General features: G+C 50.8%; 2 protein-coding genes across 2 annotated transcripts; both read left to right on the forward strand.

The window, feature by feature from the left end:
• Window positions 1-6,261: 6,261 nt before the first annotated feature.
• On the forward strand, window positions 6,262-10,577 carry CPLANE2 (ciliogenesis and planar polarity effector complex subunit 2; the record flags this gene model as incomplete). The annotated part of the gene is made up of 5 exons (XM_080921705.1): window positions 6,262-6,378; window positions 8,964-9,116; window positions 9,615-9,739; window positions 10,011-10,147; window positions 10,328-10,577. The coding sequence occupies exons 1-5, from the start codon at window positions 6,267-6,269 to the stop codon at window positions 10,575-10,577; spliced, it is 777 nt and encodes a 258-aa protein (XP_080777831.1). The 5' UTR covers window positions 6,262-6,266.
• Window positions 10,578-29,429: 18,852 nt separating this feature from the next.
• On the forward strand, window positions 29,430-39,793 carry ARHGEF19 (Rho guanine nucleotide exchange factor 19; the record flags this gene model as incomplete). Its single annotated transcript, XM_080920867.1, has 15 exons — window positions 29,430-29,859; window positions 30,192-30,476; window positions 30,613-30,721; window positions 30,787-30,863; window positions 31,066-31,328; window positions 31,911-32,071; window positions 32,153-32,305; window positions 32,472-32,601; window positions 33,062-33,136; window positions 33,224-33,313; window positions 33,442-33,602; window positions 37,292-37,450; window positions 37,692-37,771; window positions 39,217-39,321; window positions 39,636-39,793. Exons 1-15 carry the CDS (start codon window positions 29,445-29,447, stop codon window positions 39,791-39,793), a joined length of 2,421 nt encoding a protein of 806 aa, XP_080776993.1. The 5' UTR covers window positions 29,430-29,444.
• Between the last annotated feature and the right edge of the window lie 15,156 nt (window positions 39,794-54,949).

Genomic DNA, 54,949 nt, shown 5'->3' on the forward strand with positions numbered 1-54,949 from the left:
TTAGATACCATTTCCTTTCTCGTTTGCTCCTTTACTCTGGGTGTGGGTCTTGGCAGCTGTGGTGTAGTTGTTTCTGCCCCGTAGGATCAGGAAGATGCACTGGATGGAGCACTAGAGAAAATGTCCTAGTGTGGTGCAAGGCACGGCCATGTACTCCCCAGCCAGGGTGGCTTCCTTCATTTCAGTGTAAGTTACCAGAGAGAGAGAGAGAGAAAAGAGAGACAGAGACCATGCAAACTTACCAGCCCAGTCACCATCCTGAACCTAAGCCTTGATCTTCTAGGAAACTGAAAAAGGTTCCTAAAGGCTGGAGTACCCTTGGGTCTGGACAAGATAAGAGGCACCACTTCCAAACCCTGGCCTGGCCTTGGTGTAGGGCTGCCACACATGCTGGGGGCTGCCCCTCGAATCCACCTCTTCCCTCTATAGGGGAGCTCCCCTTTGCTCTTACTAGCTCATCTTCAGTATGGCCAGTTGATATTTGTGTATTTGGTGGGGAGAGTGATTGCTCCATTTTGCTGGGAGTGTTTGAGTGGGGACTGATGGGGTGCAGGGGGGTGACAGCTGGTTCCCCTTTCAACGTCTGAATAGATGTGATTACCCCCAACGGCCACCTGGGGGAACCCTGTGAAAGGCTTTGAGTGCACCTGCATGCTCTGTCCAAAACAGTAGGGAAAGAAAGAGGATAGCTTACCCACTGTTTCCCTTTTGAAACCCTGATCAGTTTCCTCCTTCTTCAGCCTGTCTCAACCTGTACCAGCTGCACCACCCCAGGCCAACCCTTACAAGACCAACACAGCAAACCCTAGTGTTTTCTGCCCCAGTCCCTGAAGCTGAGCTGTGGGCCGCAGACGCTGTCAGTACACACAGAGCCAAAGCTGGGGTCTTTAATAGACAACAAGTCCTGGCATCATACTCTCCCTCACCAGGAACCCTGCCTGCCTATCTGCTGCAGGAGAGAGAGTGGGGGCTGCTGAGAACAGGAAAACATGCCCTGTTGCCTGTGAAAAGGGTAGAACTAACCTGGGGATCCTTGAGTGTTTTCTGACCTTCACCCCAAGGCAACAGGACACACTAGTAACCCAAAGAAACTCACCCCTGTGGAGCTTACAGCTTCCTCAAAGGTGTCTCTTCACTCCAGTAGCAACAGCACAGAGGTACCACTCCATTCAAGCCCAGCTAGTGAGCAGCGAGTTCACCCGACTTACATGTAAAAGTGAGTGACCCCCTAGACAGCGGAAACACTGACAAGTCTCACCCCAGCATAAATGACGGCAGAGATGACGTCCACTCTTCAGTTAATTTTCCTCCAATATGTTCTACTTGCCGAGATCACATACACTGGGGCACAGTCAGTACAGTTGGGTGGGAGTGGGCGGTCCGGACCTCAGCTGAAGGTCTGTCGTCCATCATTCCTGTGGGGGACTGTCGGCAGGCCTGGTCTTGACGGGTCTCCTCTGTGGTCTCAGGTTCTCCCATTAGGCTAGTGATGGCTGTCATACTCGGCAGTGTTCTACAACAATACAACAATCACGGTTCATCCTCATATGGCGGGGAAAGATTACAAGCAGAATCCCAGCAGGAGGAGAAAATCTGGTCTCAAGACGAGACCAACATTGAAGGGCTCAGTACAGAATTCTCCCTGGAGTAGAACTTTGTGAGGGATGACCTGTGAGCAGGTGACCCTCCTACTGTGGGTGCCTCTCATGACACTGAGCATATTAGCCCCAAGGCTGGGGGAGCAGGAGATTTAAAAAAAAAAAAAAAAAAAAAGAGTCTGGGCACTTGAGAGGCAGAGGTAGGTGGGTCACTGAGTTCAAGGACACCCTGGTTTACAGAGTGACTTCTAGGACACATGGCTACATAGGGAGACCCTGTTTCAAAAATAAAAAACAAGCAAGAGGAAACTTGGGAAGTTAGTAACATAGAAATTAAGTAACTGAATTTGGGCTGGAGAGGTGACTCAGTGGTTGGGAGCACTGACTGCTCTTCCAGAGGTCCGGAGTTCAATTCCCAGCACCTATATGGTGGCTCACAAACATCTGTAATGGGATCTGATGCCCTCTTCTGGTGTGTCTGAAGACAGCGACAGTGTGCTCAATAAACTTTAAAAAGTAGCTGAATCAGAGTTTACCTCGAAATTGCGGAGCTGAAGTGACTGACTCAGAGGCCGACTGAATGAGGCAGGAGATGGGGTTGGTGCTGTTTTCTTTCTTTTTTCTGGGCCTTCAGTTACATCCAAGATCCTGTGCACACAGAAGCACACACTACCACTGAATAACTCCTGAAGGTCATGAAAATGCGTTTAATCCCAACACTCAGAAGGCAGAAGTAGGCAGGTCTCTGAGTTCAAGGCCAGTCTGGTCTTCAGAGTGAGTTCTAGGACAGCCAGGGCTGCACAGAGAAACCCTGTCTCAAAAAAAGGAAAGGTAGGCTTGTTCCAATTAGTTCCCACCCTCTGCCAGAGGTGTTCTCACCCAGCCCTACTCCCAGCCCTTACCTGCTTCGGAAGGAGACATCAGGGCCTCTGCTGCGTTGGTAGCAAGTGCCAGTAGAACCAGGACAGGTGCTCTAGTACATTGAGCAGCCCTTGCCAACGCCCATCAGCATGAGAGCCAGTGATGGGTCCTCCTAGAGCCTTGAGAAATACAGGCTGGATCTGTATAATGAGATGAGATGTTGAGCCCAGAAAAATGTGCCTGAACCAGGGGGTGCTACTGGGGAGAAGGCATCAAGGAATGTGGAGGAGTGTGGAGTGGCTGCGGCATGGAGCACTGCCTAGTATAGCGTGTGCAAGACTCTGGTCTGAATGTGTAGCACAGAGGACAGGTGTGTAGGAGCAAAGCCCTCAGCCTCATGGCCGAGTGGATCTGCTGGTAGAGGAGGTTCCTGAGCTTCAGTACCCACCACTTCGACCAACACGTGCATTGTGTCTGCTGTGTGGCAGGTGGCGCCCCGCCCTGTGGACTTTACACGTGAGCCTGCAGGTCCGGAACAAGGGCCATGGGAATGTAAACAGCAGAGCAGAGTCCTAGGGATGAGGGGTGTGTGCCTGTGGGGTGGTTGGGCTCTTCCAGAAGGATTTTCTTTAATTTTTAGTATGTGTGTGCGTGTGTGTGTGTGTGTGTGTGTGTGTGTAATATTTTTGGAGGCTAAAAGGGGGTAATGGGAGCTGGAGAGATGGCTCAGCAGTTAAGAGCACTGACTGCTCTTCCAGAGGTCCTGGGTTCAAATCCCAGCAACCACATGGTGGCTCACAACCATCTGTAATGAGATCTGGTGCCCTCTTCTGGGGTTTCTGAAGACAGCTACAGTGTACTCATATACATAAAATTTTTTTAATGTTTAATAAAGGGGGTGATGGATCCGCTGGAGCAGGAATTACACACATTTGTAAGCCACTAGATGTGGGTGCTTGGATCCGGTCCTCTGACAGACTGACAAAGCAGTTAACACTTTTCACTGCTAAGCCATCTCTTTAGCCTCTCTTATTTCGTGTGTGTGTGTGTGTGTGTGTGTGTATGTTTCTGTGTATCTGTGTGTGTCCGTGTGTGTATGCCTTTTTTGTATATGTGTCTCTGTGATGTGTATGTGTGTATGTCTCTGTGTGGGCCTCTTCGTATCTGAGTATGTGTGTTTCATAGATTCGCATATGCCACAGCCAAGAAATAACACGTGCGTTGGTTCTCTCCATCTATCATGTGGGTCTCAGGAATTGTTGTTCCCCACTATGTGGGCCCCAGGGATCAAACTCAGGTCATCATCAGGTTTGGCAGGAAGTGTGCCCTTACCTGTGGAGACTAACGACTACCCCTTAGCCTGACGAATCCCAGAAGGCCTTAGGAGAGGCACGTCTCAGCTGGGAGCTGACTGTGGAGAAGCTGCTCAGAAAAGAGCAGGTGGAAGGAGCATCGGGAACAAAGGCCTTGCTTGCTCTGTAACCAGGGAGACTCCACCCATCCATGACTGACAGTGCCCACCTCTGGCCAGACCACTCACATGCTGCACCCACTGGCTGTGATGTCACCTCACCGGCCTCTTTCTCTGGTCCGCACCTCCTTTTCCCCACAGTCAGGGGAACTATCCGTCCAGTTGCCGGAGGGTTGTCATGATATCAGGTCGGTACATTTGACCGAAACAAGAAAGAGGGTGGGTGAGCAGCGGAAGCTGTTGCGGTGGAACACACTTGTAATTCCAGCGTCCAAGAGGCTGAGGCAGGAGGATCAGGAGTTCACCAGGCCAATCTGGAGTACAAAGTCAGAACTTGTCTCCGAAAAAGGAAATAAACAGCAGGGGACTGAGCAGAGGCCATGTCACTCACTACACAAGGAAGTCAGTGGCCAAAAGCCACCCCACAGTGGGGTTGGTTATTCAGCCTCCAGCTGCACGGGAATACTTCCCGGTTGTCTGAGCCCCCCAGTCTATGGTGCTATCAGAATTGTAACATGTATCACATTACAGTACATGTGTTCAATGTGCAGATTCATGTCTCCCACAAGCCAGACCTGGGCAAAGGCTGGCTTTTAGAAGCCCAAAGACAATTCGGATCTAAGTGTTCCTGGTCTGTGGAGGGAGCTGTCCGTGGACAATCCTGATTGGGCAGGTAGATTCCTGGCACTACGGAAGGGAGCTCATCCCAGGAGCGTGCACAATGGGTTCCAGCCACAGGGTCCAGTAGGAAGGATTTCCCCTTGTTCTTCTGTAAGGCAGCGAGTGGTGCATCCCTCTCTTGCACCCCTCCTCCCTTCCCCACCTCTGCCTCCTGTGGGTCTGTGGCCCCCTTGCTGCTATTGCCTTCCCTAGTACCTCCTAGGTGAGAGGGTGAAGTCTTGAAAACCCAGAACCCAATCTGACTGGATAAATAGCGTGTCAGGTAACCCAGGCTTCTGAGTCTATTTTTCCACCAACTACCTGGGCTCCAGCTACTTCGTCTGTAAGTAGCAAAGACATAAAACTGTTTAGAGATGAATGTCCACAGATTCCAGGGCAAGCAGCCCTCACAGAGCCTTCTTAACTCATTCCTTGCAAAGCAGGTGGCTGTCCCTCCTTGAAGGCACCGTCCAAGATGCTGGTGAAGGTAACAGACACCTCTCAGAGTGTCTCAGACACCCCCTCATGTTGTCCAGCTCACAGACATTTACTGAGCTGCCATCTTTGGGGTTGCTCACAGGTCCAGGCTGGAGCATCCTGTCCCAGGGCAGGACATCTGGCTCACCCTGGCTTCCCCAAAACCAGCCAGACGCTGGGCACACCGTTAGGGTTTGGTCATTGTTGAATGACGGGAATGAACAGATCAATTAGTAAACAAACGGCTCTTTATTCAGACCTCATACGAAGTCCCTTGACGTCTCAATCCAGAGGTCTCTGACTCTGGACCTGCTGAGCTGGACTGATGAGGCCGTGGTGTTAATAAAAACCTGCTGAGCTGTGCTACCCAGCACTGTTGTAAAGAACCCTGTGAGGGCGAATGCCCAGACACGGTAGCACATGCCTGAGGCTGGGGAATCTTTATGAATTCAAAGACAGCCTGATCTACAGAACGAGTTTCAGGAAGTAAAGGCTACTGCACAGAGAAACCCTGTCTCAGAAGAGAGGGGGTTGGGGGGAAGAGAGGGAGGAGGAGGACAGAAAGGGAAAGGAAAAAAAGAAATAATGTCCACTTTGTAGCAAAGGAAACTGAGAGGCGGGCCTCCTTCCTGGGGGAGATGATCATGTCTGATGGGAAAATATGAGCTCACACTCTGTAAAGCCCAGTAAGGTCCTGGTTGGGGAAGGAGCGGCAGACCTTGCAAAACCCACAAAGACCGGCCTGAATTCAGGAGCCCCTCCTCCGCCTGCGTCGCCAGGGCAACATTTCTGCACATGCGCTTGGCGGACGGCGCCTAGGCCTGGCGGGAGCAGGCTCTGCTAGCAGGACGGAAACGAAGGGCGGGCTTTTAAAAGGATCCGTCACCCTGCTGGAGGGGACTGAGAAGGTTGGTGGTCCCGGGAGTCGGAATTGAGGGAGTAGAGGCGAAGCGGGGCCCGGAAGGAGATAAAGCAGAGGGGGCTTGTGGAAATACCTTTCCCAGGATGAGGATGGGCTAGTACCCCAGAGAGCAATGGGGAAGAATGAGATTATGGAAATGCACCTTTGGATCCAGGATCCAAAGGAGACCCAGAGAGAGATTAAGGACCACGGGGTCTCCTTGGGATAACGGTTACCCCTCTCTCCACTCCTACTCCCAGTATTCGGACACATCCTTACCTCACTAACGTGCTCAACCATGGCCAGACCTCCCATGTACGGTTCGGTGATTGTCCCAGACTGGCATGAGACGGTCGAGGGCAAGGAGTACTTAGCCTGCATCCTGCGCAAGAATCGCCGGCGAGAGTTTGGTAAGCACCACCCCGCCCCACGTGCCACCGGTGTACTCTTGACACTCCCTGGGGCGGCAGAAACAGGTCCGTGGAACCTGCCCCACAACACTCCTCCTGGGTGCCGTGTCTCTAGCCTCCCTCTAGTCTCAGGCCCCCTTCCCCAAATCTCCTTAAAGCTAATTCCACCAACAGAGCCAGGAACATGGAAACAGGCCATCCCTGCCAACAGCAATGGTCACCAGAGATGCTGTTGACTGAGCCCTCACTTGAGGTCAGGCCCTCTGCTGGGCACTTTGCACAGCAACCTTGCAACCTTGTTTTAGACAGGGTTTCACTGTGTGTCCAGTACTGGCTATTGCGTGTGCAGTACTTGTGTAGACCAGGCTAGCCTCAAACCCAGAGGTCCACCTGGCCTTTATCTTCTAAGTGCTGGGATTAAAAGCGTGCTCAATCATTCAACTTTTTCCTCTTTTCTTTCTCTTTTTAGTTTTGGTTTTTCTTTTTTTTTCTTTTTCTCTTTTTTTAAACTTTATTTTAAAACAACAGAGATTTGTACAGATTTTTAAAAGCATTTTTGCATAAAACTATATGAATATATTTTTGTCAGTACTTGATTTTTTAAAGATTTGATAGTATGCATTGAAATCTTACTACTTACAATAAGCATAAAGTACAAGTAAAACACAACGTAACATGGAAATAGTCAAAGTTTTCTTGGTGTGTAAAGATTAGACATAATGATTTTTAAATGCTATGGCTTTGGTTTTTCGAGATAGGGTTTCCCTGTTTCTCTTCACAGACGTGGAACTCACTCAGTAGACCAGGCTGGCCTTGAACTCAGGTCCACCTGGCTCTGCCTCTGGAGTGCTGGGACTAAAGGCGTGCATCCCCATGCCCTGCCTATTCAACTTTCTATTTATTTATTTTATGTATGTGAGGGCTCTGTCTACATGAAAACCTGCAGGCCAGAAGAGGGAATGGTTGTGAGACAACATACAGGTGCTGGGAATTGAACTCAGGACCTCTGGAAAAGCAGCCAGTGCTCTTCTTAACCGCTGAGCCATCTCTCCAGCCCCTATGTGCAAGTTGGTTTAGGGGATTTATTTGTAGTAGCAGAAAATAATTTTGCTCCTCTTTCCCTATGAAAGAAGAGATTGTCAGATACCATATTTTTATGTATAAGAAATCCAGATTGAATAGTAACATTATCAATAAAAAAAAAAAATTCAAGCCAGAAGGTGGTGACAGATGCCTTTAATCCCAACACTTGGGAGGCAGAGGCAGTCAAATCCACGAGTTCTGAATTCAAGGTTCGAGGCCAGTCTGGTCTACAGAGTGGGCTCTAGGACAGCTAAGGCTACAGAGAGAAACCCTGTCTTTAAAAAAAATAATAATCATAATCAAACTTAAAACTGGGATCCTGGAAGAGCTGGAGAGAGAACTCAGCAGTTAAGAGGACCCAGGTTGAATTCCCAGCATCCACATGGCAGACCACAACCGCCCATCTCTCCAGACCCAGGGAATCAACCCCTTTGTCTGGCTTTTGCAGACACCAGGCGTGCATTATGCATTCACCAACTGAGACACTCGTCAAAACAAATGCATAAATCTTTAAACAAAATCAACAACAACAAAGACCTTCGTGCTTGGGGACCAGTGAGATGGCTCAGTCAGTGAAGTCCTTGCTGCTTAAGGTTGGCAGCCTGGGGTCCCCGGAAGCCATAAGGTGGAAAGGAAAAAACAAATTTTACAACTTCACATGTGTAATGTGACATGCACACCCCCACGCACATCATAAGAAACATAATAATAAATAAATGCTTAATATGAACTTCCCATGGGTTATCTTTTACACATGTGAAGTTTTGGACTAATGATGGCAGGTGACCATGATTTGTAAATAATTCACTTTAAGAAGAAAAAGGATGAGGGGCTGGAGTGTGGCCTGGAATTAAAGAACACTGGCTCCTCTTCCAAAGGACCCAGGCTTGATTCCCAACACGTACATGGTAGTTTACAACAGTCTGTAACTCCAGTGCTATGGAATACAGCACATTCATCTGGCGTGTAGGCACCATACACACACATGATACACAGACAGACATACAAGCAAAACACCCAGTGTTGTTTTTTTTTTTTAAACGATTACTTTTTAAAGATTTAGTTATTTATTTCATGTATGCTGGTACACTGTCGCTGTCTTCAGACACCAGAAGAGGGGATTGAATCTCCATTACAGATGGTTGTGGGCCACCATGTAGTTTCTGGGAATTGAACTCAGGACCTCCAGAAGAGAGTCAGTACTCTTAACCTCTCAGCCATCTCTCCAGCTCCAACACCCAGAGTTTTATGTGTTAACAGCAAGGCGTGACCAGAGGAGTATGTCATTCTCGCTCCCAGCAAAGCTCTAGAGCAGCTGACAATGGTGAGCAGGTCAGCTATGAGATCCTAGAACATCTCTGTGCATCCTAGGCCTCTGTGGGGCCATCGCTGAATGCTGAGAAGCAAGCTGTCTCGTTAGCTTTTGTGATAGGGTGTCTCTCCCAGGGTCTGAGCAAGTACAGAAGTGACTTCCCAGCTCCCTGGCTCCCTCCTTGCCACAGGGTTGCTTGAACGCCCAGTGCTGCCCCCTTCTGTGGTCATCAGTACGGCCAGCTACAAGATCTTTGTGTCCGGGAAGAGTGGTGTGGGCAAGACAGCACTGGTGGCGAAGCTGGCGGGACTGGAGGTGCCTATAGTACATCATGAGACCACTGGTGAGTGAGTTTAACCCTCAGCCCGTCCTTGGTGGCCTTCCCCGGGATGGGGACAAGAACCTGGCCCTGACTATATTCTTGGGGGGTTTAGATGATCATGCCATTTCCTCCTTGGGAAGTCGTGTTGTTTGGATTGGTACTAGAGACGGTGGTGACCACATGCCTCGCGTCTAGTTGGTATAAAGGTAGATGTTCAAGACTTGCCCATGACATGACACAGTTATGTTTATGATCCATCATATGTCCCAGGACCTTTGAGGTCTCCCTATATAAGCAGTGAAACTGTTTCCTCCTGGCGAGGGTCAACTCTGCCTGCTCTAAGGACTTCTGCAGAGCAAGACTGTCACTTCCTGAGTCTGATGATTCTCCCAGGTCAGGGACTATGCCTTTGATGTCAGAGAGATGACCCACAGGGTAGAGATGTATCTCTTCTTCTTACCCCTTCTCAGCCCCCCTCCCCCATCTCACTTCCAAATGGTGGATCCCAATTCTCCTCAGGTATTCAGACCACTGTGGTGTTTTGGCCAGCCAAGCTGAAGGCCAGCGACCGCGTTGTCATGTTCCGTTTTGAATTCTGGGACTGTGGGGAGTCCGCCCTCAAGAAGTTTGATCACATGCTGCCGGTGAGCTGGGCAGGTGGGCTCTGGGTGGAGATCGTTGGTAGAGACCCATCCTGTCTACAGGAGCCTGACTTGAACATTAGTTACGGGAGAACTGGGCTGGGCTGCAGGGCTCCGACTGGCACCAGGCATTGCGTCCCAGCCACTCTGTGGTCTGGGTCTGGGGTTTGCTACTGATTCCTCTTGGGGCCCTGAAGCTAGTCAGAGGGTTCTAGTCCTATATGATTACGTGGCCCTGTGGCAGTGTTCCACCAGGCAGCCTCTCTGTCCCTAGGCTTGTAAAGAGAATGCGGATGCCTTCCTGTTCCTCTTTTCTTTCACTGATCGCTCCTCCTTCGAAGACCTTCCTGGACAGTTGACACGTATAGCCGGCGAAGCTCCCAGGGTCGTCAAGGTCATTATCGGCTCCAAATATCCTTTGAGTGGCCCCTAGGATGCTCTGCTGGTCAAGAACCTACCCCGCTGTGAGACCCAACCCATAGATTTCCATTTAAGGGAGTCTAGGATCTACCTAGACCCTGGGTACGGTCTCCCGAGAGGCGGCCAAGGCTGGGTCTGATGGAGTGGCTAGGCACCTTAACCCACCTGCAGGTTTGACCAGTACATGCACACAGATGTGCCAGAGCGAGACCTCACAGTCTTCCGGCAGACCTGGGAACTGCCCTTGTTTCGGGTGAAGAGTGTGCCAGGGCGGCGGCTGGCAGACGGACGGACACTAGATGGGCGGGCTGGGCTGGCTGACACAGCCCATGTGCTCAACGGCCTTGCAGAACAGTTGTGGTATCAGGACCAGGTGGCAGCCGGCCTGCTCCCCAGCTCCCCAGAGAATGGTCCTGGCTGAAGGGTGACGGCATCTCGGGTAGAGACTGGTACTGGTACCCACTTCTATCCTGAGGACTGGCCAGGGAGGCCTCTCATATGGCGGTAAGATGGGACACCAGGCTCCGGACTTAAAAGGTCTCCAAGCCCTCCACTGCCCTTACCCTTCTGCAGTACCCACAGTATGGTGGAAGGGGTGGGTCTCAGATGGACCCTGTTGTGACTCTATTTTTAATGATGGTTCTTAAATCCTTTAACCTCCCTTGAAGCCCACCACCCACCAGAGGTAGTGGGAAGGAAAGGATGGGGACAGGGACCTGTTTAGAAATGGTTCTTTGGAACAACTCTCATCCGTGTTGTCTGGAAATCGGCAGTTCAGCTCACAGGTAAGCAGCAGCACCTTGGTCCACTCACAAATATCTCACGGATGCACCAGCAGGTCAGATCGGTAGCGTCAGGATAGCAAATGGGAATCAGCAGCAGTGGCACGCCCTAACAGAGACAGCCAGGCCTCAGCCTTGGCTAGAGTCAGCAGGAGGGATTAGGAGGGGACACCCGGAGTTCTCAGCTGTGCCTCTCTCAGGGAAGCGAAGATCGGCGAAGACTGCACAGCCCGCTGTACCAGCGAGCCACACTCTGTCTCCGTCACTCTGTCGAGCCCTATTTATAGCCTTCAGACATCACGTGCCCTCCACGTGCCTTGCCTCAGCAATGGGCATCCAATCAGCCCCAGTGGAGGAATCAGCAAGAAGCTTCAGCACACCATCAGAAGTTTTTTGGTGCGTTTCTATGGAGTCCCGACAAATGCAGCTACGCAATGTAAGGCGGACCAATACATGCGTGTCGTTAGCAAAGGACCCTTCATCACGTGTCCTTCCACATGCTTACTTTAGCAGAGCATCCTCTGTCCTGTGTCTGCTTCAGCTAAATGTTCCTTCATGAGTCGGTCTTAGCCTTTCACCCGTGTCCACTTCAGGAAAACACTCCTTCACGTGTTTGCCCCAGCAAAACACCTTCCAACACAACTGACTCTCCAAAGAACCCCTAACTTTCCACTTCATACCCCCATTTCTGTTTAAGAATCGTCCTTTTCTGTGACATTAACAATCTATACACAATAGAAATAATTAGAAGAACCGTCACATTTTCAATAAATGGCTTATATTCAGTATAGTCATTTAATACTCTAACCAAACAACCTTAAATTTCTATCAATATATAATAAATAATATATGTCAATATAGAATATAGAAAAAATAGATTCCTATCAATATACAATAATCAAAGAAAAACTTATATGTCCATTAATATACAATAATTGAACAAAAACCTTATATGTCTATAAATATAGAATAATTAAACAAAAATCTTATATCAATAGAGAATACAATAATCAAAGAAAAACCTTAATTTGAAACAAAAAAATCTTAAATTTATATCAAGAAACATAATTAAGCAAAATGGGCTGGAGAGATGGCTCAGTGGTTAAGAGCACTGACTGCTCTTCCAGAGGTCCTGAGTTCAATTCCCAGCAACTACATGGTGACTCACAACCATCTGTGATGGAATCTGATGCCCTCTTCTGGTGTGTCTGAATACCATGTACTTATATATAATAAATAAATAATTTTTTTAATTTAGCTAAAAAAACCTACAGCCCTAGATGATAACAACCTTAACACATCAAGCAACCAAAACTACCCCAATTTAAGGGACTGGGGTGATGGCTTCCTCTTATAGTTATTTCCTGATGAATTGGGGTTAATGGTTAGCCTAAAAAAAGCTAGCTGCAGCATTTATTTATTTATTCATTTATTCATTTATTTATTTATTATTAGAGCAGCTAGCAGCCTCTGGGTCTATCCAGTCTCTGCCTTGTCTGCCCAGTCTATGTATTGTCCGTCTGTTTGTGATCGATCCCTTGGGCCAGCCCTTTTGAAGTTAATTTGCATGTTTTTTTAAGATTTATTTTTATTTATATGAATACGTTGCAGCTGTCTTCAGACACACCAGAAGAAGGCATCAGATCCCATGATAGATGACTGTGAACCAGCGTGTGGTTGCTGAAAATTGAACTCAGGACCTCTGGAAGAGCAGTGCTCTTAGCCGCTGAGCCATCTCTCCAAGGCCCCTCCCCTTTTTTAAAGAAATCAGTAATTGAGGTCGTCTGTGAATTAGTTGGGCTATTTGTTTTGTGAAAACATTCATGTCTCAGGTGATAAGAGGTCTTCCCTGACCAGATCTAATCTTTATAAGTTTTGTTGGTATCCGTATCTTTTCATTCCCTGTAGATACATGAGCAAAGCCGCATCCCCGTCTTAAAACTATGGCAGGTTTCCATTCTGATGCCAGCACAGCCATACAGTATATTGGTTGGCCCAGTTCTTCAGGTTTTTTTCAATAACCCAGTGTCTCTCAGCTGCTGTTGCTCCTTTTTCACCAACATTAACAAAGCTGAGAGTCAGCAACGCATTATTTAGTCTGTCTCTGGGGGTTTTACCCTCCATTTCTGCTCCAATAAGCATCTCTTTAAGGTCCAATTAGCTTTTATATATATAATTGCTTGTCCTGTGGGATTGTGTGGTATGCCATTAACATGTTTTCTAATGTGCAAAGAACTGCTTCATCTTTTTGGAAACATATGCAGGAGCATTGTCAGTCTTAATTTTTGCAGGCATCCCCACAACTGCCATTATTTCCAATAAATGTGTAACTACACATTCGGCCTGTTCCCATTGAAACCCTGAGAATGTGTCAATGGTGTGGTGCATATACCTTTGCTTGCCAAATTCTACAAAGTGGAAACCACCCATCTGCCAGATGTCATTTCTTTTGTACCCCTAAGGTTACTACCAGCAGGTAACAAGGTTTGGAAAAAAAACAGTTTGGTTGTACAGAGAACACTTAGGAACATTTTATTATTAGTTCTTTGGCTTGTTGCCAAGTGATGGGAATTTTTTTCTTCTTTAAACCTTTCCCATCAATATGTTTCTCATTAAATCATGAGGCTTCTAACACATTTCCTATTAGTAACTGGCCAATTTCATCATTTCCTTGGACTAATGGACCAGGCAAACCTCTATGAGACCAAATGTGAGTAACACATAATGAATGGTTTCTACCTCTGATGGCCTGTTAGCATCATATAAATAGCAGGGTTAATTCTGAGTTATCAGGTACAAATTCAGCAGTCGCTATATGGAAAACAACTCTTTCTGCATATAAAGAATCAGTCATTATGTTGAGAGGTTCAGGGTAATCTAATAATACCATAAGGATAGCACACAATTCTGATTTCTGAACCTATGTATATAGACTTTTGGCCACTTCTTTATTTTATCTGACTTACAACCTGCCAGGTCTTGTCGGGAACTGATGCTCTCTTTATGATATGTGGAAAGATCTAATTCTTTTTATAAACTGTATCCATTTGTTATTAATGTCTCTCAATAAGTTACTACAAGCCTTTCTCCAATCCTCACTGGTCAATCACCCATAATGACATCATCTCAGCCTTTGTAAGAGGTACAGCAGTTTCAGCCGGACCTGTTTCTGCAGCTGACGTAGTCTCATTCTACCTTTTATAATTAATTCAGAAATCTTTTCTGTATATCTGTAGGTTGTCTTTATGCAAGGAGGGCTGGCACAAGGCCTATGGTAGGACAGTTTTTCTTATCTAGGCAGGGACAGAGTTTTGGGAAGGAGGGCAGGAGAAGCCAGAGAGAAACAGGGAGGCAAGATGGAGGAAGACGAGGATGAAAGTCTCTGTGTGGCTCTGTGTAGATACAGGTTGTTGTGAATATTTTATAACAGATGGATTTGTATAGGGTGATTTATCTTGTCTAGGTGGGAAAATAATATCATTTGGCTCTGAGTTGATGGTGTGGATGTTTTGTGGAGTGTAAAATTTACTGAGAAAATCAGAGATCAAGCCATTGTTAATTACAAGTTTCTAGAGTTTTGAATTTGACGGGCTGGTTGGAATGTGGGTAGAGTTCGCGGCTGGCCCTCTGCCAGGAGAGAGACACCAGAGAGGAGAGATCGCCAATGAGATGAATATAATGTTAGTTCTGGATGGCCCGCTGGTGCCGGAACTAATGTGGGAGAGATTTCTGGGGCCAGGGAGTACCGGGGGCAGCATGGTGTGGAGCCATGTGGAACTGGTCGCTGCCTTTTAAATATTAAACACAATGTATGTCTTCAATGTTTTACTATCTTCCCTTTGCACAATGAGCCCAGCGGGAGAGTGAGTCCAGGGTAAAATGACCAGAATACAATCAAGTTTCAGATGAATTCTCTCCACATATGCCTCCGGCAGTCTCTGTTCTACAAGAGCTAACTCTTTTTCTGCTTCAACTGTTAGACATCTTGGAATCTCCTTGTAATGTTTGAAAGAAACTACTTAACTCACGTGTACTTAGTCCAGTTGTAGGCCTCAGCCAGTTAATATCTCCCAGTGATTTTTGAAAATCGTTAAGAGGTTGCAATTGGTCCTTACGGACCTGTACCTTGGTTGAATTTTGTTGTTGTTGTTGACTGCTCTTATAACCCAAGTAACTAAGTGAATCTCCTCTTTGTTTTTTTTTGTTTTTTTTTTTTTTTTTTTTTTTCTGGAGCAATCTGTAATCCCCATCATGGCAGAATTCTTTGTGTTACCTTAAACATATTCTCTAACATCTTTGTCAGAATCAGCCAACAGAATGTCATCCATATAATGATAAATGACGGCCCGAGGGAATCGTTTAGGAATAAATTTCTAATGGTTGTTGCACAAAACACGGACATGGCGTTGGACTATTTAACATTACATATTTATATAGATATAAATATCTATATTTATCTCTTCCAGGGGTATCTCTTTAGTGAATGACTATCATCCAGAGTAGGTCCTGAGAAAGCAAACCTTTCCTTATCTTTCTCATGTAAGGGTACTGAGAAAAAACAATCTTTCAAATTATTTATTATAAGCCGTGATTTTGGTAGCAGAGATGGTAAGGGAGTCCAGGCTGGAAAGGACCTGTTGGTTAAATTACTTTGTTAACTGCTCTTAAATCCCTTACTATCCTCCATTTTCTTGATTTCTTTTTCTTACAACAAACACAGGAGAATTCCATGGCTGGTAGACTTTTCTCTGTGTTGAGCCTCCAGCTGCTCTTGTACCAGTTGTTCAAGTGCCTGCAGTTTTTCTTTTGCTATGGGCCATTGCTCTTGCCAGAGAGACGGGTCTGATAACCTTTTGGGGGTGAGGCTGTTGCCATGTCAGCAGTGGCCGCTTTTATGTGCCTGCCTTACCAAAACACCATCCAACACAACTGACTCTCCAAAGGCATTCAAGGTTTCAGAGATGCAAACAGCCCTTATGCTAGTGGGCCAAGCCTATCTTCTACCCGGCAGGAGGGGAGACACCTCCCCTTTCTCTCCTTCCCTGCTATGCCCCCTCCTTCCTTCCCCTTCCCTCATTCTTTTCTCCTTGCCCCTCCCCCATCCCCACTCCCTCATTGGCCATAAGAGTCAAGTTTCTTCCAGCAGCCTGACCTTAGCAGAGGACCCCACAGCAGGACACTGGGATACAGGTCTAGAATATGTAGAGGCTACCGGGCAGGCCACCAGGAGGCCATGGCTGAGTCCTGGGTGGGGCCTGCGTAGATCTTAACCTGGCCAGCCTGGCCAGTCCTAATGTGTTAGCATGCCAGGTCTAGACTAGTGTGGGACGGTGGACCATGCCAGGAAACTTCCTAAGGTATAGCGAGTCTGAGTCTTGGCCTAGAACACTTGCCACACTTCCCACATAAGGAAACATGACTTGTGGTCATGTAAGCCCAGAACAGAGCTCTCCACACTAATGAGGTACCTAGAGGCCCTGAGGGTTTAGCCAATAAGCTCTCCTTAGACATTCCTCCCTGGAAAAGGTATTTAATCTCCGGCCCACCCTGAGAAGTGGGTGGGCAACCATTTTCCACAATGAACAGCCAAAAAACAGTTTGGAAGCAAGGACTGTCTCTTTCCTCAAGAAACACCGGGAGCACGCAGAAGAGCTTTACCTGCAGAGCTGCTGCCTAAGTCTCCTGCAGAAGGCCCATCTGCAGCCCCAGATAAGTTCTGCTACCCTTGCCAGTGGACTAAGCTGGAGCTTCCAACCCCAGGCTAGACACTGTCCTCAGCCCAAGGGCCCCCAATGGTCCTGGCCCCTACTTAGTTCCCGAGTTCTCTGTGCAGGTTTTCTAGCAGCTACTAAATTCCCAGGATTCAAAATACCAGCTTCACCTTTCCCACATCTCAGACTGTTTCCCCACCCCGAGAGTGGTGTCTCTGTGCTTCCCTAAAGCCTAGCACCTGTCCGGCAGTGGGCTAAGCTCCGTCAAGCCCCCCAGAAACCCTGCGCAACAACTATGAAACATGGACCCACAGACTAAGGGAGGGAGGAGCTTGCAGAGTTGGGGGCGGGGGCTTAGAGTCAGGGCAAATCAGCAAAGGGATAAACTGGGTGCGGGGCGGGGAGAATAAAGGATGGGAGCTAGAACATTGTCAAGGGAGCACTCAGGAAGACTGAGGGATGCTTAAGGCGTGGTCATCATCAGGAAGATGAAGAAGAACTGGTGGTCCGCATGCGCTCAGCTGACACCCTGTCCGGGGGAGATGAAAGCAGCATGCCCTCTACCCAGGTAAAGCTCAGGTTGCTCAGCACCAAGATTAGGTGCAGTAGTGTTGGCCCTCGCTGTGGTCTTGCTACTGTTTCGTTTCAGAATAGCTTCTATCCGTTGAGCGCTTCAGGCACGAATGCAGCGTATCTTGATCTTGCCTGTCCCTAACTCGCCCCACCCGCCTACCAGGACATCCCTGTCCTATCTTCATACCCCTTTTTTGTAACCCACTGAGTCCAGTGGTCTTACAGGCTTGGCTTAGTGCCGGTAACCATAGTTACAGTGGGCTCTTGAGTGCAACAGCCAGGTCATGCACAGAACAGCTTTTCACAGCGTGCCTTCCCCTCCTTGGGTCCTTACATTCTTCCTGCCCCTCTTCTCTGTGTGCTCGTATGGGACACACTTGACGATCCATTTAGACCCTCACACAGCAGCCTGCCAGACCCCATTTCCTGGCCTCTGACTGTTCTGGCGTTGACCGGCCCCTCGACTAGAACACGTTCACTCACACCCAGAGCCTTCGTACTGTTTTCTGCTGGAATTCTCTTTCCTCAGATGTTAATGTAGATTTCAACATCACCACCACCTTCATAAGGTTTCTCTTTCTTTGTTTCATTCAAGATTTTTATTTTGTTTTATTTACATGAATACACTGTCGCTGTCTTCAGAGACACCAGAAGAGGGCATTGGATCCCATTACAGATGGTTGTGAGCCATCATGCGGGTGCTGGGAATTGAACTCAGGAAGAATTGAACTTTGGAAGAGCATTCAGTGCCCTTAAACACTGAGCCATCTCTCCAGCCCCGATAAGGGCTTTTAAAAAAGAAGATTTATTTATTTCATGTATGTGAGTACACTGTTTCAGACACACCAGAAGAGGGCATCAGATCCCATTACAGATGGTTGTGAGCCACCATGTGGTTGCTGGGAACTGAACTCAGGACCTCTGGAAGGGCAGTCAGTGCTCTTAACCGCTGAGCCATCTCTCCAGCCAGCTGTAAGGAGGGACCAGGAGGAACACCAGGAGTTCTCACCTGTGCTCTCTCCAGGAAGCAAATATCAATGAAGACCCACAGCTGACTGGTCCAGCAAGCCGAGCTCTGTCTGTCGCTCCATGGAGTCCCATTTATACTTTCCAAGCATCACACGTCCCTCACGTGCTTTGCCTCAGCATGAGCCCAAACCCTTGGAAGTGACAACTAACTACCGCACACCACCAGAAGTGTTGTTGGTGTGTTCTATGGAATCCCAACATATGATGCTCAACTACGCAATGTAAGGCAGACCAGTACATGCGTGTTGTTAGCCGAAAAATCCTTTATGTGTCCTTCCACGTGCCTGCTTTATCAGAACATCCTCTCTCCTGTGTCTGTTTTGACTTAATGTTCCTTCACCTGTCGGCCTTAGCCTTTCGCCCGTGTCCCCTCTAACGAAGCGTTCCTTCACGTGTTTGCCCCAGCAAAACACCATCCAACCAACTTTCCAAAGAACCCTTAAGTTTCCACTCCAGGTAACAGTCATTTCCTCATAGAGCCTGTCCCTCAGTAGGAACGACATCTGGGGCTCTCAGCTCCATCAGTACGCAGAGCTCGTCTGGTGTGCTCACTCCGGAACAGCCGGTGTCTACTGCAGACTTGTGCACAGTCAGCCAACAACACTCGCTAGTGAACCTTTCTGCTCATCCTTCCAACCTTGTATCCACCAACCATCCAACCGGATTTCTATCTGCTCAGCCGCTCACCCACTCCTCCATCCAACCACCCACTATCCTCCCTTAGAGAGAATTAGTGTTTTGCCTGCCTGGTTCCGCAGCCTCCTGCCCAGCCACGTGCCTTTTCTCGAGCCCTTTGCTACCCACGTAGTCATCCATCCACCTACCATCCATTCACCCATCCAGTCCCTCCACCGATCTACCTAACTGCCCACCATCTTCATAAACATACTCACTCACCATCATTCATCCATCCGTAGACTCATAAGTAACCCTCAGGAGACGAGCCGTACCAGACCAAAGACGAGGCCGGGTGTAGGGACATAGGTCATTAGCATGAGATCTGTGGGAAACTGAGGCAGATCTGTGGGAAACTGAGGCCAGCTCAGTGTATGTAGCCAGCGTCAGGCTAGCCAGGGCTTCATAGTGAGACCCTCTGAAAATGACACCAAAACCAAAAAGAGATGGCTCCGGTCTTCCTCACACTTCCAGGAACCCTCATCTAAAGACTGAGGCATCCGTCTCTCTGCTGCTCTCCCTGCAGGCGTGCCTATGGCTCTGACCACACTGCTGGCCTAGGACTTTGAACAGGTCTGAAGGAAAGAACCCTATTACCCACAATGCAGTTGCCCCGCCCCCATACACACCTGCTTTGCTGCACAATTCTTCATGGGCAGAAGGCGTTGGTTCCTTTGTTCTAGGAGGACTGAGTCCTCTGAGTGTCCAGGACCCTAGTGGCCCACCCTCCTCTACAAAAGCCCCTCCCACCCCGTTGCTCCAAATCTTCCCACAAACATGACTTTCCTGGTGTGTGTCATGTTTACTATGGTCTCGGCATTGTTGAGTCCTGCGCTGGCAACTCCTTGGGGTAATGGGAGGCAGGAGTACTCATCCAGGCTCTAGGTGGGCATCCTCTAGCTGCTCCCAGTCTGCCAATGGATAGGTCCAGGTAACAGCCCAGCCCTACACCTAGGCTGGCAGTGTCGCCACCTGCTGTACCACACTCAAGCCTGAAACAGCCAGGTCCACACCACTGTGACTGTGTGCAGATCACCAGATAAGAGCTTATGTATGAGGTGACTACTGTGGTGGTACATGCCTTTAATCCCAACACTCGGGAGGAAGAGACAGGTGGATCCCCGAGTTCAAAGCCATCCTGGTCTACAGAGTGAGTTCTGGGACAGTCAGGGCTACAGAGAAATCCTCTTTCAAAAAAAAAATATATATATATCAAAATGGAGTTTGTGAAGCTATGAGTACGTGCCCAATAGGAACTGGGAGCTCCGAGGCAGGGCTACCTATAGCTCCAGTTTTGGATCACGTGCACTTGGCCAACATTAGGGGATGGTGTTTTTCCTGCATGTATGTCTGTGTGAGGGTGTCGGATCCCCTGGAACTTACAGGCCGTTATGAGCTGCCATGTGGGTGCTGGGAATTGAAATCAAGTCCTCTGGACAAATGCACAGTGCTCTTAACCACCAAGACATCTCAGCAACCCCAATGTAATGAGGAGGGGACTAATTATGGCGCCGACCTTGAAGGGACTTAGGGGAATCACAGTGGCAATTCCTGGCACAGGCTACGGTGGCACCGTTATCTGACTTCTCTACTCTGGAAGCAGAAGCAGTAGCTGGCACAGCTCTGGGACCTCAGGTAGCCCACAAACAGCAACTTTGGGGACAACTATGAAGTCACTGAGTGTGAAGGCTTTTTGATGAAAGGCTAGAGATGGATGAACAGTGGCCCGGTCATGTGACATGTGGGCATACCTCTGTGTGTGTTCCTGTGTGTGTATGAACGTGCCTCTGTGTGCATGCTCCTCTGTGTGCATACCTCTATGTCTATATAAGTGCACATGTGCCTCTGTGCGTGTGTTCATGTGTGTGTGTGTGTGTGTGTGTGTGTGTTCATGTGTGTGTGTGCTTGTGTGCCTCTGTGTGTTTGTGTGCCTGTGTGTGTTCATGTATGTGTGTGCTTGTGTGCCTGTGTGTGTTCATGTGTGTGTGTGTGCTTGTGTGCCTGTGTGTGTTCATGTGTGTGTGTGTGCTTGTGTGCCTGTGTGTGTTCATGTGTGTGTGTGCTTGTGTGCCTGTGTGTGTTCATGTGTGTGTGTGTGTGTGTGCTTGTGTGCTTCTGTGTGTGTTCATGTGTATGTGTGTGTGTGCTTGTGTGCCTGTGTGTGCTCATGTGTGTGTATGCTTGTGTGCATCTGAGTGTGTGTGCAGAGTGCACGTGTGAGGAAACCAGACACTTTCCTCCTCTCACACCGGAGTCTGTGCTCAGGGCCATCTCTATCACAGTCTTCCCTGTGTTCAGCAGCTGGGTGGAAATTTAACTGGAGGCTAAGGGCCTGGAGGACACAGGACATCCAGCTTAGACTGATCCAAATGTAGGCCATGATCTACCCTTTGGTCTTGGTGAATTCTTGATAGAGGAAGGGAAACAGTCAGTGGAGGAGGCAGAGGCCAAGTTTGAAGGAGGGGCAATAGACCAGGGAAACAGCTTTTATCCCAGCACTCAGGTGGCAGAGGGAGGTGGATCTGTCAGTTAGAGGCCAACCTGGGCATTGCAGGCCAGCTAGTGCATAGTGAGATCCTGAGAGAGAGAGAGAGAGAGAGAGAGAGAGAGAGGATGGGGAATTGGGGACTCAGAGATTAAGAGCACTGGCTGCTGTTCCAGAACACTCAGGTTGGATTCCCAACATCCACATGGCTGTCAAACACCCACTGCAAGCCCAGCTTTTCTGTTTTTTCTTTAAAATATAGTTAATGTATTTAAGTGTTTTCTTTATTTAAAGAATTATTTATTTATTCCATGAATAGAGTACACTGTAGCTGTCTTCAGACACACCAGCAGAGGGCATCAGATCTCATCCCAGATGTCTGTGAGCCACCATGTGGCTGTTGGGAATTGAACTCAGAACCTCTGGAAGAGCAGTCGGTGCTCTAACCACTGAGCCACCTCTCCAGCCGCCTATTTAAGTATTTTCGATTCTGTCTGTGAGCTTCTCACTAAATCAGACATCCCACATGATGGATGATCACATTTATACCGCAACCCGGGCTAATTTTTTATTTATTCTTTGAGAACTTTACACATTATATTTTGATCATATTCTTTCCCTTCCCTCATCCCTCCCAGAACCCCTCCTCCTCTCTTCCTCCCTACCCACCAAACGTCACGCTCTTTCTCTTAGAAACAGAACAAGCTGAGGTAGTGGAGGCAGCGCACGATTTTAATCCCAGCACTTGGGAGGCAGAGGCAGGCAGCTCTTGAGTTCCAGGCCAGCCTGCTCTACAAAGCTGGTCTTGCAAGCCAGCGCTACACAGAGTTATCCTTGAACAAGACCTTGAAGTCAGGTTTGTGTTGGCCAACTGTTTCTGAGCATGAGGCTCTTTAGTGTGGTTGGTGCATGTCACTCCGTTGAAGGAAACCGATTTCCCCTTTCCCACCAGCATCAGTTGCGAATAGCCTCTTGGTGAGGGGCAGGAATTTGTACCCACTTTACTTTCTGCACGATGGGGTTTTTATCTGGCTTGAGTTTGTGCAGGTCTTATGTTGCCAGTCTCTGGGAGTTCATAAGTGCCTCTATCTGTCCTGTCGAGACAGGAAAATTCATCTACCACCTCTGGCTCTTACAGCCTCTCTACCCACTCTCTGGAATAAATCCCTGAACCTTGAGGGCATGAGAAACATCTTCCGTTTAGGGCTGAGTCCCCCTAAGTCTCTGAGAGAGCTGTGGTTGGGTCTCTGTTAATTCCCCATTTAATGCTAGAAGCTTTTCTGATGAGAGTTGATCCACAGGACAGCAGTGTTTATCGCTATGTTGATTAAGCAGAATCATAGGAGGTTTTCCCCTGGGGCCAAGTCAGAATCTCTGGAGCAAATCTCAGGTCAAAATTCATCTTAGTGTGAGCTTAAATCTGTACCTAAATAGGGCATATCCGAGATCCGTAGGATTGGTCCCTGAAGGCCTTCCCTCTGTTGGCCACGCCCCTGGTACCAGTAAGACTATCACAGCCCGCTGAGTGGATCTGCCAACCTCCCGCTGGTGCCTGTGCCTTTCACCTGGCTCTCATCCAGAGCAACTACACACACACACACACACACACACACACACCCTGCAGGTGGCACGGAGGAAGGTGGGCAGCGACTGTAGGTCCCACTGGGCTAAGTTTGGGTGGGACCCGACCTGCCGGGAGAGAGCGGTGTACTAAGTCCCGGATGGGTGAAGCATTCCAGGGAGGTCCTGGGAGGGCCGAGTGCTAATGTCTAGGTAGGGCGGGGCCTGCCTTGGAGGGGTGCTGAGCCTAGAGGGCCGGCTCTGAAGGGGGCGGGGGTGCTGAGCCTGGAAGGCGGGGGCAGGGGTGGGGGAGTTGGCTCGGGGCGGGGTGAGCCTAAGAGGGGAGGAGGTGCTGATCATGGGAGAGGAGGAGCTTTGAACCTAGATGCGGTGAGACTCTGACTACAGTGGAGGGACCTAGCTGGAACCGCAGGAAGCTGAGTCGGTCTAGTTACTGAGCAGTTCAGAGTCGGCCGGGTTGAAACCGCAGGATCAACTTCTAAGGGAGGGAAGGGGCAGGAGTGCAGAACTCGGAGTCCACATCTGAGAAGTTCTTAAGACCCCTAAGTCCAAGATATTTCACTACCGGCGAAGGAACTCGCCCTCAACTACTGGAAAAAATGCTGGCCGCGCATCTGGCTTCGTCATCCCCTTGGAGGTAGGCTGAGCGTCTGTCTGGGATTTGCAAACATCGTTCAGTTCAGGCTCTGACACTGGCCGACCAGCTGTAGGAGATTTAGGACAAGGTCAATGTGAACATTCATTGTCAAGGATCCAGAGAGACGGCTCAGCAATTAAGAAAGCTGGCTGCTCTTGTGAGGATCTGGGTTAGGTTCCCAACATGGTGATTCACAACTCTGTGTCACCAGTTTTCCACGGGCTCCCCTCATCTGACTTCTGTAGGTACCAAGTATGCACATGGTGCACAGTCAATGCATCCGAACAAACATTCGTACAGTGTAAAATAAACCGTCTTTAAATTTCGTATTTTATTTTTATGTGTATGAGTGTTTTGCCCGTGTATTCAACCACATGTGTGCCTAGTGCCCACGGGGACCCAAAAAGGGCGTCAGATCCCCTAGAACTGGAATTATAGACACCAAATGGGTGCTAGGAACCTAACCCGGGTCCTCTGCACAAGCAGTTCTCTTAACCACCTCAGAAGGTAGAAACATGGGTTCACGGGTTCAAAGTCATCCTTGGCTATAAATCGAGCTCAAGGTCAGCCCCGACTGCACAGCAAGTTTGAGGCCAGTCTAAGCTACATAAGAGACTCTGTCTGGACAAAACTAAACAGAAAGGTTAGTTGTCCTCTGGTTCCTTTCCCCAGTTCCTGCCTTTGGTAGCCTGGCGCCAGTGGAATGTGCCCGCTGTGGTACCCACCAAGTTCAAGGAGAGGTCCTGGCGATCCACCAAGAGGCGCTGCTTTAGGTCAGTAAGACTTCGGACTCTGGCCCCACTCACATCTGGCTGACCACGCCTCCTAACCTGCCCCCACGCCCTGGCTCCTCCCTTTCAAGCCTCTGGAGTAGAGCGGGGATTGGTCAGGTTCCCTACAATAGTCCAGCCCTCGACTTTCCCCGTTTTACCTTGAACTTTCTAGGGAAGCTTCTCAGCTCTGGAGAGCCTGCTCCACCCGGTGTGACAGAGGCACAATCTCCTAAGCTTTTTTCTAGGGCTTCCGGCCTTGCTCCCGACCCAAGGTCCAAGCCCTCTGGTTTCCAGCGAGGGGTCAGGGCAGTGCCTCTTGGGAGGAATAAACGGTTGGCGTGTTTTTCTCCACATCGCCTTCTTCCTGCTCTTTATGTAATGTTGACACAGTTCGATCTCTCTCACTCCCTCTGGACAGTGTCGTCCCGAGATCGTCCTCACATACCAAATCTGGGGGTTGGGGGAAAGGATGTGGATGGTACTTAGGTCAGCTGGGCATCTCCCCAGCTCACCAGTCAGTGATTAGGGATGTAAACAAGCCTTCCTTTTTTTCTTTTTCTTTTTTCTTGACTTATTCATTTTTTATTTTTTTATGTGTATGAGTATTTTGCCTGCATGTCTATAAAAATCCGTACCACATACATGCCCAGTGTCCGTGAAAGCCAGGAGAAGGTGTCAGAGCCCCCTGAAACTGGACTTGCACATGGTTGTGAGCTACCGTGTGGGTACCAGGCACTGAGTCTGGCTCCTCTGCAAAAGCAGCAAGTATTCCTAACCACTGAGCCATCTCTTCGCACCCCCCCACCCCCACCCCCATCGATGCCCCTAGAGCCTCGGTTTCACCGTCTGGAGGAGGTGAAGGACCTCACAGATGGGAGGGTGCTCGTGTTTAGGGGCACAAGCCTCATGTACTCACCTGCTAAGTGACAGCCCGCACAGTGTGGGCTTCAGAGGGTCATGGATACACAGTAGGTGGACACATGCAGGTGAAATGCTTTGCACACAAAAAGAAACGTGCAGACTTTTAACACCGTAGGTATCATCCCCACACCTACCGTCCATCCTCCTGGGATCGCACCCACTTGCCAATCACAAGATGCTCAGACACATGGCAGGTCCCACTGGGAGAAAGCAGCTTTGCCTTTTCCACAGGCTCTGCGAAGTCATGTGCCTGGCACAGATCATGGACCACCCTGTCATCCCGATAGAGGCTTCCTTGACCTCAGCTGGGCTGTCAACCTTACTAAAACTCCCTGTGGGCTGTCCTCTATGTGAAGGTTTCACTGGGGACCCAGATGCTTGAAACCTAGAGGCTGGTCGTTCCAGCAGGAAGGGGCCATTGGTGGAGAGTGGCCACAGTGAAGGTGGCTAACTTTCAGGACTGACTTCTGTCCCCTAGCCATGCAGCTGAGTGTTCCTAATTTACAGATGTGGTTCACGGGGGGGGGGGGGGGTGGGGTGAGGGAGGGGCCCACAGGGGAGATCTCAGGACCCCTGAGAAGGGATTCCAGATTTGGAGGTTCCTCTGTAAAACTTCCAGGATGTCCTCTACTGCCACAAAGTCCCCACCCATACCTAGGATTTGGGAGGATCCAGAGAAGAGGTGGCCCACCTCCTAGGAGCAGAACCCAGCTAACCCCATCTTTAGGCAGCTGTCTGGGGTCCCTCTGAGCCTCTGGGAGGCATAGGACTCCCATTGTTCCAGCCCCCTCTTGTACCTGACTGGCCAAACCGGTTCTAGGGAAGGGGGGGCGGGGAGTAGACACGTTGAGACAGCCGCCTGCCTCTGCAAGGCTCCCTCCCCTTCGCCTCCCCCCTCCCTGCCACACACAATACCCAGAAGCTTACATTGCCTAGCATTGGAGCCATGCTGACATGGTCCTCTGAGGACTTGGCCACAACCCCATTGCCCCCAGGGTGGCCCGGAGCCCTGGACTGTACCAACAACCTGACGGAGGAGCTCCCCGGCTGAGGTAGGGCCCTCGGTCAGCAACCGTCCTCCCCTTCCTGTGTCCCGAGGGAGTCCTTTGTGCTGCCTGCCTGCTGCTTCTGGCTTCGATCCATTCTTGCCTTCCTGGAGCTTTGCTTGGCTTGGAACCCCCTTTCTGGCCATGACCTCCAACTAGGTTTTGTCCCTTTAAGAAGGAAGGGATCCTGGCAAGGTCCCTGTCCCTCTGAGCAGGCAGCCAAAGGGCACTGAACAGGGAGGGAGGTCTGGATACCAGGGCTGAGGGTACTGTCCCAGAAAACAGCTGTACCTAGGGATGCTTTGCCAGCTCGCTAAGCAGGCTGCTTGCCCTCTCTAACGAGTAGAGACCATTCTTTGGCCTTTGCCAATTCTTCTCAGCCTGCAGAGACACCTGTGGCACAGGTTTCTCAGAGGAGGCTTCTGGGGGACCTCGGGGTCGTCTGACCCAGAAGAATGCCAAGGCCACAGGATGGGCTTATAATTTGCTGAAAGCCACAGGGGTGCTCAGTGTCAACACAGGACCTCAGACCTGGTTTCAAAGGGACCCATGACTCAAGAGCCCTAGTCTGTCCTGGGATCATATCTTAGGTACCCAGCTACCTGAAGTCAGTAGTCCCTGAGACATTTAGTTTTTCTATTATCAGAGAAGTGCTACAGAGTATTAAACCCAGCTCTGAACCCAAATCACCAATGTTGGGTGCTCCGCATCCTGAAAAGCTACTGGGCTAACATCCCAGCTTGACAGGTCACTCCCATGTCCCCTTCCTGGGGCTCTGCTTGGCTTGGAACCCCCTTCCAGCCATAACTTTACCCCCACTTGAGCAGAGTGGAGGCAGAGCCCCTTGATTTCCTCCCCCCGCCCACCCCCTGCCCAATTTCTTTATCCTGTATTCCAGAAGACCCTTAGCTTCATCCTTCTCTGAGGTCTTAATTAAGATGCTTCTGCCTCAGGTTCTGATGTTCTGTTTATTTGGCCTTATAAATCATGGCGGGTGTGTCCCCAAGGGCATCTAGAGTGTGTACTTATACCTAAAGGAGCCCCGTGTGACGGACAAGAAGCTAACTATGTCCCCTTCTACTTGCTCCTCCTGCTGGCTGCTGGCCCAAGCCATCCTCCACCAAAGACTGAGGAGATAACACTCAGGGGCCGCCTACCAATGACAAGGCTCACCATGTCCTGCATCTGAGGCATCTCCTGTGCACTGCTGCAAATTCTTGTATTGGCCTTAGAAAGTGGGTACCAGCTCTCCTACTTTAGATTGAGTGATTTACCCAGATGAGCACGTATAGACTTGAGGGACAAAGGCTAAATAAAAGAGTGAGGTACACTTGTTGTTTTGGGGGAGAGACCCTGAGGAACACCCAGCCTTTCCCTCAACGCCCCCAAGCTGGGAGAAGAAGCTGGGGTGCAGTGAGGAGTCCCATCTATCCTCTACCTGATGCGCCCTGATGCTGTCTCTGGTTCTGGCCTGGGGTTAGTGCTCCATCTTTTCTGTACTGGGTCCTTGAGGGTTCGAGTCTTGCAACAGTGCACTGGGGCCTCCTCCAGGAAGTCTTCCTGGCATACTGAGATTGGGCTGGGCCCAGCCCCCTTCTATGTTAGTGCCTGTGGTTTGCTTCATGCCAACTCAGATTCTAACAGCTTTTGTTTTTCTGCTCTCCCACCAGACTGGCAACCCACTGAGCTATTATTTCTTCACTTACCCCCACCCCCATCCCCGCCACACACACCCCATTGGTCTCCCTGTTTTTGTGTGTTTGCTTGTTTGTTTTCTGGACTTCCCATCTGTCTGAGATCCGAGGTGTCTCAGCCTCAGCCTGTTCCCCTGGCTTCAGTGTCTCACCCTCTGTGGTTTCTCTTCTTCAGTCTCCAGAGTCCGGTTCCTGAGCTGCTGTCTCTCAGGCCGCCATTTCTCTGGGTCTCCCTCTTCTTTTGGCCAGACTGGGCACTGCCCCTTTGGCTTGAGAGGCCTCTGCAGGGGTCCTCGCTGCCCAGACTGCCCACAGCACAGCCAGGCAAGTGTAGGCCCCCGCCCAGGCTCAGCCCGCTGCCTGTTCCCTCCCCTCTCCTCGCCTCACCACAGGGTTTGATGAATCAAACTCTTTGTCTGGGTGGGATCTCCCCCAGCCAGCTGGGCAGAGACAGGGCTTCCCCTGCCGGAGCGGGCAGGCAGCAGCAGCAGCAGCTGAAGAGGTGAGGGGTAAGAGAGAGGCCACAGAGGACCCAGGGCAGAAGCTTGAGGGTCTTGGACCTCTGGGCCCATCATCCTGCCCTGGGGTGCTGGCAAACTGCCCGGGGATGGCGTCCTGCCCGGAAACGGCCCATTCTGCCTGGCTTGATCTAGTGTCTGGGAGCTGGGAAAGGGATAAACCCCTCAGTCATCCCAAACTGGGGATTGGGCATCTCTCTGCTCTTTCCTGGGAGGGACTAATCTGGGTGGTGGCCTGCCTGCCAGTCTGTGACCTCCCAGCCAGCTTGGCAAGGCTGAAGGAATCACTCAGCATGAAGGCCTCAAGTCTGGGTGCGGAAGGGGGCGGATAACCTCAGAACAAGACACTGGGGCCGTGTGTATCCGCATCCTGGTATGTGCATACATGCCTGGAACTTGCGTGCTTGTGTGTGCGTGTATGTGTGTGTGTATCCCGGAGAAAACATCTAAGCCTGTGTAACAAAACAAAACCAAACGAAAGGATGCGACTGTGTATCGGAGTCTGACATGTTTCAAGTTATCTATGAAACTAGTTAAGCCAGAAGAAAAGTGTGTGGAACATGAATTTGTGTGACAGTGTATGTTAGCTGTATGTCTGGTCACGTGTCAATGTGTTCAAGAATGCACGGGAGGGCTAAACACGCAGGTTTGGAAGAGGAGATACCTCTACAAGAATCCCGGCCGGCTCTGCTGTTTGGCCGACTCACCTCATTTACTTATTGAGATGCTATGTGGTGCTTCCTCATTTAATAAGCGCCGGTGAATATTGGTGTTTCCTAAAGAGACATGTGAGTGTGTCTGTGTATTGCAGAGGGTCTGCTGTCTCCTCTGCAGGCCCAGAAAGGTGGCAGAGTAAAGGAGGAATGGACTGCGGGCCACCTGCGAGCCTTCAGCCTCACCTGGCCGGACCGCCTGGCACTACCCGACGCCCGGTAGCTGTGTGCCAGCAGGAAAGTCTGTCCTTTGTGGAGCTGCCCAGCCTGCAGCCTCCAAGCGCAGTGTGCCTGGACCTTTTCCCCATTGCTCCAGAGGAGCTCCAAGCTCCTGGTAGCCGCTGGTCCCTGGCGACCCCTGCCCCTCTCCAAGGACTGTCATGGCCAACATCCCCAGGAGGCCCAGATACCCATATCTCCAGCAGTGGCGGAATGAGGCCCAGCAGGGCTGGCAGCTGGCCTCACTGTCCTGGGGCCCAGCCCCCAACTCTGGTGGGACCCTGGAGTTCTCAGCAGATGCAGCTCCAACGAAGGGCCAGCCATGGCGGCTCAGAGAAGTCGACCTGTGAGTGGGGGTAGGCCCTTTGGGGGCAGCTAGGGGAGGGACTGGGTAGCTCTTTTTGAACCCTTTAAACTCCAGAGTGCCTCCAAAAGACAGGACAACTTTTGAGGACAAAGGAGAGATGGAGCCCGAGTGACTTGCCAATATCACATCATTAGTCTGGCAGCCCCGATTTATTTCCCTGTCCCCTTGCCCTCTATAGTCGGGTCCTCTACTATCTCATTGCGCTGGGGACCTCATTTTGACGCTCAGGGTCATGCTGCCACAACAAGGAGGAAGATGGGACAGACTACAGTGGGTGACAGGTGTTATTTTATCCCCCACCCCACCCCCAGGGCGCAAGATGCAGGTGTATCATAATGAAGAGGCCACAGGCAGTACCGAGACCCCCACGGGCCTTCTGGAGGCTGGCCAGACTGAGCAAGAGCAGGCTCTGAGTGCGCAAGAGCCCCGACCACAGGAGCTTTCTGGAAACACCAGAGGGGGCCTTGAGGCACAGGAGCGAAGGCGGTTCTCAGCTTCAGAGCTGATGACTAGGCTGCATTCTTCTTTGCGCTTGGGGCGCAGCACAGCCACCAGGGCTCTGACCTCCGGCTCGGGTGCTGGAGTCATCCGGGAAGGTACCAGCTATCTATCCTCCGGGCGCTGAGGGCAACCTGAACTAAGTGGGCAGAGCATACATAGCCTACCCACCCGTGTTAACGTCTTCAGGTTAACGTCTCTGGATTGCCCAACCCCAGCTCTTGCTTTCTGTAGGGAAACTGCCCGTGAGGGAATCCCGAAGAGCCGAGATGAGGATGGACAGTATGTCGCTGCCAGCACCCGTCGATCTAAATGAGGTCCACGGTGGTCTGGTGGAGCCCAGGTACCCATCTCTTTCATAGGGCTCAGGGTGGGGAGAGACGCAGAGATCCTGACGCTCTTTCCTAGGCTGGACACGCTCGACAAGACGACTCAGGATCCCAGCGGCGCCACTGAGCGGCGCCAGTCCCGCTTCCTCCTTAATTGTAAGTGCAGAGATGCTCTGGGGAGACGGGGCCGGGGACGTTGTAAACTGGGGATCTCGCTTTGGCGGAGTTGGGAGGTAGAGACAGTGTGCGAGGGAGAGAACTGCACTACCAGGGACTAGCAGGTGGGCTGGCGTGCACTTGGTGCCCAATTAGTGTTTCGGGCAATGGTAAATGAGCTCCCGCTCCCCGCCCCGCCCAGCTGTCCTCTACCAGGAGTACAGCGACGTGGCCAGCGCGCGCGAGTTGAGGCGGCAGCAGCGCGAGGAGGAGGGCCCCGGGGACGGGGCGGAGGGCGCGGAGGAGGGGCCCGGGCCACCGCGCGCCAACCTCTCCCCGAGCAGCTCTTTCCGCGCGCAGCGCTCGACGCGTGGCTCCACCTTCTCGCTGTGGCAGGACATCCCCGACGTGCGCGGCAGCGGCGTCCTGGCCACGCTGAGCCTGCGCGACTGCAAACTGCAAGAGGTGAGGGGCGGGGCTAGAGGAGGGAGATTGAGGGGTGCGTAAGATGCCCAGGGAAAGTGAGACTTCCCCAGGCTAGTTTTGAAGCCAGGAGGGCTCGAAGGGCGGAGCCTAGGACAGGGCGGGGCCAAACGCAGGTGATTAGGGAAGATTAGGAGAGAGGCACTGTCAGCGCGGAGAATGGGTGGGAAACCTGGGAAAGTAAGGGTCCCGTAAGCCTTAGGGGGAAGCCAAGGGAGAGGGCGGGCTCCAGGATGAGGCGGGCAACTCAGGGGCAGGGCTACAGGCTACACCCTCGCTGGTTGGGGGCGGGGCTATGGGCTACACCCTCGCTGGTTGGGGGCGGGGCTAAAGGCAAGTACTGGGTGTAGTGTGTGTAGTGCCACAATCGAAGCAGGCCCTTAGGGAAAGACCTGTCAACTGGCAGCTTAGGGTGTGCCTAAGCCCCACCTGGCGCCAGATTATCCAAAGGGCTGAGAAGGGCAAGGAAGTGGTGTCTACAGAGGCGGCCTCTTCGTGGGAGACCCTGGTCCTGGGCGACCTGACTCTGCTCTGATCGCCTGGCCTCCACCCTCCCTCCATCAGGCCAAATTTGAGCTGATTACCTCGGAGGCCTCCTACATCCACAGCCTGTCGGTGGCTGTGGGTCACTTCTTAGGTTCCGTGGAGCTGAGCGAGTGTCTGGGGACTCAGGACAAGCAGTGGCTATTTTCCAAGCTGCCCGAGGTCAAGAGCACCAGTGAGAGGTGAGGGAGGTGACTATGGCCTGCCTGAGTGGGGACAGAGGTCTGAAGTGGTTCTGTCCTTGACCTCGGCTCTCCTGGCAGGTTTCTTCACGACCTGGAGCAGCGTCTAGAGGCCGATGTGCTGCGCTTTAGCGTGTGCGATGTGGTTCTGCGCCATTGCCCCGCATTCCGCCGGGTCTACCTGCCCTATGTCACCAACCAGGCCTATCAGGAGCGCACCTACCAGCGCCTGCTGTAGGAGGGGCTCTGCGGTGGTGGTGGGGGGTTGGGAAGGCGTAGGAGCAGAGGACTGGGTGAGGAAAGATCAGCCTGTGAGGGGAGAGCTTCTGGGAAGAAGTTCTACGTCTGGGATAAGAGAGACAGACCCACCAGTGACAGTGCACCCTGCCCCACTGTCCAGCCTAGAGAACCCCAAGTTCCCCGGCATCCTGGCTCGCCTAGAGGAGTCTCCTGTGTGCCAGCGGCTGCCTCTCACCTCCTTCCTCATCCTACCGTTCCAGAGGGTCACCCGCCTCAAGATGCTGGTGGAGGTAGCTCACTTCAGAAAGGGCAGGGAGGGAGAGGCTGGTGTGCAACCTATGGTCTGTCACCTTTTGAGCATGTGCTTTCGTTGTTATATCGGTTTTTTTCTTCCTTTTTATTAACATATATATTTTTAAAGATTTATTTATTTATTATATATAAGTACACTGTCACTGTCTTAGACACACCAGAAGAGGGCGTCAGATCCCATTACAGATGGTTGTGAGCCACCATGTGGTTGCTGGGAATTGAACTCAGGACCTCTGGAAGAGCAGCCAGTGCTCTTAACCGCTGAGCCATCTCCAGTCCCTCATTAGCATATATTAATTATGCATAATAGGTCTCATTGTAACATTTTCATAGTACACAGATCATGCTCAAACCTTCCTCATGTCCTTTCCCACTAGTCCTCTTCCCAGGCAACCCTCCTACTCCCTCTCAAGAAAACGTCTCTTTCTCTCCCACCAGAACATTTTGAAGCGGACGGCACCGGGCTCCCAAGACGAGGACATGGCCACCAAGGCCTTCAGCGCACTAAAGGAGGTGAGCTCAGTGGTTAGCGCTGTGGGCTTCCAGGGCCTCCGTTTCCCCTGGCGGGGGACTCAGGTAATGCCCCCATCCCCCTCCCAGCTGGTGCAGGAATGTAACGCCAGCGTGCAGTCCATGAAGCGGACGGAAGAACTCATTCACTTGAACAAGAAGATCCACTTTGAGGGCAAGGTAAGAGAAGGCAACCTCCTGCCCCTGCAGGTGGGGGGTAGGTAGTCACTGCTCCTGGTCTCTCTGCTCTGGACTCACCCAGCGCCCCTGCTTCATCTGCCCTCCCTGCTGTCCACCCCTTTCTCCAGATCTTCCCGCTGATCTCACAGGCCCGCTGGCTAGTGCGGCACGGGGAGCTCGTAGAACTGGCCCCGCTGCCCGCCGCACCGCCAGCCAAACTGAAGCTGTCCAGCAAGGCCGTGTACCTTCACCTGTTCAACGACTGCCTGCTACTGTCCCGGAGGAAGGAGTGAGTCGGGGCTGGGGGAGAGGACAGGGAGATAGGGGACTCCATCTTTTGCCTCCAAGTACCTCAGAGCCTCAGCTGGGCTGTGGCATGGGCCTTTCTGTTCAGAAGATGCCCCCCCCCCCACGGCAAGCAGGTTTCCTTGCCAGTCTCAAAGTCAGGGTGAGTAAAGGGGTCAGGAGATGGACAGACCCCAGACCAATACCCACTGTCCTGTCACACTCTGGCTCCCCACAACTGTGAGTTTACTGGTAACCTCGATGCAGGGGAAGAGTTTGGGAGACCGTAAGACTGGAGAGGGGAGTGAAAGGGAAGATACTCTTGGAAATTTAAGGTTTTCTTTTTGTTGTTTTTGGTTTTGTTTTTGTGGGGCAGATATTTCGAAACAGGGCTTTTCTATATAGTCCCGGCTGTCCTGAAACTTACTCTGTGGACCAGACTGGCTTTAGACTCAGAGACCTGCCTGCCTCTGTCTCTGGAGTGCCGGGATTAAAGGCGGGCACCACCACTGCTCAGCTCTGGTGTGGTTTGTTTGTTTGTTTTATTGGGGGTTTTTTCCCTCAAAGACTTATTTATATGTAGCTCTCTTCAGACACACCAGAAGAGGGCATCAGATCCCATTACAGATGGTTGTGAGCCACCATGTGGTTGCTGGGATTTGAACTCAGGACCTCTGGAAGAGCAGCCAGTGCTCTTAACCGCTGAGCCATCTCTCCAACTCTTCTGGAGGTTTTATTTTGTGTGTGTATGTGTGACATCATGATGCACATGTGGAGGTCAAAGGGCAACCAGTAGGAGTCGTTTCTCTTTTCCCATGAGGAATCGAACCCAGGTCACCAAAGTCAGTAGCACGTGCCTTTACCCACTGAGCCACCTTGCCAGCCAAGGAATCTTAAGCTAAAAGAGAAGTTCCGTCCTGATGGTTCAGGCAGTGACATGTCCTTACATTGCCGGGCCGCGCCAGGCTGTGCTGGGTGCTGAAGATGTGAAGATGGATGAGAACCCTAGGCCCGCGGGCATGCATCTTGATAACCGCATCAACGGTCGCAGGCTTTTTGTTCTTCTTTGTTGTGGGACATTTAGTTTTGACACAGGGTCTCATTACGTAAGTCTTGCCTAGCCTGCAGCTCACTGTGTGGAGCAGGTTAACCTAAGACTCGCAGAGATCGGCCTGTCTCTGCCTCCCAAGCACTAAGATGAAAGGTGCCTGTCATCAAGCCCCGCCTGGGTCATTAGTTTTGTTTGTTGTTTATAAGGCAGGGTCTCAGTCTGGAGTCCACACTGACCTGAAAGTCCCTGCGTAGTCTAGGTTTGTCTCAGACTTAACCACTCTGCCTCCTGAGAGTCTGGATTGCAAGCGTGAGCCACCGTTTGGTTGGTTTCGGTTGTTTTAATTACACGTCTGCGCGTGGATGCGTGTGTGCAGGGGTTCTCAGAGGCTAGCGGTGGACGGCTGCCATGGAGCTGAAATTATAGGTGGTGGGGTTTTTTTTTTTTTGTTTTGTTTTCTGTTTTTTGTTTTTTATGAAAATGGCATGGCACTTTTTATATTCAGAAAAATAAGTCCCAAAATCTCAGTTCAGAGGCTGTAGTTGAACAACAGGAAGGGGCCGTCAGGGTAAGGCTGGGACCCTGACCCAAAGAACCCCAGGTAGGCAGCACAGAAATTTCATGTCTAGTAGTGTCCTCTGCTCTGGTCACTTCCCCTTCAGGGGCTCAGTTTGGCCACTTGGACACCAGTGTGGGTTGTCCTGAGATGGGACTGGGGAGGGGAGTAAACAATCCCTGACCATAGGTAGTGTGGGCTGTGGGACAGGTGTGGGCCCAAAGACGTCTCTGTGGTAACGGGTGTCAAAACCAGCGCTGAACACTGTTAGAACGGCAGCAAAGAGCTCAGACGGGGGCTTCCAGTTGCCCTACTGTGCCTCTGGGGTGGAGGAAGAGCCCCAAGAGGTGTAGAAGCAGCCACCGAGTCATGGGCGGTGGTTTTAATGGGAAGCCAGGCTAAGGTAACCCATAGCATGGGCTGAAAATGAATCAAGTTGCCAGAGGAAGAGACAGGAGCTGCTGTTTGTTTATTTTGTTTATTGTTTTATTTTCAAGACAGGCTTTTTCCGTGTAGCCCTGGCTGTCCTGGAACTCAACTTTTTAGACCAGGTTGACCTTGAACTCAGAGATCCACCTACCTCTGCCCTTCGAGTGCTGGGCTTGAAGGCTTGCACCACCACTGCCTGGCTTTTTTTTTTTTTTTTTTTTTTTTCTTTAATTAAGATTTAGGTGTTTTGCTACATGTGTGTCTGTGCACTCCCATGTGCATGCAATGCCCAAAGAGTCCAAAAGAGGGCGCCAGATCCCCTAGAACTAGAGTTCCAGACCATTTGGAGTTGCCACCTGATTCTGAATCCAGGTCCTCTAGAATAGCAACAAGTGCTCTTAACCTCTGAGCCACCTCTCTAGCCCTGGAGATGGGTTTTGAAGAGTGAGTAGGAGTTTTATAGAGAAGTGATTCGGGAAAGACAGAAAAGTTATGGCAGAGCAAGGTGTGCCTGGGAACTGCTGAAGCCAGGCCATGGACTGTAGGAGAAAAGACAGCGTGTCAGGATGGGGGCACACACCGTTAATCCTGGCACTCTGGAGACAGAGATAGACAGAGACCAGCCTGGTCTACATAGCAAGTTCAGGCAATAAGGGCTACATAGTGAGATCTGATAGATGGATGGATGGATGGATGGATGGGTGGGTGGGTGGGTGGATGGATGGATGGATGGATGGATGGATGGATGGATGGATGGGTGGGTGGGTGGATGGATGGATGGGTGGGTGGGTGGGTGGATGGATAGATAGAAAGAAATGGCACTCTGCTCCTGGCCAGTTTGCAGGGTAGGGTGGTGGAAGAGGCCAGAAGCATAGCTAGCCAAGAGGGGGCAGGTGCTTTAACACACGCAGTTGCCAGAGCAGAAATGCAAAGAGAAGTGGGACCTGCTTCCTTTGGTTCTCAACCTGTGGGTCACCACCCCTCTGGCACGGAACCACCCTTTCATAGGGGGTCACCTAAGACCGTCGGGAGCAACCCGGATCTTTTCACTGTAATTCATAACAGTAGCAAGATTACGATTATGACGTGGCGGCGAAATAATGTGACGGTTGGGGGTCGCCACCACCTGAGGAGCTGTAATAAGGGTCACAGCATTAGGAAGGTTGAGAGTCACAGCTCTAACGTGGCGGGGGCGGGGGGGGGGCGAGGCAGACAAGATGGCAGGCCTCCTTCACAGTGTAACCTTACAGGAGAGGAGGCGGGTCCCCTTTCTGGGCGAGATTAACAAGCCTGGCCTCACCTCCCTGCCTCTCCCACCGCAGACCCAGCAGCACCTGGCTCTGACTTGATACAAGCCCCTTGGGAGTCCAGTTGGAGCCAGGGAAGAGTGCAGAAAGACTTCAAGAGTGTCCTTGGGGTGGGAGTGTGGTTTCTGCTATGTTCCATTGAACTCACAGCAATCCTCCTGCCTTAGCCTCCTGGATACCCTGATGAGACCCTTCCTGCCAGTTGGGGAAATGGCACCCAGTGAAGCCAAGCCTGGAAGAGCAAACAAGCCTTCCTTCTCCCTCCATCGGTCCATGGAGACCTGAGGTGGCTCTGAGGGTAGCACCCAGGCTCTGTTGACCCTTTCTGCCCTGTTGTGTCTGTTCTTCAGGCTCGGCAAGTTTGCCGTTTTTGTCCATGCCAACATAGCTGAGCTACAGGTTCGAGACCTCAGCCTGAAGCTCCAGGGCATCCCGGGCCACGTGTTCCTGCTCAGGCTCCTGCACGGGCAGCGTGCCAGGCACCAGCTGCTGCTGCGAGCACGCACCGAGTAAGCAAACCCCGAGCCAGGGCCCTGCTCTTCCCACACAGGCATAGGCTGGATGAGAGGGGGCTCGAGGTCGCAGTGGCTAAAGTTGAATGCAGAAGCAGCTGGGTTGGGGCAAAGACCTGGTGCCTTGCTTGTAGCTGGGGGATGTCTGGAGCTAACCCTAGCTCTCCCAGCTCTGGTCCCCTACCCTGCTATGGGCCCCTGTGACTTTCCCTTTATAGCCATCCCTCCCCCTCCGTAGAAGCGAGAAGCAACGGTGGATTTCAGCCTTGCGGCCATCCAGCCCCCAGGAGGACAGGGAGATCACTTGTGATGGGGAAGGTAGGACCCAGAAATCTCTGGGGTGTCTCTGAAGGCTGGGCAGGGTGCACAGGTCAACCCCATAGGCACAGGCAAGCCATCTTGCAGACTTTGAGAGATTCAGAGAGGCCAAGTGCTAGATAGTCAGGTCTGAAGCCCGCCGTTGTTGTCTGCGTCGGTTGTAAAGCAGATAGGTCTGGTGTATTGGGGTGTGGGGGTGCTAGAATGATGGTGGTAACAGGGTTGGAGGCTCAGCTGGGATGGAGGCAGCTCCCTTGGGTGTGATATGAGGCCACATCTCAGTGGAAAGGATCTTGGCAGGCGGTGGGCAGTAGGTAGCCCTGGAAGGTGTTTGAGCAGAAGCAGCTGTCTGAGGGGGGAAGGCAGGGGTCTGAGGGGGGAAGGCAGGGGTCTGAGGGGGGAAGGCAGGGGTCTGAGGGGGGAAGGCAGGGGTCTGAGGGGGGAAGGCAGGGGTCTGAGGGGGGAAGGCAGGGGTCTGAGGGGGGAAGGCAGGGGTCTGAGGGGGGAAGGCAGGGGTCTGAGGGGGGAAGGCAGAGGTCTGAGGGGAAAAACAGACACATTCCCAGTAAGTGAATGATGTGCTCAGGCCCAGGACCTGACTGAAGTTTTCTCCAGTTAGCCAGCTTCATTGGCTTTATCTTTTCCCATCTCCGGAGACTAAGGCTGAGAAAAGTTAGCTAACTTGCCTGAGATTACACAGCCAGTTCCTGTTAGAACTGGGAGTTAGACCAGGTTTGCTCAGTCTCCCTCCCTCCCTTCTTCCCTTTTTGAAACAGAGACTTGCTGTGTAGCCCAGGCTGGCCTTGAATAAACAGCAAACCTCCTGCCTCAGTTTCCCTATGTACTGGGATTACAAGTACGAGCCACCACACCCAGCTCAAACTTGTTTGCACGTTCCTGCTCGTCTATCTGTCGTAAAGATCTGAGGGTGGGATGGGACGGAGTCTGGGCTCTGAGTCTCACTGAGGCTGTGGACCAGTCTCCTACTCCAGACAGGCAGTCAGTCAACAGAAGCCACCGGGAAATGGCCCCGAGGGTGGAGAGAGGCCCTCCCGGCAGAAGGCATCAGTTACTTGGGGCCCACAGCAGCCCTGTGTGGGTGGAATGTCATGAGTCTGACAGAAGTGGGTTAGGAGGTGAGGTGACCCAGAGCGGGCGGTGTCACGTGAGACACTGTGGATCTTGAGGGGTCTTTGGAACTTCAAGCACCCAAAGAACGGTTGGAGCATGTGGTGGGTATTTGTGGTTTGTGGGGGAGTCTAGAGGTCAGTACAAGATGTTACAGTGAGCTGAGGTGGTCCGTACCCTTGGTCAGAGCCTCAGGTTAAGGAAACTCATTGCTTGGGATGGGCAGAGGAGGAACTCTGGCCCCCTTCCTGACTGTCTCTTCCCTACTGCCTCCCACCTCTGATCTGGGGACTCCTGGACCCTCTCTTGGCTCACAGACCGTCCCCAGGTCCAGTGTGTGAGGACTTACAAGGCCCTACAGCCCGATGAACTCACCTTGGAGAAGACAGACATCCTGGCAGTGAAGACCAGGACCAGCGATGGTAAGAACCAGGCCTTCCCATCAGCCCTTTTGAGAGGCAGGATGTAGCTACATGACCAGCTTGTCCCAGGGGAAGGTTATAAAAGTGATCAACCACAGCATTTGGGAATCTGGTTAGACCAGAGGAAGGACTTCCCGCTTGAGAATGGAGAGTAATGGGGGAGCGGGGAAGAGTGGGAAATATCCTTCTCATAGAGGTGTGGCCCTTCCCAGGAGCTGACATCATGATAATGTCACCTGGCCCCAGGCTGGCAGGGGACCAAGATGTCAGGTCCAAGGCCTGCCCAGCAGCCTTTCATTGCTGTGTGTTCCTAGGCTGGTTGGAGGGTGTGCGCCTGGCCGATGGTGAGAAGGGGTGGGTGCCTCAGGCCCACGTGGAGGAGATCAGCAGCCTCAGCGCTCGACTGCGTAACCTCCGAGAGTACAAGAGGGTCTCCAACGCCAGCAGCAAGCTGGGGGACCCGTCTGTCTGATGCTCTGACTGGTGGTGTGTCTGAGGGCCGCCTCTGCAGGCACCGGGCGGTAACAGTTCTGTAAATATACACAGGCTGCCCCATCAGGAGGACGCTGGCTGTCCCTGCTGTCACCGGTCTCCAGGTATCCCTGCCTCAACCTGCTACTTTCCCCTCCGAGTAGCAAGTGTCAGATCCAAGCAGGCTTGACTATTAAAGCGACTCCGAGAGGTTTTTGTAGTCACCTCTTGTGGCTTGTGCCAAGAAAGCACCACCAATGGGGGAGGGGGATGGGGGGCTTGAAAGCACAGCTCAGAGGCCAGGCTCTCTAACCAACCTCCTGGGCTGGGCCCCATCAGAGTCTCAGGAGAGAATCACTGGTTGCCTCTGTGTACTTGATCGTTGCGGGCGAGCCACAATTGCGGACAGATTCCAAATATGAGCCTATGGCTTCATTTGGGCCCCCCCTACTTCCGGCCCCCAACCATCCCCCCCATCACAGCCCTGGAAAAACCATCTACAAACAGACCTCTTCTGTGTCCTGTTGTTTCGTTCTGCTTATTTGTTTAAGAACATTTTAAAATGTATTTTGTGGGAATGGGTGTGTGCCAGCATCTGGTTATGTGCACCCTGTGCATGTAATACCAGGGGAGGCCAGAAGGGGGCGACAGGTTCCCTTGAAACTGGAGTTACAGGTGGCTGTGAGGCACCATGGGAGGGCTGGGAGCCAAAACCAGGTCCCAGCCAAAGCACTCAGCCTCCAAGCCACCTCTCTGGCCCCCAACAGACACTTTAAAATATGTAACATTAGCTGGGCGTCGGTGATGGCACACACCTTAGATCCCAGCACTCAGGAGGCAGAGGCTGGTGGGTCTTTGAGATCAAGGACAGCAAAAACTGTGTCAGAATTCCCAGGTGAAGTCCTCAAATTCTCTGTGATTGGACCAGCTTGGGCCCATGGTTTCCTGTGCACTGATCCAAGATTAGTGTGTTCTGATAGGCCCTACTAAGTGTGGTAGCCCACTGTCACCGCAACAAAATGCCTGAAATAATTTAAGAAGAAAAAAATTGAGTCTCCAGAGGTTTCAGTCCAGAGTCACCTGGCCCTGGTGCTCCGAGTATGGAAGTCCAGTAATTTATGGTGGACATGTCTGACAGACAGAGGAGAGGTGGGGTCTCTGTGTCCCCTCCCATGTGGATTTGCCATTCCCCACGTTGGGCTGTGACTCTCTAGTACCTTGGTGTTGTGGGGACACTCAGATCCAAATGGTGACAACAGCCATGTGAGCAGTCCCCCGGAGCCAGGCTGGGCAGGGTTGACCCTGAAGTTCCATGGGCCACTGGGGACACCCTTGCTGACCCACAAGGTGGATAAGCTGTAAACAGTTCCACTGAGGTCTTCTTCCGGGCTTAGAGAAGGGGCTCAGGCACACACCCTTAATCTCAACACTAGACAGTCAGAGGCAGGTGGATCTCTGTGAGTTCCAGGACAGCCAGGACTTCGAGAAAAAGAGGAGAATGGGGAGAAGCAGAGATTAGTGGCCCCAGCCACGGGTGGCCAGGAAGGCATGCTAAGGCTTTAGGACAATGTGGGGCGGTGTCTTTCTCCTCAGACTTATTCTGTGTTTGAAGGATACCCTCTACCTCCCAGCCCACGGAGTAGTTTCTCTGGTTTTGTTGCCCTTTTTAGACAGGCCCACGTAGTCCAGGCTGGCTCAAACTCACAATGTACCCAAGGATGACCCTGAATAGGGTTCCTCTTCCTTCCTAATGTTCTTTGCTCAGGTTGGTTTTTATTGATTTTTTTTTTATTTCAAGGCAACGTCTCCAGCCCAAGATAGCCTCAAACTCCCTACACAGTCCAGGATGACCTTGAACTCTTAAACCTCCTCCTTCCACCTCCCAGTACTAGGATGACAGACCTAGGCCACCACTGAACGGTGGTGCTGCGGATAGAATAAAGCTTTGGATTCCATTTGACTCCAAGAGGCAAACCCTTCCAAACCGAGCTGCATCCTCAGCAGACACGCCCCAGCCCCACCCCCAATCGGTTTTGGGTTTAGGTTTTTGTTCTTTGGACCCACCCTGAAGCCCAGGTGGTTTCCCCGTCCACTGTGCTCACGTGACAGTGAGCCGCACCTCGCCGGGGTTTCACGCTGCCCACACGTGCCCTCTCCTGTCCATCCCCTCACGTCCCTGTCTGTCTGTCTGACTCAGCTCCTCCGTTTTTCCTGGTTTTTCCTGACCTGGGCAATTTTGAGGCTTTCTGGTCGGTATTTTGTTCGCGATCCTGCAATTTGGGTGTATCTGATGTTTGTCTCATGACGAAGCCAGAGTTACTGCGGCTTTCGGCAAGAACACCACAGAGGTAAACAGAGTCCTCGGCTCATGACGTCAGGAGGCACGTGACGGCCATATGGGTCACCGCTGGGGTTGATTTTTCTTTCCTCCTTTGCCTTCCCCCTCCGTTTTTTGAGCAGGTCTCACATTGTAGCCCAGGCTAGCCTCAAACTCTAGGCAAACCTCTTCTTTCCCAAGTGCTGGTAGCCAAGCCCCGATGATCGAGACATTAAAATCCATTAAAGGGGGCGGGGGAGGCTTTAGAGAGGATCTCAACAAAGCCCATGCTGGCCTTGACCCAGGCCTCCCCCTCCCCAGGGCTAGGATAAAAGACCATGTTGAAAAAACATTTTGGGGGAATTGCTAGAGACTTTGACTCTTCCTTCTTTTTCTTCCTTTTCTTTCATTTTATTCTTCTCTTTTCCTTTCTTCCTTGGAACGGGGATGGAACCCAGGGCCCCACACAAGCCGGGACCCGGAGATACTCATGGATCTGTGTTTGTTCCCCCATGCCGGCCCTTGATTTCACCTCATTCATTCCGTCAGCCTGTCACGTCTGTCAGTGTGGACTCCCTCCTCTCCACTGGGTTGAGATCCAATATCATAGGTTTACTTTCCTTCACATTATCCTGGCGATCTGGGGGTGGCAGCGCACAGCGATTAGCCCAGCGCTCCCTTGGGAAGGGGGAGGTGCTAAGCCACGGGGATGGCAGCTGGGCAGCCCAGCCTGCTACATAGTAAGACCCTCCTGTCCCAACATAGGGCATTAGGGGCCGGGGAGGAACTAGCTTTGCGGAGTGATCCCCATTGTTGAAGTGGCCCTGGGCTGTACTGCGTAAGTGAACAGGATGGTGTCTGGAACCCCAGCAGTCAGGAGGCTAGGGTGCGGGGCATGGGACCCCAACAGTCAGGAGGCTAGGGTGGGGCAGAAGAAATTCATGGTTTGGTTTAGTTTTGTTTTGTTTGGGTTTGTTTGTTTTGGGGGATGTTTGTTTGGTTGGTTTTAGTTTTGTTTGGTTTTTTGGTGCGGGGCCATGTTCTGACCAGGACCTCTCTTGGATCTGTCCTGTCCCAGTGCAAGGCATCCCCTCAGGGCTTTCACTGCAGGGTGCTCCCTTACACTGCAGTGTGCTCCAAGCTCCAGCCCCACCCACGTAAACTCTCTTAAAGAGCTGGGCTCCTTTCAAAATTCTGACAGCGGGTTTAGGAAGCAGTGTTCTTTGTTGAGGAGGTACCACAGCTCTCAGACAGAATTCATCTGTACATTACATACTTGTATTATATTTTAATTTTATTTATGGGGAGGTGTGGGCAAGTAGAAGTATGTCACCAGAGAAAAACTGGGAAGGGTGAGCGGATTCGGAAACCCTGGTAAATCCTCATACCTGAAACCAGTGTGTGTTTCATCTGCTCCCGACCTGGTTCCTATCCTGGAGCACGTGACCATGGCACCCCACATTAGGTCATGTAGAACACAACATAAAGTACTCCGCGCCAATGAGGTATCTAGATGGGCCAGCCCCGAGGCTTAGCCAATAAGCTTCCCTTCCCAGACATTCCTTCCTGCAAAGGGTATTCAACCTCTGGTTCACCCTGAGAAAGTTGTATACATCCAGTTTCACCATCAGGAAACAATGTGGACTGTGGGACAGTGGACCGTGCCAGGAAACTTGGTAATGTTGAGCATGCTCAGAGTCCCCGGTACCCAGGAACCCACCTGAGAAGGTAGGCAGGTCCCTGCTTCCTACCAGATTCCTGGCCTGGAACATGTGCCACGTCCCACGTAAGAAATGTTGACCTAACCTATCCGTGGTCACATAGATCAGAACAGAGCTCTCCATGCTAATGAGGTACCTAGATGAGCCCTGAGGGTTTAGCCGGTAAGTGTCCGTGCCAAAGGCATTTAATCTCTGGCTCTCCCTGAGAAAGTGGTATGCACCCATTTTCCACAATCAATAATCCATAAACAGTTTAGAACCGAGGACTCTATCTTTCATCGAGAACTGGAGTGGGGAACGTGGAGAAGGCCTTCACTACTTAGTCATGCCACGGCTGTCTAACCCTCCGTAGAAGGACCCCGGGCACTCCCAGACTCCCCCCACTGCTAATCTGGGGTTCCCCACTTCCCTGGCCCTGAGTTTAACCTCCTCAGTCCACAGCCCCAACTCCACCCAGCAGAATCTGGATGTCCAGGAGTTTGTGGGGGGAGGGGCAGCCCCCCCCCCCCCGTGCTCCTCATCAAGGGCCCACGGACCCTCAGTTCTCTCTTCCTGGCTCTTTTGTGTGGTTTCCAGTGGCAACCGAATGCCTGGAAGTTTGGGAACCCGTTTCTCACCCAGGCTGGACCCCTCTCTTAGGCTACACTCAGAGCCTAATGAGACAGGACATCAGCTCCTTTAAGTCAGCTGTAAATGGGTGTGGCAAGAAGATCGCCCAGGGTTTACCCTGAGATGTGCAACAGCTGATGAGACAGAGGATGGGGGTTTTCCTGTGAGAACCTCGAAGCAGAGCACAGGGCTTTCCTCTCTCCAGCCCCTTAGGACTCCAGACTCTCGGAGAGGCCAATGGGAGCCCTCAGTGAAGTATGGCCCAGGCCCCTGCAGCCTCTCCGGTTCTGAGGGGCAGCCGAGGCTGGCAACTCACAGAGTAGAGAGAAACTGCCCATGGTGCCTGATGCATCCCTGCAGCAATAGGGAGGTAGAAAACAAGTCAGTGTAAGAGTCTGGAACCCGCTAAAGGAGACCCCAGACTCCGTATGCAAAGACGAAGAGCTTTGATTCCGCAGAGACAGCTAGCATTCGGGGGTCACCAAGAACTGGCGACCCAGAGACACTGGAGCCCCTTTTATAACAGCGCTGTTCAGTTGCTTCTGAGATAACGGCAGACTTCTGAAACTCGGGGCACATTCCAAGGGGTTACAGAAACCATTAACCGAAGGTCATAAGGAAGATAAACGCCACAGGACCCCAGGTACAAAGACAGGAGATAAGAGGGTCTGGAGAGATGGCTCAGTGGTTAAGAGCACTGGCTGCTCTTCCAGAGGTCCTGAGTTCAAATCCCAGCAACCACATGGTGGCTCACAACCATCTGTAATGAGATCTGATGCCCTCTTCTGGTGTGTTTGAAGACAGTGTGCTCACATGCATAAAATAAATAAATACATCTTTAAAAAAGATTTCAAGGTCGGCTTAGTTACAATTTTAAACTTCCCAGGACTTTACAAGCCAGTGACAAATGGTGATGGTTAAGCCAGGTAATCGCTCCTAGTGTGTATACTCGTAGGTATTTTCTGTTGTCATCTCTTACTTAATTTATGATCTCAATTAATTTATGATCTGAATGTGTAAATTCACAGTGCGCTTCTACCACGTGAACATGGGCTCTGAGAGTCGCAGTGCTGAGAGCGAAGGGCAGAGATAAGTCCCCCTTCCCCTTTCTCCGAGAGAAGCATAATTCACTGCCGGCTTTACCTGGCCTCCCTCGTGTCTCTCCGAGGTGCTAACCAGAGGTGCAGAGGCCAGCCTTAAAGAGACTCAGTCAGGCGGATCAGCTGCAGAACTCCAGAAGCAAGCAGAGTACCTTCCGCCCAGGATAGACGGCAAATGGCTCATGGCCTAGTTTCTGAGTGGCTATCATACGGGAAGTAAAAAAGGGATTCCTCACGGAGCTCTGTGAGTTGGAGGCCAGCCTGGTCTACAGAGTGAGTCTCAGGCCAACCAAAGCTGTAAAGTGAGATCTTGTTTTCGGAGGAAAAAAAAAAAACAATGGAGGAAAAAAAAAAAAAAAAGGACAGAAGCTCCCTGGCATCTGGGTTGCCTGGCACATCTGGACTCAGCTGGCAGAGGGTCCGGGCTACATACTGGGAGCCTGGGCTGATCCGGCACACATCCAGGCAGCAAACTAATGTTACAAAACAAAAAAAATCTCCAATGGGCCCATGTCTCAGTCTCCCTCCCGCCTCCAGGCAGAATCTCAGGGTTCACCTACCTCTGCCCAGGATCCTTCACCTGGCAATTGGCTTGGCTAAGGACCCAGGGCCCTGCCTCTGCTTGCTGCAGAAAGAGGTACAGAGGCTGCTGTCTGAAAGACAGAAGGTGGGGAGGGTACCGTGGGTGGGGGCAGAGGTCTGGCTTCAGCATTGTCTACCCAACTGGTCTCCAGCCCTTGGCTCTCAGGAGCTGGCTTTGAAGGCTCCAGTAGTCATCCCTGCCTTTGCTGGGGACCTGCTTGTACTGAGAAGTCTGGAAATTTGGTTTCCTTAAAACACACACACTATTATAAGAATGTGTTTTTGTCTTAATCCTGGGTGTGGGAGAGAGCTGTTTCAGACTGTCCACAGCAGCTGACCATGATTTACCTCATGTTCTAGCTGGGGAGTGATTCTGCCAGCTACAGACAAAATCATAGTTTGTGGCTATGTGACGCTTGGAATTCTGGGACTTTTCAGAGGGTAGATAAATGCTAGGGCCATGAGAGGCCTGGTGGGTTGTTGGTCATTGTTGGTGGTTGTAGTTTGTTCAGTAGTCCTCCACCAAAAAGGAACAAGAAGAAATTAGAAATCCAGACAGCAAAGACCAAACTTGCCCCAAGGAACTGACACCCCTAACCAGAAGAAAGCAGTCTAACCACAACATTAACCCCTTTCTGACCCCTGACTTTATTCAGGGATCTCTTTCCTTTCCTCTCTACCTTTTCTCTCTTACCTAATGCTAGAGGGGGTGAAAGTCCCTTGGTGGGGGGGGTAAAGAGTAGAGCAGGTGGAAGAAAGAAGAGCCACACCTGCTGCCCCGCCCACCAAAAGCCACACCACCAAAGCCACACCCACCAAAAGTCACACCCACTGTTCTGCCCACCAAAACCACACCCACTGCCCCGCCCACCAAGAGCCACACCCACTGCCCCGCCCACCAAGAGCCACGCCAAGAGCCACACCCACTGCCCCGCCCACCAAGAGCCACGCCCGCTGCCCCACCCACCAAGAGCCACACCCGCTGCCCCGCCCACCAAAACCACACCCACTGCCCCGCCCACCAAGAGCCACACCCGCTGCCCCACCCACCAAGTAACCAACCACATCACTGCCCTGTCCACCAAGTAACACAGCCACACCTGTTGCTCCGCCCTATCCTCTGGTTTCCCCCCAAATTCCACCCAAAGTCAGAAGGGTGTGTCCTGAAGTGAGGCCGCTGGGAAAGACCCTTACTAAGTCCAGAGTTCAGCTTATGCACAGGAAGTCCTAGGTTCCATTTCTGTCCCCACTGAAACAAAGGGTGGAAGGCGATTACGATTACAAATCATGTGATTCAGCGAGGCTTGGTGGTGATTGGCTGTAATCCCAGCCCTTAGGAGGCAGAGACAGGAAGAACTCTGGTGAGTTCCGAGCCAGCCAAGACTACACAAATCCTATCTCAGAAATCAAAATGTACTTCCAGACCAGAGAAACAGACAGCTCAGAGGTGTGACAATAAGAGGACAAAAGAGGGTAGATTATTAAATCTACTATTAAACTGAAAAACACCCACAAGCCAAATGGTTTTACATTTGCAACAACGAATTTTGTATGTTGATACAGATTAAGGTTATATACTGTTAAAACAGACTATGCATGTACGTTTCAATTCTTATTTAAGGTGTTGTACCTAAGTTGTTTAGGACTTAGAAAAAATGTTTAAAGATCTAAAAAGATGCTTTTAGGTTGGCAATGTAAGTTATGACAGAAATCAATTTAGGTATAGAACCTTCCAAAATAGGGTAGATGACAGAATACTTTCTCCAAGGTTGCCAGCTACATATGGACTGGACATAAATGTAATCTTACCTGACAGTTTTCACAATGGGTATTATTGTAAGAGAAAGAGCCTTTTATTGGACTAAAAGGGGAAAACGTAGAGAGGCTCTCTCGAGTACTGTGTGGAAGCATCACCTGTCAATAAAAAGCTGATGGCCAATAAGCTGAGGCAGGAAACAGAAGGCGGGACATCCTGCACAGAGAGAGAGAGAGAGAGAGAGAGAGAGAGAGAGAGAGAATGGAATGAGAGAATGAGAGGAGGGATTTCTGGGAAGCGGGCAGGTGAGATTTGCCTCAAACTCTGAGGAGACAGATGCAGGAAACTGAAGAGAGGTAACCAGCCATATGGCACACATAGACTAGAATAAATGGGTTATTAAGTAATGAGCTTGTGGCCCAAGCTTGTGGCCTGGGCATTTATTCATAAAACAATAAGCCTCAGAGTTATTTTGGGAGCCTAGGTGCAGGTGGAAAAGCCCATAGTTACAGTGTTTAGGAAAGGACCAGTTTTACTCCAAATATGTCATATAGCTCAAAATCACCTGTGTGGTGTGACTGAGACTCTCCTGTAGGCTTGGAGACTGTACTACTTGGTCTCAAGTTGGTGGTGCTGTTAGAATGGGCTTAGGAGGTGTGGCCTGTTTGAGGAGGTGTGTCATTGGGATTGGACTTCGAGTTTTCATTTTTTTCTTTTTTAAGATTTATTTTATACGTATGGGTACACTGTAGCTGTCTTCAGACACACCAGAAGGAGGCATCGAATCCCATTACAGATGGTTGTGAGCCACCATGGGGTTGCTGGGATTTGAACTCAGGACCTCTGGAAGAGCAGTCAGTGCTCTTAACCACTGAGCCATCTCTCCAGCCCGAACTTTGAATTTTCAAAGCCATACCCCATCCCCAGTGTGTTCTTTCTGCTTTGTGCTTGAGGCTTACTCTCAGCACCGACTCCAGCCACCCTGCCCACTGCCCCTATTCTGTGATCATGGATGCTAACCCTCCGGTATCATAAGTACCCCCAAATAAAGCCTTCTTTCTATTTCAAAGTTGCCTTGGTCATGGTGTTTTATGTCACCACAATAGAAAAGTAACTGGTGTGTAACTCCAGCTCCAGTGGATCTGGCGCCATCTTCTGGCCCTTGATGGTAACTGCACTCACAGGCACACATATAAATTAATGAAAATTATAAAATAAATTTCTAGGGGAGAAAAGGGGGCTAGAAGATGGCTCCGTTAGTAAAGGCACTTGCTGCCGAGTCTGGGAACAAGCTATTTTCTGGTCTCACATGATGGAGGGAGACTCTGACACCATCACTGGTCCAGCTCTATATGAGAAAGGTTTTCACTAAAGGTGGTTCTTGATGAGAGAGACAGTCCTTGGTTCCAAACTGCGTATTGGTTGGAAAATGGGTATATACAACTTCCTCAGGGTGAACCAGGGATTAAATTGCAGGAAGGGATGTCCAGGAAGGGAAGCTTATTGGCTAAACCCTCAGGCTCATCTAGGTACCTCATTAGCATGGAGAGCTCTGTGTTCTGTGTTAAGTGACTAGCGGTCATGTTCTTTATGTGAGGAGCTGTGGTGACAGACCAAAATTTTGGGGTTCAGACTCCGTCTTAGAGAACCTGGCCTAAGTGTGAACTCAAGTTAACAGGCCCGGTACCTAGTACCAGTTTCCAGGTTATCAACAAGACCTGAGTCTCCAGGTTACCCCCCCACACACACACACCAACAAATTTAGTGTCTAACACAAGTTTCCAGGTTGTTCCCCCAACAAATGTGCGCCTCCAGGTTATAAGCCCACCCCTGCCTAACAACAACTAGTCAGGAGGAAAGCAGACATTAAGTTTATGTTTTGGCCCCCAGCACCAGCCAATTATGTTAAAGGTCACAGTAGCCCCCATCCAATGAGATGCTTCCCAGGTTAGAAACACCCCGTCCTGGTCATTTCCTATAAAACCTTGTCCTGATGAGTGTTCAGGGCTTTTCTCCCCCGAAACCATCCTGTGGCGTGGCATAAATTAAGCCCAAACTCAGCTTGTGAACAATGACCCGTGTGTAATTACATTGGATCAGCTCCTGATTGGTCTTTTGGGGTTCATGAATGCTGCCCAATACTACAGTTGTCATATGTTCCAGGACAGGAATCTGGTCGGGAGCAGACGAAACACTGTCCTCAGGTACGATGGTTTCTGAATCCACTTGCACTTACTACGTTTTCTGGCATGGCCCACTGCCCCACACCTGCTGATAGGGGTGTTGAGTTCCTTGGGGTAAGTCCAATCTTTGTCTAGTCAGGATACTTCCAACTACTTCTTCTCCCTCTCCGTCCCCTTCCCCTCCCCCTCCTTTTTCTTGTCTCTTTTTTTCAAACCAGCAAAATCAGCCACAGGAGCAGCAATCAGGAACAGGTAAAGCCATGCGAGCACTTCCTCCTTCTCTCCCTCCTCTTCCTCCTCCTCTTTCTACTCCTCCTATTCTACCTCCTTCTTCAGGGCTCTGGCATTTTTACCCTCTACAGAGTCCCCAGAATGAAACTATCTGCAGCTGGCGGAATCACGCCCCCTGCTGGAGCACCCACAAGGCAAACAGTCAGCTGCTCTGGACAATCTGCAGCAGCCTCATAGTCTACACTTGGGTACACTTGGGGTTAAAACAAAAACATGTTTACAAAACATTACTGGGTTTTTGAAGAAACCAAAACTCGCTACAAAGTAATCATTTCTAAATTGAAATCCATGGGCAGAGGATGTGTGCATAACAGTTTCCTCCAAGACTGAAACATTCCATTCTGTAGGGGAGCTCTTTAAACAGGAAGGTAAAAAACAAAAACAAAACTCAAAATAGCTTCAGGAAGTCCCTGAAATTGACCAGATTCACTAGGCCCCTCCCAGCCAGAGGAAGGAAAAAAAAAAAAAAAAAAAAAAAAGCTGAGGTTTCTCTTAGAGAAAAGGAAGCTGAACTGCAGGGAAGATTCTGAGACCAGCTGTCCTGAAGAAGCAGAAACCATCCCAGCTGCCTGGAAGTGATCTTGACTAGAGTCACCTGGAAAGGACACTCCAACCTGTTGAGCTGCCTGCAGACTGGGCAGTATGCTACGGATTCCCAGTTTGTGATGTGATCTGCCACCCATGGTGGGGAAGACCTTGGTGATGCAGCTGTCTTTGGGTCATTTCTGCTCCCGTAACTCCTCACCCACACTCCTGTAAGTAACTCCAATAGAAGTCATTGGTTCACCAAGTTGGCCTTTGGAGTATCCATACTTTGGCCTATTGTGGGCTCCCTATCTGGGGTGACTAGACTGGTATGCTGCCTCTCCCCAGGGAAAGATCTGTCACACAACAGGATGTAGCTCAGATGGTAGAATTGTCTAGCATGCATGAAAACCTGGGTTCAGCCCCCTGCACTAATAAACCGGTTGTAGTGAGGTATGCCTATAATCCAGGTTCTCTGGGTAGAGGCAGGAGTGTTGTAAGTTCAAAGTTATTCCTGGTAACCAGTTCCAGCCTTGCTTGGGCTAAAGGTCTTGTTAAGAAAACAATTAAGGGGGAGGGGGGCTGGAGAGCTGGCTCAGTGGTTAAGAGCACTGACTGCTCTTCCAGAGGTCCTGAGTTCAATTCCCAGCAACCACATGGTGGCTCACAACCATCTGTAATGAGATCTGATGCCCTCTTCTGGTGTGTCTGAAGACAGCTACAGTGTACTCATATACATTAAATAAATTATTAAAAAAAAAACATATGAAAGCAACAACAACGAAACTACAACCCATTCCTATAGTAACCTGTGGCTTCTCTTTTTAGCATTCGGAGGCTCTAGAGCTTCAGGCAGCCCAGTGCCCCCTGAATTGTGTTCTTTGTTGGATCTCTCCTGCTTCCCCTCTCTCTTCCTTTCTCCAGCTTTCAATCCTCCCCTCCTCTCCTTTTCTCCCCCTTCCTGTCCTCCCTGTTTCTCCTGTCCTACACCCAGGAGTGTCTTCTCTGGGCAGAGCACTCAGTTCTTAATCTCGGGTTTTGTGGCTCCCCCTGCTGGGTACGCAGGGAAGTGCAGGGGCTCCAGACTGGAGAACTGGCATTGGTGGAAGGCAGTGGGGATTTTCCTGAAGGTGTGAATTGGAAAGACTGCTCTGAGAACCGCTCACTGCATCTGCTGGGGTGAGCCCAAGCCTCCCCATGAGTCAGCGTCTGCCGCCCTCCTTGGTGCACACCCAACAAAAAGGGATCCGGATGTCCCCACAGAGAAGTTGTTCACAGGACTAACCACTGACTGTCAAAATAGGAGAATCCGCCAGATGCTTGTCGATGCGAAAGAGACAATTACGGTGTCACAGCAAAACAGAGATAAGAATAAAACGCAGCAAAGGATAAGGACCTGAAGGGGACAAAAGAGAACTCGGATAAGAGAGAGGCATTCAGGAGTTCGAGAAACTGAGCAACACCCAAAACCCTATCTCCAAAAGAAAATAAATAGGGGTTGGAGAGATGGCTCAGTGGTTAAGAGCACTGGCTGCTCTTCCGGAGGTCCTGAGTTCAAATCCCCCAACCACATGGTGGTTCACAACCGTCTGTAATGAGATCTGATGCCCTCTTCTGGTGTGTCTGGAGATTTTTACAGTGTACTCACATACATAAATAAATAAATCTTAAAAAAAGGGGGGAGACCTGAGAGTCAGCTGCATGGTTATAAGAGCACTGGTTGCTCTTGCAGAAGCTCTGGGTTCAATTTCCAACATCCACGTGGCAGCTCACAATTGTGTAATTCCAGTTCCAGGAGATCTGACGCCCTCTTCTGGCTGCCCTGGGCACTGCATGCACACAGTACTCATACACACAGGAGAAAAGAAAAATCTTCTTGAAAATAAAGCAAAGTAAAACCAATGTTCGATTGTTACGATGTGAAGGAAATGTCTTCTAAAGGCCATGGACTGAAGACTTTGTACAAACCTGTGGCATTGCAGGGCGTGGAGGCAGCTGGGAGGAAGTTAACTGTTATTAATAGTTCACTGCTGGCCTCTCCTGAAGGAGAGAATGGTGACTCTGGTTCCTTCTCTCTTGTGCTTGCCATCTGCCGTGAGGCAGGCCACTAGGAGGCCAGTCCTCTCTTTCTCCAGGCTCATTTTTGCGTTTGTTTTCCCTGTATAGCCTTGACTATCCTGGAACTCACCCTGTAGACCAGGCTGGCCTCAGACTCGGAGATCCACCTGCCTCTGCCTCCTGAGTTCTGGGAATAATGGAGTGTGTCACCCCTGCCCAGCTTCATTTATGAACATGTGTGTGCAGGTGCCCTAGAGGCCCCATGGGACGTCTGATCTCCTGGGGCCAGAGTTACAGGGAGATCATGGGCCGAGCAGCATTTCTGGGAACCAACTTAACTCGGGCTCTCTGAAAGTATGCAAGTACTTGGATGGCTCATCCCTTTAGCATCCCCGCGGTCTCACTCCTCCAACACCACTCTAGTGCAGAACCGAGCACACACACTCAGTCCCCACACCACTCGGCACTCCAGCCCGGCTCTAAGAACTCAGGTGTGGTTCACTCCACCGCCCCTGTTGTTTCTGTCCTGGGTGGATGTCCCATGTCCCCAGCATGTTCCATTCGTCCACCGCCCAGCACAAACATGACTCCACAAAACCCAGTAGCTTTTCAAGCAGGTTTATATATTAAATTCTCAATCCACAAACCTTCTCCACAATAAGATTACATCCAATGGACTAAGAGACAAACTTCCCTTCTATATGAGACAAAAAGACCTATAGAATTCCTTAAAATATTCATATCTACCTATCGCCAATTAAGTCCACCTGGATCTAGATCCTCTTTCTCCAGCTCCATCTTGATCCCTCCCCCAATCTCCTTTCTGCCTCCTGCCTCTACTTCTGTTCCTCGACCTTTCTCCGCCTATCTCTCTCCTGCCCAATCATATATCGCCTTAACATTAATTTACAGATCTCTGCGAGTTCAAGGTCAGCCTGGTCTACTTAGTGAGACCCTGCCTCGATAGCAAACATAAATAAATAAAATTCCTAATTTAGAAATAAAGAGATTATTTGGTGGAGAGGTCTGATGGCCACGGAGCTGATGACGGCTCTCACAGTGGAACCTAGACCTTCTTACACAGGAGGACACCTACAAGGACTCTACTAGACGACTGTCTCATTTTGGATGGACATCACCTGTGAATCCTTGCAGACAAGAATCGCTCTTCTAAAATGTTTTCTTGGAAGCTAAAGAGATGGCCCTGTGGTTGAGGGCACTGGCCGCTCTTCCAGAGGACCTGGCTTTAATTCCCAGCACCCACATGGCGGCTCACAACTGTCCCTATCTCCAGCTCCAGGGGATCTGCCGTCCTGCCCCAGACATACATGCAAAGATACACAGTAATGCACATGGAAAACAACAACACAACACTTTCTGCAGAGGCAGGCAGATCTTTGAGTTCCAGACCTGGTCTACAGAGTGAGTTCCAGGGCAGCCAGGACCATTGCCCGGAGCAACCCTGTCTCAAAAACCAAAAAAAAAAAAAAAAAAAACCAAAAACTGCTTTCTGTAAACTTCCCTGAAGTGAAAAACTTCTGGTTTCTTTGGAGAATTAGTTATGTCAGATGTCATGCCGGGGCACACGGGTGAAAGAATGTTTGGCTCTAGCAAACACGGGAAAGGACCTGGGGTGATGGGATGTAACTATGACCCCCACACAGTGGGAGAGGAACACTGAACATTGGTTTGGTTTGCTCTGCCTCGCCGTTCTTCGAAAAACACGCATGTGTTGGTTTGACACACATAGCATTGTTGAGCTCAACTTGTGATGACTCCGCCATCCACAGAAGCTCACCCAGGAACTGCTTGGGGGGTTCCTACGGCAGCTCGCTGCTTCGGGTGACCTCGCCTTAGGCCAGTTGGTGAGCCCGGTGGTTTCTTCAGGACTGAACTCCAGTGCCTGTCGCTGCTGGTTCGTGCCCGCTGTCTGCCTGCCTGCAGGAATGGTCTGCAGCTGTTCAGTCACATTTGGTGTTTGCTACCAGACTGAACTGCTGAGAAAGAAGATGGAG

Source organism: Micromys minutus (genome assembly GCF_963924665.1).
Source record: "Micromys minutus genome assembly, chromosome: 9".
NCBI lineage: Eukaryota > Metazoa > Chordata > Mammalia > Rodentia > Muridae > Micromys > Micromys minutus.